General features: G+C 36.6%; 4 protein-coding genes across 4 annotated transcripts in view; 1 reads left to right on the top strand and 3 right to left on the bottom strand.

Moving 5' to 3' along the window:
• Nucleotides 1–7,819: 7,819 nt before the first annotated feature.
• Nucleotides 7,820–11,024, bottom strand: nkx3.3 (NK3 homeobox 3). The gene is made up of 2 exons (XM_082154921.1): nt 10,530–11,024; nt 7,820–9,246 (listed from the first exon to the last, which is right to left on the bottom strand). The coding sequence occupies exons 1-2, from the start codon at nt 10,792–10,794 to the stop codon at nt 8,789–8,791; spliced, it is 723 nt and encodes a 240-aa protein (XP_082011047.1). The 5' UTR covers nt 10,795–11,024; the 3' UTR covers nt 7,820–8,788.
• A 7,082-nt stretch (nt 11,025–18,106) lies between these two features.
• On the bottom strand, nt 18,107–20,914 carry nkx2.3 (NK2 homeobox 3). The gene is made up of 3 exons (XM_082154213.1): nt 20,764–20,914; nt 20,335–20,653; nt 18,107–19,110 (listed from the first exon to the last, which is right to left on the bottom strand). The coding sequence occupies exons 2-3, from the start codon at nt 20,645–20,647 to the stop codon at nt 18,485–18,487; spliced, it is 939 nt and encodes a 312-aa protein (XP_082010339.1). The 5' UTR covers nt 20,648–20,653; nt 20,764–20,914; the 3' UTR covers nt 18,107–18,484.
• A 15,300-nt stretch (nt 20,915–36,214) lies between these two features.
• got1 (glutamic-oxaloacetic transaminase 1, soluble) lies at nt 36,215–48,834 on the top strand. The gene is made up of 9 exons (XM_082154516.1): nt 36,215–36,448; nt 39,015–39,196; nt 40,011–40,134; nt 40,371–40,483; nt 42,285–42,389; nt 44,694–44,844; nt 44,937–45,102; nt 47,231–47,373; nt 47,594–48,834. The coding sequence occupies exons 1-9, from the start codon at nt 36,340–36,342 to the stop codon at nt 47,731–47,733; spliced, it is 1,233 nt and encodes a 410-aa protein (XP_082010642.1). The 5' UTR covers nt 36,215–36,339; the 3' UTR covers nt 47,734–48,834.
• Nucleotides 48,835–53,998: 5,164 nt separating this feature from the next.
• Nucleotides 53,999–72,089, bottom strand: part of cnnm1 (cyclin and CBS domain divalent metal cation transport mediator 1) — a 31,621-nt gene continuing 13,530 nt past the window's right edge. Inside the window, exons 3-10 of the mRNA XM_082154441.1 lie at nt 70,244–70,384; nt 69,803–69,972; nt 68,823–68,922; nt 66,763–66,908; nt 64,429–64,657; nt 61,643–61,747; nt 60,502–60,612; nt 53,999–56,943 (exon numbers count right to left, since the gene is read on the bottom strand). Of these exons, the coding sequence (XP_082010567.1) occupies nt 56,864–56,943; nt 60,502–60,612; nt 61,643–61,747; nt 64,429–64,657; nt 66,763–66,908; nt 68,823–68,922; nt 69,803–69,972; nt 70,244–70,384 (1,082 nt within the window). The 3' untranslated portion in view covers nt 53,999–56,863. The remainder of the gene's footprint in view (nt 56,944–60,501; nt 60,613–61,642; nt 61,748–64,428; nt 64,658–66,762; nt 66,909–68,822; nt 68,923–69,802; nt 69,973–70,243; nt 70,385–72,089) is intronic.

Below are 72,089 nucleotides of genomic sequence, written 5' to 3' on the forward strand. Positions count from 1 at the left end.
CAGCTAATCGTTTTTGGAACAGACAGTGGAGTCCTGTGGGTCGGATTATTGGTGGTGGTGTCGGAGGGATTCGCCTGAGGAGACAAGGTCAATGTGAAGTGCTGCTCTCTCCAAACAAAGGTATTAACTTTGGGCCATTTCTTTCCTCTTTCATGCCCTTTCTATTGCCTCGGTAAATGCATTAACGTCTCTTTTCACTTTGCAAATGTGAAAATTTAGCTTCATGTTACGCCCTTCCACCTCGATCCTTGATCATCTGATCAAGCACCATAGTCAGGCAGTTATGGACTCCATGCCTTTTTATTTTGAAGGTCATATGTGTTATTTTTGTTTAAAATACTTTCTCATGTCCTAGCTTATATAGAGACAACTTTGAGTAGGTTACCAACTTAAAGGTAGGGCAGATGATTTGTTCCAGAATCATTTTTTGTTATGCAGTTTTGAAAGTCTCTTTACATCCTGATAGCAATCACTAAGTTAAAGGTGCTCTAAGTGATGTCACGCGTTTTTTAGGCCAAAACATTTTTTGTCACATACAGCAAACATCTCCTCACTATCCGCTAGCTGCCTGTCCCCTGAACACACTGTAAAAAAACGCGGTCTCTCTAGACACCACAGGCTCCACAAACGGCAACAAAAACAAACTGGGCTCACCCGCACCACGAAACACAACAAACAGTGCTCCAGCCAATCACCGACAAGAAGTATTTGAGGGGTGTGATTTGGGGGTTAGTGCGCGTGCACATGAAGGGGGTGTGTGGAGGAGAGAGAAGCATGAAGAGGGAAGTTTGAATTATGGCCGACACACGACTAAAGAGACGACATTCCGATGAACAAATTGCAAAGAAGAGGGACAAGGATAAGGGACAAGGATAAGGAACTCGCGAAGTCCCGAATTTAGATCGGAAAAACCCTCGAAATGTGGCGAGAACTCCGCCGGCAGAAGGGCTTCCAATCCGACATTCAGTTGCTCTGTTTTTGCAGAACAGGTAAATCCATTTTTCTTTCTAAATTGACATTCATGTTCGCCAAACCAACACAAGGATGTAATTAGCTAGAACTATGCAGTCAGCGTTAGCTTTGGTGAATACAACATATATGTTTCTAGCAGCTAGCGATCAATCTCTATTGTTGATCAAGCAAATTCACAGTAGGGCGAAAATTTGTGTGAATGATTGTTTTCACCCACTGTTTGTTATGGATTTGAATGTTCATTTATAGGCTATTGACAACTTTGACTAAATTTGTTTACGCCGCCGCCGTTGTTTATGCTCACTGGGAAACGCGAAGCTAACGTTATCTTGCTATTATTGCTATTATTATTATTGTATGGGAGCTAACGTTATAGTTATAACCTCAGGTGGCGAAACGATTTTAAGACAATGTTTCTCTTTTTCTGCATTCTGTTCTGCAATATATAAAAGCATTTATCTAACTTGGTTACATTGAACTAACATTACACATTGAATGAAGTATCAGTAAAACTTAACTTTGTTTTTAGTGACTCCTTTGACTTTCCTTTATGCCGGAAGGGAGGGGAGGAGGGAGGAGACGGGATGAGGAGGAGGGAGGGTCTAGCTAGCCTCCGTTTTGTTTGACAACAATTCGAATGTCAACACTCCCGGCATCACTTAGAGCACCTTTAAGTGGTCTAAATGTATTTGTACATATACAGTACATCATCTGTGGAAGGTGTAGGACAATAAAATGTTCGTCCAATCATTGCATTCGGTCCAAATGCAATGATAAGATGTCCTGACTGTCAACGTATGTATTTCCATATCTCTGCACACCCTGCTCATGCAGACATCACACGATATCAGCGCGCTTCATGCTATGCAGAGTTAGACAGACATCAGTCACCGAGCACCGCAAACGAAACAGCAGCCACCTTTTACAGTTCCTCCTGAACCATTACAACAAGCTTATGCTGCGTTCACGCCATAAATACTGTAATTTGGAAGAGATTGAAACCTGTGACGTTATACTCTGAGCAGTTCGTGTCTCGAATTTATGCGTTTCAATGGTTCTCTCGTGACGCTTTTGATTGCTCCCTGCTGTACGCGTTCATGTGTTTTGGAGGAGGCGTGTCTTATCTTGTGCTTTCAAAGCTGCTCGCTATTGCTAGCCTCTCTGAAAATTGCCTACCCTAGTTATACTTTTATAGTTATCTAAAAAAGTTTTAACATTGTTGATCTGTGGTAGCCTGACAAGCCAGACCCACATCAGGATGTTGGGTCTGGGAACACACCATTGGCAGGGCTCAAACCGAGGGGTGGGATAAACGGTTGTCTTTCAAATTCCCTCTGCACACAATAGGATAGCGCTACAACCAACCAGAGCGTTTTCCCACCAGCGGAGCTAGTTGATAGATTCAACTTTTGCCGTATCCAGTCGGCAAAACTCCGAACACATCTTCCTTTTTAAAAAATGACTTCAGTGGCGTTCTTTGTTCTTTTCTCAAAGAAAAGCTTAACTCCAAGTCTTCCAGAGTCACGGCCAAAGCCGATTCGAAAGACCCATCTTCTTTGTTTTCAAGTAGCAGGGGATTCACGCGGAACCATCGCAACTCTGCCGCCATTATGTTAAGCCCACCCAGCGACTCTACATGATGTGATTTGGCCTGACTAGAGTTTGGTTTTTCCAGCTCGCAAGCCAACGGAGAGTTGCTAGACGACCCTGGGTGCGTCTAGATTTCTAGGCTAGATCTGTGGTCCTTTAAAAACAAACTTGGCTCAACCAATGGCATGAGTTGTGTTTAATCTTTAATTGCCGAAATAGGGGAGCATTTGTAAAACCTGTTTGAAAACAGTCATTACGTTTGTGGTTCCTTTTTGGTGACACTAATGGTGCAGAAATTAAATGGTGCCTTTTAAGATGAGCATTAAACCTTTGTCTTTTCACTGATATTGGAAAACATAAGCTGTTTCCGTATGCTCTTTTGCGGGGAAAAAATAATTACACCCCGGAATTAATTAACCTCCTGATCCTTTTTTATTGCTCATCAAGGAAATTGTGAGACATTCTGGAAGCACTTACAGGTCTTTTGTGTGAAATCCCTCAGTCAATGTCCTGGCTGAAGACACTTTGTTCTTCAGAAGTTAAACTGTGAGGGTTCAACTCATGCTTGATGTGTTTTGAATCCATTCTCTGTCACACCTATTTTAATTTTCTCACAAATGAATGTTGGAGTGATAAATGGCAAAGTAACAATTTGTGTGGGGGGTTTTCATGTCAGTGTGAGGCTTAATTGCTTAGGGGTTTTGTTAAAGCAGGTAAAATTGAACATGCCGTAGGCAAACTCTCTTTTGTTTTCTTTGTGAGGGTTTATGAGCCTGCTCACTCTAGTCTGCATGAATCGTCTGCTCTACTCAAAAACTGTTTACATACTTTTTCAAGATACAAATTTTGTATAAACACAGACATCCATATGGCGCTCAACTGTGCCCTAATTCCTCTTCAGAAGCTGATCTATTCACATGTTTGTGTAGAAGACAAGAGTATACAGCAGGCCTTGTGCATATAAAGGCCATCATCATTAAATGCTTTTAATGCCAAATAGAGAATATAACTTAAAGAATAAAGAATAGACACAAACTTGGGATGCATTTTAATTGTTTACAAATTCAATGCCTTCACATGTATACTTGAAATGAAACAAATCTGATAGGCATTAATGAGGTTAGAAAAAATGACATGGTTAATTATTCTTGCTTATATTTTTTTTTTGTAGTTTTATTGTTAAAATTAATATTTACTAGCATTTTTTGCATTTCATTATACTATTTTAGGTAATGTAAATGCATGTGCAGGACATTGGCTCGGAAATTTACTGATTACACAGGTGGTATAAATGTAGGTAGGATACAGTTTAGTTATTTTGTCAATAAATATCAGTCTTTAATCACTATAGACTGAGTGACACATAACGGAAATCCATGTTTTGCCCTCAAATGCCTTTCATTCAATGAACAATACACGGTATGTTACTATGATTTCATCCATGAATCTAGATATAGACTGTAGTGATATATAGACTATAGATACTATAGACTATAGACTGAGTGACACATAACGGAAATCCATGTTTTGCCCTCAAATGCCTTTCATACAATGAACAATACACGGTATGTTACTATGATTTCATCCATGAATCTAGATATAGACTGTCTAAAGCATTGGATGCAGGTGTCAGACGGTGTGATTGCAGATGGATGCTGTATTTTGGTGATAGTGAACCTCCTTTCTCTTGCCTTTATGAGGGTGTTGTCTCCTCAAATGCACATGATTAATGTACTCTGGGCTTTAGCCAGACTCTGTTGTGCAACACAGACATGGTCTATTGACTGTATCTGAATCATGCAGATATCACGAAAGGGCTGCTTAAACTCATGTGAACTGCTTTATATTGTGATGGTTGAAATAGATTCATATTTCTCTGCCTGCCCCAACCAATTTTTTTTTTTTTTTTTTTTTTTTTTTTTTTGCAAAAGACAGCTTACTAATCCTTGGGCAGGACAGTCTCAGGTCACATGGAACAACACACGTTAACATTTAGATTGACATACCTGAAACACTTCAGATATTCATTACAGTTCATGAAAATGCTAAATGAATTGGCTAAAGTTGAATTAATTTGTTTTGTTCTACAGTTGCGAAATGATTATCTGATCCAAGTGTCAATGAAAAGAATCAGCAGATGATTTACTATTTTGGTGTTTCCTTTAAAATATACTGTGATATATCATGCATTCTATTATATAACCTGAGTTTTGCTTTCCTATTTATTTCAGTATTTTAGACATTTAATTAATATACTTATAAATTAATATAATTAATAGACTTTGGAGAAAGAAAGAAAGAAATGAAATCAGCATTGACATCATTGTCATTGAATATTCTCATATAAAGCCTTATATACAGCATGCTATTTGGTACATACACAGCATTTAATTTGTAAACTTGTTTGACCTCACAGTAATACTATCCTTCTCAAACAAGGGACTGCAGACTTTTCAAAACAGTCTGTCTTACACTGTTGTTCTTCATGAAAATGACCTGCACGTCTTGCATGCGAGGTCACAGAAGGTAGATACAAGATGACTTGATATTTAAATTTTTTAAACTGTAAAGGCACATTCACACCAAGAGCGATAGCTGTAAAGATGACTAGGCTATAACGATAACTATATGACTGTCACACCAGCGGACGATAACGTTCAGTTTCTCTGTTCTGTTATCGTTAGGCTATATTTGTGGTGTGGAGTGGGCTATTCTTATATATTTATAACGATTTTCAGAAGTATCTTTATCGTTATCGTTTTTGGTGTGAACAGGCCAAACTGGTTATTTCTTAATAACAAATCGTCCTTGTGCACTATAAAAAATCCAACTTAGGTTTTGTATGGCAAATTCAGTTTTTAAAGTTTATTCAACTATTTAACATGAAAAAAGTTGAGAAAAGTTGAACTCAAACACGTAAGTTGAGAAAACTCAAAAATGTCCTGCAGCTGGTTGCCTTAAACTTTTAAGTTTTCTCAACTTTTTTTTTTTTTTTTACAGTGCGTGTAATTTAAGTGTTTGTATTCAAACTTTATTTTAACCTTCAATATTAGGCTATTTTAGGCTAATGTAGCCTATTAACTGACTTCTGTAGTTTACAGCATTAGTTCAAGATATATTTTTTTTCCTTGAGAAAATTTTCCATGTAGGCTACTGTACCTTGATTACGAAGCCATCCAAAAATAATAAATATCGCATCAAATTGAATCGGAATCACTAGCTTGGATCGAAATGCAATCGAATTATGAAATTTGTGTCAACATCCAGCCCTCCTTTTAAAAAAACATTCAATTAAATTTAGGCCACTGAAAGTCAGCCAATCTTAGATTAGAGTAGGCTACTAACTTTATAATTACATAATTATGTTTCTACTCCAATTCGTTTTTGGAAATAGGCTGTAGGCTAGACATTTAAATGGTTGCCGTCATAACTTTTATAAAAACAGATGTAGGCTATTCAAACATATTCTAGGCCTACATTAGGCCTAAATATTGAAGAACAGTAAAAAATATAAGGCTATGAGATATGGTGCATATATTAGCAAAATGTTTCTCTCTAGAGTTCATTATTGTAGCTGACTAGCGAGTATCTCAGTAGCCTTGGTCACAATGGCTTTTCTGAGGTAAATGCAACAATCAAGTGACATTGTGTATTTCCAACCCAAGTTGAAACACTGAATGGGCGATTGCATGAGACATGATACAGATTTTTGTAAGTTGTAGCCTACTGATTCTTTTCACATACCTTCTGGTGTTCATTCATGTTCAGTTGTAACTAGCAGTAAATCGGAAGAGATGATCAGTTCTCCAGCGCTTCATGCTTGACATGATCTGAGGCGACAGCGATCTGCTACGCCATTAAGGGTGCTTTCACACTTGGTTCGATTGCCTGTTCCGAACCCGAGTTCGATTGCTCCCCCCTCCCCCTGCCCCCGATGGACTGTGTTCACATTATGGGCGTTTTTCCACTGGGTTCGTTTGCTGCGGTCCGAACCCGAGAGCGCTAGTTCCCGGCGCCCCCCGCAGCGTTGGTCTGGTTTCACACTCAATTAGTTGTATCGAACCCAGGTGCGTTTGCAGTGATCTTACGTCATCGCAAACGCAATCAAACAATGATATCGACAGTGATACGCATGCGCGGGATACTATACTTCCTGAACAAGCGCGCACCCGAGTCCGTGTTGCTTGCACATTAACGCGAACCGCACCACGGTTCGGGAGCAACCGAGCTCAGACCACCTCCTCCTGCTAGTCTCGGGTTCGGTACTCTAGTGCGCACCCGGGTCCGATGACAGCGTTCACATTAACGATTTTTCATGCGAACCGTGCCCCGGTCCGCACTAAACTGCCAGTGTGAAAGCGCCCTTAATTATTTGTATCCGAACCGCGGTACGCTTACGTCATCAAGCTGCAGCTGGCGCGTACTCGTGTTGCTTGGTAACCGCTATGAAAAGACATCAAAATGGATAGAATTGCTCGCTTCACATTTGTTCTTCTTTTTTTGAACCTTTGGTTTTGTTTTCAAAGAAAAGATACAGAAACACATTTGCGTCTGTCTGCCGCAAAAATATTAAAACCGTTCCAAAGACAGCGGGATGTCCGCCCGCCCGCCGAAGACAATTTTTGTGGAGGCAAGCAGAAATCATCTCTCTGCTTGCAGTGCGTCAATCCCGCTTTTCGTCAAGGTAAGTGTATATAGACCCTTTTACAGTTGTTAAACACACACGCACGCAGGCGCGCACCAGATTATACATCATCAATAGCGGTTCACTTCCTCGATTTGGTACGATTGCGTTCATATCAGCAGCGAACCGTACCCGAGTTCACATGAACCGTACTCCAGACCACCAGCGGACTCGAGTACGGTTCGCGGGTGCGCACCCGAGTTCGGAAAACAGCGTTCACATCATCCAAACGAACCGAACTCTGACGTCATTCGAACCCGGGTGCGCACCAAAAGTGCTAGTGTGAAAAGCGCCAACACGATGTATTGTTTGAATTATGTAAATAAAACGGACAGAATTAGAAATCTGACCCTTTGTTTCATATCAAAAGAAACAAAGTAGGCTACACCGCTTATTATGGTTTATTGGATGGCATGGCAAGCACCATTCCGTTCATTCATCAGTTGAAAACAGGATAGACCAAAATATTGATTCTTGGGATTTAAGAGGCGGTTCATAAGAAACATATTTAGTCAGTATGGCCTCAATACAATATTTTGGTGAACGGTTTATATAAAATGTATTATGTTCATGTACTGAGGGTATTTTCATTGGCGTTTATCTGTATGACAGGTTGTCTCATGTCAAGCCATTATCCACAAAGAATCTTTTGATCATTGCTTCCTCTTTAAATGATTGCCTTTAGGTCATTAATCTCCATACTTTGTGTTGACAAACCCTCTTAAGCTTTACACTTTTGCGGTTAGATTGTCTCAGACACAAGATAGTTTTTTTCTTTTTTTCTAAAACCTACTGTAACTTTATTAAAGATGTATTTTTTTCTGTACAGGACAGTGACTTTTAGAGTGGATTTAATTTAGGCATTGGATTGAAACAGTCAACACGTAAGACAGTGCGCTATACAGTGTATTTTTCAAGTGATGTAAATAAACAAGAACTTTAATCAGTGACAAATGCTAACAGAAAAAAACTTCCCAAACTAGTACTCCTATTTCAAAGCATTTTAGTAGCCTCTTTAAACACTTGAAAATGCATGATGCCTTTGCATTAGATAACAAATATTACACCAAATTAATATTAAGTGGCATTCAGTCATGCAAAGCAATTAATTAATGGAAGATTGTTAGGTTTTAAATTAGGCTATACAATTTAAAAGTCATTTGGACACTTTCTGACTTTGTCAAGTGGAATATGTGCATCCACTAAATCTGTTTTCAGATGCCACTTTTCTGGTTTGATTTGTCATCTAAAGCAATGAAACTAATAGATTTTAAGTGTACACATTTGCACTGTATAACATGACAGTTATGACAACAAATGAGATAAAGTCCATTTAGTGAATTGTCTTTGCTTTGGCTTAATGTCATTATTGAAATGATTGAAAATCACATTCCTCTTTTGGTTTCATGGTCATTCTACAGTTTATTATGTTTTCTGCCTTTATAATCCTGCTGGAGGAATAGCATTGTTTGCTGTGTTCTCTTCTGCATAAATGCACTTTGGCTGTTCGTGTCTCCACAGTCACTTTCTAGCTTTGATAAATCAGTACATGCCACCACTTAAATTGTTTCCTGAGATCCACGGCTGGAAGCAGAACATGTAAGGATAGCACGGGAATGACTGGTATAAGGGAGGAACAGAAGGACTGGGAAGCTCCTCTGCGTTATATTGCCTCTGGTCGTTTCTCACCAGTACTTTCACTGCCACTCTCTTTGCTAGGGCTGTTGTGGGAGTCGTCGCGAGCTCGGCTGCCATTTGTCGCCGTTTGGTTTTGTATCTCCTGTTCTGGAACCAGATCTTCACCTGTGTCTCGGTCAGTTTGAGCGCTCCTGCCAGGTCGGCCCGCTCTGGTCCAGACAGGTATCGCTGCAGGTTAAAGCGTCGCTCCAGCTCGTACACCTGTGCATGAGAAAACGCTGCCCGGGACCTTTTCTTGCTCGATTTGGAGTGGTTTTCTTCAAAGTTGCAGCTCTGTGCTTTCTGTTGATCCATGTTGTGATCTGTATAGATGGACAGAAACAGGTTTAGGCTCTGTTCTTGCTGTAGACCATGTGATGAATAAAAAAATAGTCCTACAATTGACCAGTGACCATTTAAGAACTTGATATGACTACCATACATAATGTGGACTGGTGTGTATTTGAGGAGATATTTACTGTAAAACAATGAGAATAAATTTTAGAGGAGACCAGGGAGTGTGTTCAACTTCTGTTATGTGTCTTAAATGTTGATGTATCAAATATATAAACTGTGTAAATTAATGTAAAATACAAAACTTGCTGGGTTTTTTTAGCCCAACTACACTAAAACATGGGTATTATAAATGTTGTGATTTAATTTGTGTTGTTATATGATTTCTTATCCTCCCATTTAATTTTAAACACTTTAATTCAAAATGGTCACAATGTTTTTTGTAACTTTAAACAGAAAATAAAATTGGAAACAAATACATAAATACATAAAACATAGGCTAACAATTAAAAATCATAACTAAAAGAGTAGTTTGTGCTGGTATCAATATTTCTTGTTTTGTTTTAAATGTGAAAATCTTGTGTTTGCAAATGAAACAGGAGAATCTGCTAAAGTTGGTGATACCAGTTTTATCGTTTAATGTTGACAAAAAAAAGCATAAATCTATTTATATTTCTCTTTGTAAAAACATTTAAATAAAAAAAACGATTTAAAGCATAATTTCATGTCTGTCTTATAGTTAGATTTGTGATCATGGATGACAGAACTGGTATCATGTGAATTAGCAGTTTCTTTTATTTATTTATTTGTTTGTTTCTATTGAACCCATAAATATTAAACAAAAAATAAGTGTGTATAGGGCCTACTATATATTTGCCACAACTCACGCTGTTTTTAGGCTTCAATATAGGTTAGCTTTTGCTATACGTATTAGAATTGTATGCAATTGTATCTGCATTTTTTATATATTTGTGCCGTTTTGAATTAAAATGTTGAAAGTGGAATTGATTGATGCGTGTTTTTTTGTTTTGTTTTATATCACAATAAATTAATTCATGAAGCGTAAAATGTCAGGTACTGGCAACAGCACTCTTTGCATTGACGTTAATGTACATATTTCATGCATAGGCCAATGTTTTTTTTGCAAAAATTTAGCAGACAAATATTATAGCCTACATTATATTTTGTACGTATAGTAAAAACAAAAAAAACAAACGAGTTACAATTTTGAAACTGTTTTACAACGCTGCCCACTCCCCGTATAGGCTATAATGAAACGTATAGGCTACGTGAAGTTCTTTTAATTTCTCACCGTGTCGTCTTTCTAGTGAGTTGTCTTCTCCTCCTGTTGACTCTTCCTCGCATGAATGTTGGTCAGAGGATGAAGAGTCCAGCACGAGCACACAGGAAGAGATGCGCCTTTGCGCGCTCTCAGCTCCAGCGTTCCCGGCCGGCAGAGATGAGCTGGAACAATCCCGCGCTTCTGCGTATTCCTCATCAAGACTGCAATGTTTCTCGCAATCAAGTCCTCGGTTTAATATGTTGTGAATGGAAAAGGAGTTGCGGTTATTCGCCATTTAAAACATTTACATAAACTGCTCGTCAATTTCCGATGACCTGCAGTTTTTGCGCTTCTATCTGGGAAGCTCCTGCGCTTTCATGGCGATGGATTAGTCCACGGTATGATGGGATTCCTCTTTGCGTGTCATTTAATTGATGCAAAACTTCTTCTGACCCAATCAACAAGCAAAATGTCAGAAAATGTCATGTGCGCATCAGTCCCCTCTGTTCTCTTTCCAGACGCGGTGCCAATGGGCTTTCTGGAGCGCTTCGCTCCTCCCTCTGAAATAGACGTGTAGAAATAGAAAACCTATCGAAATCGGTTTACTGCCACATGCTCTTACTGGCTTTGTTAGTTTGTTTGGACATTTTTGTGTTTCGATGACAAAGAAGGATGTTCGAGTGTATAAAAAGGGTAAAAATGTTTTTTTAGATTGATTTTAAAACACTGTTGTAGGCAAAGTTATATATGACCCTGATTTGTGATCCAGGGTCACATATAGCTAGCCTTCAACACTGTGTTTTAAAATCAATCTAAAACACATGTCAGCCAGTCAGAAGTAGCACGGGTATATTTGTGGCAATAGCCAACAATACATTAATTGGGTTAAAATGATCGATAATTCTTTTATGCCAAAATTCATTAGGATATTAAGTAAAGATCATGTTCCATGAAGATATTTTGTACATTTCCGACCGTAAATATATAAAACATGTATTTTGTGAGTAATGCAGCACAATCGCGAACATAAATGGACAACTTTAAAGGAGATTTTCTCAATGTTTCGATTTTTTAGCACCCTCAGATTCCAGATGTTCAAATTGTTGTATCGCGGCCAAATATTGTCCTATCCTAACAAACCATACATCAATGGAAAACTTAGCCGATGTATTCAGCTTTCAGACTACAGCTCAATAAAAAAATAAAAAAATAAAAAAAAAGATGCATTCTTAGTATTTATATTACGTTTTTGAAAAACATTAAAAAAAAAACATTTATAACATTTTCTAAAAAACAAAAACAACAGCAAAAAACAACAACAACTCTCAAGTGGTTAAAAAGTAGCCACTAAAATATTCTGGAATTTCACAGAATTTTTATGCTTGAACAATTAACATAGAGAGTATTGAATTTAAGAATTTAATGTTAATTATAGAAGAGGTGCAATCAAGTCATTTTGAATGAATTTCATAATTTATGTATTTTATGTATTTTACATTTACATTGCTCAGATAAAGTTATTTGATGACTAGAATTATTCGAATTCTTTCCTTTTATTCAGGCTTTCGTTTCTCATCAGATGTAATGCAGTTTCAGGCATGTTCAGTTTTTATTTTTATTTATTTTTTATTATATAAGCTGTTATAGGCAATTATATGTGTGCTTCTTTTCATGTTCTTAATAATTCAAATGATGTTGTTCCAAAACACATTTGTTCTTTGAAACTCAAAATATAATTTTTTTTCCGTCTGTGAACTGAAACTGTTTCAGCTTTTCTTTCCCCTCCAAATGCTCTTTTGTAAAATTCAAACGTTATCTTATTCTTTTAGCCTATATAGTTTTAGTGCTTCTACACTAGCTATCAAGCATGTTAATGTAATGAGCTATTGACATATATCTTCAGTGAAACGTAATTTATTTTATAAAATTGCTTTATTGGCAGTGGAATTTTACCTATCTTGAATTCAAGAATATGTTTTTTTTTTTTTTTTTTTTTTTTATTGCTCTGAATGCTTATTTTTCGTAAATTCTAATTTGTAAAGCACAAAATGTGGGTTTCGATTAGTCTTTCTCGAAAACGCTCTTTATAGGCTACCTGTATTTTTATTTTATTTTTTTTATTCATATTTTTTTAACTAATGCAAGATTTGTGAAATCTCTCTCGGTTCCTGGCAGGGTTTATAATGAGTTACAGAGAATAGAAAATTAGGTCTAGTTTACAGCAAAATTCCTATGAATGTGCGTATTTCGATTCTGTATGAAATTAAGGTAAATCTCAGTTTGTTATAAATGATTTTCAAAGCTATTGTTCTCCCGTTAGTGTTCATGAAATAGGCCTACGATTGTAGCGCCTCCATGTGGCCAGCTGGTGTTCTTCTGCTGTCTGTGAGTTTGAATATCTGGTTGACCATAGAAACCAGCTGCAAGAGACGGATTTCCCTGCATTCCAAAAACGCCACAGCTTTTTTATTTAAAAAATCCTTTGTGACAACATATGTTATGCTTGCAATAAAAAGGTGACATAGCATGTTAAATTCAAGTACACAATTAGACAATACCAATTTAGGTCAACAAATGCTTAATTTTGTTAAGTCTGTGGTGTAAAAAGGTCGAAACATGGTCAGTTCAAAGTGTCTGAATCATTTTTGGTCCCAATATTTTATACTTTTTGTCTGGTAGTCCACTGTATGACGAATGTTTGAGTATAATATGTCACAGTTTACTTTATTTTCACTGTAAAAAATGTCTAACCTCTCCAAGTCAAAATTGTCTAGTGTCTGGTCACATCTAAATTTTTAAATTGGCCCAAGTGCAATTCTTGTTGCAATAGTCTGTTAACATTGGCTCAATGAGAAATAATACGTCAGACTAATTGAAAAATGTAGATGTTATCAGTCACTAGAAATGTTTCACTTGGGGATGTAATTTTTTTTTTTACAGTGTTGCTATAGCGTCCTGTACCCACTAGTAAAAAAAAACAAAAAAAAACCATCAAAAATGATATCTGGTGTTTGAATATTTTTTTGCTTTGACTGTAAATGCGTGTGCTGGGAGCAAACAAAAGCGTCACGAGAGATGGCGTTAAACTAGCCTACCTCATGTCTCAAAGCACATGACATTACAATAATAATGAACATAAACAACTTAAAGACCTGTACCACCTGACTGCTGCAGATTCATTTCGGCGTTGATAGTATTTCCATTGAAACATAAATTCGAGTCACGAAATGCTCAGAGTATAACATCACGGGTTTTCATCTCTTTCAAATTACAGTTGGCGCGAAGGCAGCATAAGCTTGTTTTGGTTCAGGAGAAATTGTAAAAGGTGGCTGGCTGTTTTGGTGCTTGTGCTGATGAAGTGTGATGTCACGAGTAAGGCAGAGCGCGCAGAGGTATGACAATATGTTAGGCTATATATACAACGTTGTCATAAAGTAATGTCTCGCTGACCAAATGACAACTAACTGACAACGTCGTCACAAGGTACTGTGTTAGCTGGGTAGGTTGACAGGCAGGCAGGACATCATATCATTGCATTCGGGCCGAATGAAATGATTGGACGAACATTTTACTGTCCTATGCCTTCCACAGGCACATATAAATACATTTAGACCACTTAATTTAGTGATTTCTATCAGATAGGCTATGCAAAGAGTCTTTCCACCAGCATAACAAAAATGTTTCTGGAACAAATCACCTACCCTAAAAGTTAATTCTTTAAGACAGAAATATGACAAAAACTTGTGGCGCTTGTATATATTTGGTTTAATGTCTAATAGCTCCAAACCAAACTAAGCCAGATCTTGTAAGTGGTTCGTGTTTAAAACAACTTTTAACAGGATGCTATTCTTTTGTTTGCACTTCCACCTCGGGCAACCAAATAAATATTACTCTGCTTTTGTTTATGTTGACTAAGCTATATCGCCATATTGGGAGGTCTGAAATGTTGTAAGTGTTTTTAACTCTGAAGAAACATTATTATTCACCAGGTCAGTTACACAGAAAAATCATCCGGGGGTTGCACATCAGATTCAGTGGCCAAGTTTATTTTTCTACTTATTCAGATGTTTCTGAAGAATACAATTAATTTATGGTCAAATAAGTGACAAAAGGTCAGCTTTCACATTCATCATATTACCAGGACCCTAAATAAACAATTACAATCATGACAGGTAGGACTACCTCGTCTTTATTTCTAAACTTTCTTGTATTTTGTGTAAATATTTAACATTGACCAACAAAAAGTGTGTTTGGATGGGAGATCGGAAGTGACGTGACCAGCAGGGGGCGCTTTTCACCCTGTAACACCCAGTGTAAAGGTGCTGACAGTTTAAATTACATATAGGATAACACTCAAAGCTGTGGTACTCAACCTTTGCGGATTTCTCGTAAGATATGGCATTTATCACACAAGAGATTTTTGACTAAATCAAGACCTATTATAATCCTTTATCTGCAAATGCATTTCCTCCCCATAAACGCATATATGAGTTGTTCATTATTTATGGTTAAAGTTGTGATGTTTGAGATCAGTGTGAGATCACAACATTAAAATGCTGTGATTTACGCTTATGCTGCTGTTCGCCACACACTCACCCTTTTCCACTTTTATTTCAATTTAACCATTGGTTTCAATGTTAATATGCTAATTGTCATCACTTTAATGTCTTTTAAATTTCACGCGGCTTATTTACTTTAGCCTATCTCTCCTTTATGTCCTCCATACAATCATTTGTTTGCCTGGTTTGCAGTTCAGAAGATGGATCCATTGGCCTTATAGCTTTGACCTCGTGTTCTCTTAAAATAATGTTTGTGCTCTAAATCAGCTTTTCCTTCCTTTTCTTATCTATCTACAGTCCATATAGATATTTTCCCCCATTAATAGCTGATTTAGGAAGTCTTATCATTTTAGGTAAGATTTCTGTTGTTGGAAAAGGGAACATTCTCAGAACTGTGCTATAACGTTCTAGCAAGGTTCTCTCAAAGTTACGAACAAACGTGTTTCCAGTAACGTTAATAGAACGTTTCTTCAAAGTTATCTCTTTAATAATGTTCTCAAAAACAAAACATAGCCTAGCTACACTGTCCATGCAACGTTTTTCCTCAAACGTTTTAGATGGACGTTAAATGTTACTTTTTTTTTAGAATGTTGAGAGAACATTCAAAAATAACAATCCCATAATGCTTGCAAAATGGAATATTCCCTTAACGTTTCATTCCAAAAAAAAAAAAAAAAGAATCTTGGCGTTTGCGCGTTGAGAGAACATTCAGAAACATTTGAGCAAAACGTTCTTAGAACATGTTTTTGTTAGCTGGGATAACAGTGAATTAAGTTCAGAATTATAAAACTGTTAGGTTATTAATATTATTAGACTATAATAATATTGGTAACACTTTATTTTACGGTGTCATTGTTAGTTACAATAGTAATAACTATTAATTATGCATATTACATGGAACTAACCCTGAACCAAAACAAACCCTATAGTTAATATTACTCAGTATTTGAATGTATAATTACAATATAACAAAGACGTCTTAAAATAAAGTGTAACCATAATATTTTACATTTTAAATGTGGTCAAGCTAACAGAGTTACCCATAGCTGATTTTAACAACAGATGAAATCTGACCATCTATCTAATATTTGGCCTATGACACACCGTTTCGGGGAACTAACCACACCCTCTCCTGATATTCGTCCAGAAATCCTTTCTATAGATTGATATCTGTAGTCCAGCACTCTGAATAGCGGCTCATCCTGAGGCATCGCCGCTGTGTCGCCATGAGTATTTACACTGAAGTGTCTGGCCACTTACCCTGACAGCAGGTATGTCCAATGGGAGCTGTTCATTCTTGCTATTAGTAGAGACAAACCCCCGGTGACTCTGTTTACTTTTCTATTAATCTTCATTATTAGAGTGGGAGCTCTGGTGAACCCGTGAATGGACTGAAGGATAAACGAGTTACGCCATGCGTAATGGCCGAACATATAGGCCTACTTGTTTCCATCAAAGCTTTGTGTTTATTAATACGAAATCAAAATGATGCATTAGGAACTGAAATTCAGTTACTCCAATGAATCACGCCACATCATTTGTTAGTTGTCCTTTAATAATGTTTTTTTTATTTTTTTTTTTTTATACTTCCGTATGATCTTATAATGATGTTTATTGATATTGTTTCTTGTGCATCGATGCCGAATTTAGTCCCAAACTTTCTGTTTCCACAACGCTAAAATTGCTAAGTGCACTAATGCTGACATGCCGCCGTGGAAACATCCAAATGAACAGTTTTTACAAAAAATTATATGATCAATAAATTTTGACAAAATATGGTTTTACATTGCTTTAACTCACCAAAAAAAAGTTAATCAATTTTAAGTTATACAAGATTCAACACATTGTTTAAGTCAATGTAATTTCAGTTGAAATGACTTAAAACCCCAAGTTGATTGTAGGCTAGGCTACTTAAAAATTTAAGGCAGCATTTAAAAAAAAAAAAAAAATTAATTAACATTAATAACTCGGATTGATTTAATTAAGATTGCACATTTGAAAGTTTTTTTTTTAAAGTAAAAAAACAAACAAAAAAACATTAAAGTAAAAATGTTGCAGTGATTCAAATCTATCGAGATAAACTTGTAGTGTGATTAAACACGATGTGTCATTATAGACTCACCAGCATCCTATTACAACATGCAATTCCTTTTGCAGACAGGCTTTACTTGAGAAGATTGGGACCCGCCATTGGAGGACGACGAAAGAAAGAGGAGGACGGAGAGAGTGGGAAATGATATATTCAAATATCCCAGCATTGTTTGTTATATTTGAAACCAGTTGCAGATCACATATTTATTGTGAAATTGTTATTACTCAAAATATGTCATACCTCAAATGCAGTTAGTCATGCTTATCAAAATAGACCTACATAAACTTGTATCTTCTTGTCTGACTTGAAGTCAGGTTATTGAAATATCGATTTAAATCAGTTTTATACCAGCACGATTTATTCTCTGCTATTATGTGCATTGGCTCTCTATAAATCAAGTTATTGTCGTTTATTTTGTGAACCCTTTGTCTTTGAAAAACTGTCGAACAAAAGTGAATTGATCGGTTTAATTGTGCGCGTATTAATTTATGAAACGTCCGAGTCTCTCGTTAATATACGAACATATTCAATTGCTATTTAAATAACGATTTGTTTCTGAGACTTTTGAAATGCGCATTATAATATTTTAATTTCATATTCAAATAAAACGTATTTCATACACGTCGTTTTGTTTAAAATAGGCTACATTTTACCATGAACGAAACATTTTAAATGAATAGCCTATTTAATATTGCAAGAACATTTTGACTGGTTAGTAGGTTATTGCTCATATTACCATTCGGAGAATATCAGTATTAAGAATTTTGTCTACACCTCTTATTGAAACTTTTTTTTAAATAACTTTTCTTAATTTTTATGTCTTTGTTTTCTAGCCTACCACTCGCCCTCTTCTTCAAAATTAAATGTTGTAACTTAAATGTCCTTTAAAACTAGACTCTTATATATCCGTGTTTCAAATAGGCCTAGTAAATATTTTTAGCAGGACTTTTTAAAAATAAAGTTTACTGTTTTTATTCTTTCAATGTAGGTTTGCACAAAATCATCACACACACCGGATTGTCAATATTCGTAACATTTCTTAGGTAATAACTTTTCATAAGTGCAATGAATGAAAAAACAAAATGTCTCTGAGTATGGATACAATGGTGCCAGTCTAAAAGTTAGACCCGCGAATGTTCAGGGAGTATGTTGTCCAAATAGGTGGTCTAAATTGCAATGAATATTCATGAACATTCGTTCAACCATGGAAAGAAATTCACTCATGTTTATACTGAAAAGGTAGACTATACACGACCCTAGGCCTATAAAACATGGCTAACTTGTGTATGTTGTAAAATTGTCATTTATTTACAGACGGCTGGGTTGCAATGGCACTACCATGCCCGAATCCCCTGCAGAGTCCCTTGGCACGCGGACACGGGGGTCCCTTGTGATGTTTGAGGTTGAGAATATGTTCCGAGGTTGTTCAGACTCATGCTCATCAGCGCGTTAGTGGATGTGTTAGCCGGGAGAGGTGGAAGGCTTGGGTATGTACAGCTGTAAGGGTTTGTGTAAGCGGCGTTATTATAAGACGAATAGCCGTTATATGTGTACGGGCCTGGGTTCACCGCGTACGTGGCGTTGTAATTCTGCGATCCCGTTAAACACGGTTTGCCATCCCGGACCAGGACAGGCACCGCCACTCTCCTGGGCGGCGGCGGGTGATGGTGTCCTGCCATTTCCAGTGTTTTGTCTTGACGCTGTCGCTTGCATTTGTATCTGCGGTTCTGGAACCAAATTTTGACCTGCGTCGATGTCAGTTTCAGGGTACTCGCCAAATGTTCTCTCTCAGGAGCCGATAAATAGCGCTGTTGTTTGAAGCGCCGCTCGAGCTCAAAGACCTGCGCCTGACTGAAGAGCACCCGCGGCTTCCGACGCGTCCTCTGCCGCTGAGCGCGCTCCGTGTCCGAGTGCGCCTCGCCCTCGCACTCCGGGGATCTGAGGATGGCACCGCAGCTTTCTAGAAAAACAGGAGACAACAAAGATCCAAAGCGAATCCGATTAACTCTTATTTAACGTGATTCATACAAGCATTTCCTCGCATAAAAATATAGGCCTATCTATTGCGCATTACACGAGCTGAGTCTGCCTTTATACAAAGTCTCTGTCACTCACAGACAAAATCACCCAGACTGTGCATTATTTCAAAAATAATGTACAATAAAAGTAAACTTAAAGTATATTATCAAGATATGTAACATACAGTCCATATACACTGTAAAAAAATATATATTTTCATGATTTGTTATCACATTTTTTTCTTTTGTCAAATCAACCTAGATAATATAATGTATGTGGTTGAAATAACATATGTTGAGTTTCTGTTGATTAAACCAATCTCCTTCATTGTATACTCTTTTTTTCTTTCAATGAACTAAACATTTTAAGGCAACCAGGTAACTTTTTTAAGTTAAACCAACAATTTTTTATTTTTTTTTACAGCGTAGTAAAACTTTATCACTACCTTAAAATCAACTAGAGAGAGTGCGTGAGTTAGTGCAAATTATGAATATGTGCAGCGGTCAATAGATTAGTCATATAGTGCAATAAATACTGTAAGTGGTCAGTCAATGTCATATATATATATATATAGGCCTATATTTATGCATACAATGTCTTTGACAGGGTAAACAAAAAGAAAAATATAATACGATCATTCTAAATTTCCCAAATTGCAATATTCACATTAAATATTAGGCTATATAAATCATACAGCTTCATCATAATTGTTTAACTTGAATATAATGACACTTTAACGAGGTTATTTGTTTTGACTTGCATTGAAGACGCATTAAAATAGGCCTACGTTTCAAATTAGCTTTTTATACAATCATAAAACAAAAAAAGTTTTTTTCTTAAATTTTTTTCCTTTTCAAAACTATAATTTAACTTATTTGTCCCATTTTTGTGAAAGGTTGATAGGCCTGTTTTATGCATTTTAATGCTAGTCAATACAAATAATCATTTATGATAAAGCTGCATGATTCATGCCATTTTTAATATTTGTCAAAAATAATAATAACAACATTGTAGGCTACTAAACAACAAACATAGCTACATTGACGCTTTGAATTATTCAGAATGTCTTCCTATAATATTCAGAGACACGTGCAATTCGAACTCCTCGTGCAGTTTCGAAAATTCTAATTCATTCTCGTCAGTTGTAAAACACAAAATCACCCACTCGTTTCTTGGTCCTCAAGTTCATCTTCAAGTTTAGTGTCGACGTGTCCCAGGCCCGGATGGACGAACATCGGCGGGGAAAGGCTGCTCTCCACTAAACTATCCTGCATGGAGAGAGAGTTCAGAAAAGACATCTTCTCCTCGTTCTCAGAGAAGCCGGGGCTGTCTCCACCTCCGAGAAAACAGGATGATGGTGCCTGAAATCTGTCCCGCAGTTCCGGATGCAGAGATTGAAGGTGTCGAGACTGTTGCTCCAGTTTCAGTATATCCTTCACAGAAAACGGCGTTGATGTAGCCGGGCTCGGAAGCATCATCAGGCGCTGTTGGATTACATCTACAATGTTATATTCCTGATTCAACCGGCAGCTTCGAGAAGCAAAGCCCCTGTTGAACAATTGTTTAGATAAGCAACAATTTCAAGTAAACATACCTAAACGTGTCGATTAATCTCCCATTGTGTCATGGCTGCTTGATTTGCATGAAGAGAGGTGAGGACCGCCACTCGTCGGCGTGAAACTGTTGTGTGTGTGTTTTCTTGGAGTCCGGCAGCACAAGGCAGTTCTTCTGCCCGGTGATGTCACGTTACCGGGGCGGGATGTAATGATCCTTCCTACAATCCACAGAGGAAACGCATAGCCTATACACTTTCATACCAGCAGAAAAACAGCCCCTAATGTCACACGATACTTTTTCGATATAGCTACTGCGTAATTATTTATGCATCCTTTTAAAAAAGAAAGGTTCTTCAACGGTTCTTAAATTCTGGGGGGAAAAAAACATATCATGAACATTTTGTTTACTGTAGCCTAAACAATTTTGAGTTTGTTATACGATTCTTTGGAGATTAAAAAAGTATTTATATCACATTATAGTTTATTTTTCCTTTCAGATCAGTATTGATTATGGTTTCTAAACTAGAAAATGTTATTTATGGAACACCCATTTAGGTTCTAATCGGAACCATTTCATAAGAGTGTGTCTGGCTAATTCCAGTGTGTCTTGAATCATTTTGAATGGAGTAGACTTGACATAGAAAACAGCTCAAGAATAAATCCCCCCCCCCACATGCAAGGTCCTTATGGAAATGTAAATCATGTTAAGTGATTCAGTCATGCTTTTATACTCAATGCAAATTCATCTGTTCTGCACAATTTAAAAAACAAAAACTTTGACCATGTTTAGACTGAAGATGTTTTCTTTACCAAACACTCTTAATAATAAAGATTTACATGTGCACCAAAAAGAGTTTTAGCTTGATGCCGTAGGATAACCTGAAAAGAACTAGAGGTGCTTTAAAGAACCCATAATACTCATCCTAATAACCTATATTATGACATCAAGACTTTTATGTTATATAATTTCCAATGAAGCATAGCCTACCTCAATACATAACCACCAAAAAAGGTTCATAGTAAGAAGAGACTGAACCCAAGTTGCTGATGATAATTAAAGAACTATTAACTTATTTGTATTACTTATTTGTTATTAACGCATATTCTGTGAGTTTTGTCTGGAGTGGACGCTTATCCTGCTCTTGCTATTATCCCATTTGAATCTGACCTGCACCACACTTGTGTGCCATTAGACAGTCAAGCTGGAGCAAAAACAGCTGCAGACCTTTGACAATTAAGAAGCAAGCGGATTTAAACATAACTTTGTTTGTCTGTGAGAGACAAATGGTGTATGTATGTGTGTGAGAGAGAGAGAGAGAGAGAGAGAGAGAGAGCGAGAGGCCTTAGCATATAGGCTAGTTATCTAAAAATAAATAAGGGGGCATTTCCTTTAGTGGTCAGACTCTTTTTTTGGGGGGGACGCAAGTTTTAAGTTCAAAGAAGTCGATTCTGTGTTAATCGAGAATTTTTATCTAATCTTGATTCCAGATGTGGATTCTAGATTTATCTTCTACATCATTATTATTATTACTGATTCTCGTTGAAATGTATTTTGTCCTAAAACATAATTCTCTCTTCACCTCTCCAAAGGTTGTAATAAATAATTAAACATTTACCTTTGGGTTTTGATTACTTTATTACTTTATTAAACATTGTCTCCGTAAAATTGTCGCATTCATCACTCTAAAAAAATGATGGGTTGTTTCAACCCATGTTTGGGTCAAATACCGGACAAACCCAACCGTTGGGTTTCAAAATGAAATTTAGAAATGTAAACCAGTGGTTGGGGCTTTCCATATTTGGCCCATGAAACAACCCAGCATTTTTAGTGTGAAGAATCACTAAAAGGAATATTACACATAACCATATGTCCCCTCCACCCCAATCCATCTTGTTGATGGCCGATTTAAACATGACAAAATTGTCGTCTTCTCAAAATCTTCATCCTCAGCAATTTTGGAGACCCGAGTGCTTCCTTTACGCCTTATAATAAGAAAGGGAAATTGTAGGCCTACGTTTTATATATATTTTTTCTATCCTGTATTACCAGCCATAGGCCTACGTATCGATTAATGATTGTGAGGAGAGTGCGCAGGAAACCTGTTTGAGGGCGCAATGATGCGCAACGGTGTCTCTCTGAGCTTCTGCTCCGGCGCCAGAGACAAAAGCCTGCCAGAGACTAAGAAGAGGAGAAAAGAAAAGAAAAGAGAGACGAGATTATCTCATCCGTTAGCTATCAACAGTGCTGTTTAGATCAGCTTTGTGTCCTCCCGTCCCAAGACTAATGGCTCAGGAGGAAAGTCGGAGTGGTGGGCTTCTAGCTTTTCTTTTAAGAACTGAATGGCAAGGTACATTATTTTCATAATATTTGCTGTAATTCAGTCTCTAATCATTGCCTTGATTTATTGCTATAAGTATTTTATGCTTGCTTGCTGATTTACACTATAGTTGTTGTTGAATAGCATGCACAGGACAGTTGGCTGTATGACACATGCTAAATTATTGGTGGACTAATGCAGGCAGAGGGCCTAACTTTTTGTTTGGATTTGTGATTTATTGCAAGGTTCATGAAAGTCTTTAGATTCCCATCCTCAGAAAGATCAGTTCAAGCTTTTTTATCTGCACCGCACTTATCCGTCACAGTTTTCAAAATGCTTTCCATGCATCATGATATCTTCATGTGTGCTGAGTGCTGACACAATGACAAACACCAAATCATTTTTTTTTTGTCATGTTTAGATGACAAAACGCGGATTTCAAAAAAAAAAATAAAAATAAAATAAAGATTAAAAATGATGTTTAGGCAGGTTTAGGCAGGTACATGCGCTTTGTATGGTGTCCGATCACAGGATTTGGATGTTGTCGCGTGTTTTTATCTGATCTTTGCCCCACACACGACTAAAGTGTGTGAGTGTTTTGTCTGGTTAATAGCACCATTAGGATGAGGAGAGTCTCAGTCAAGCAAGAAGCCAAGCTGACCGTGAAGAGCGCATGTCTGCACAGGACTCTCCTCTGGGGTCTCCAGTGTCCTGATGGATAGACATATTGATGATATCAACATCGGAAAGTAACAATAACGGAAACGCTTCCGTTTGGTTTATCCGACTTGTGTCTGTAGTCAGTGGTGATGTTATAATCATCAGTGAGATTATTATCATAAAACAGAATGAGGTCGAAAACAATTACACATAAACAAACACCACATCAAGGGATTTTACAACCCTCATTGCGCATTAATTAAATTAAACGTTTCTGTATTAGATTGGAAAAATCTTGGCATCTGTTTTTATATTATATTATATTATATTATATTATATTATATTATATTATATTATATTATATTATATTATGTTATGTTATGTTATATTATATTATATTATATTATATTATATTATATTATATTATATTATATTATAACTTCGCTTCGCACACTTAAATTGCGTATTCATCTAAATGAAGTGCAACATTTTTAATTAGTATTACTGCAATACATTACAACGAAAGTAATTTCGAGGGTCAGATCAGAACAACTGCGTTTTCACTTTTTACAATATCGCATGCCTTAATGGGTTGGGTGATACATTTTTTACGACTTTTTAAATGATAAAATATATGACGTTTACATACGTGCATACCTGATACTTTATTTATTTCACTATTTGGAGCACTATCTCATAATCTCCTTATCATGCCTATTCATTTGATCAATTTACTTGTTTGCAGGATATTATATAAAAATGTTTTTTTTTAATGTTCAGACATTGTAAATTAAATTCATTCGTTTATTCTATCTGTAAAAACAAACAAAAAACATTTCCTTAGCATATAAGTAAACGATTTATTGTCAAGATATTGCTGCCCCTTACAGTTTATTGTGCTGTACTTGTTGTCAGTTTTATGTTCACACTTGGAGTTTAATTTTGGTTATAATTTCCCTTTCCATGTTCGAGTACAAATATGATTTATATTGTAGGCTATTCCTTCAGCTATAGTGCGGCACAGCATACTTGTATAAAACATCTTTGTCCAGTAATTGAATGCTGTCATGCATTCATCTTAAATTCCCCAACCCTCCAAAATTTTTATGGTGCTTCAGTGTTTATAGCATCAAAGTTTAATTTTAGTATTTAATAAAAATAAAAATAAAAATAAAACATACTGCCTTAGTACCCAAACCACTGAGATACTGGTTGCGTGCCGATGCCAGTCCTAAAAAAAAAATTATAAGCCTGTGTTTATATGAAGGAAGAGCCTGTTTCCTGGACCTAACAAAACCCAGGCCTGAGCACCATGACAGTGAGGCGGTCAGAAGAGGGAGGGAGAGGGCAATAGATCATCTTCATCTGGACACTGACTGAGGTTAGATGTAGAGGTACCAGAAGTGGGTCAAGGGCCTGCGTCTTTTCGGACCATCAACTGCTCATTGACATCACAGCTTTCTGTGCAAACTCAAATCCAGCGAATGCTGTGAACAGCAGGAGAGTGTTTAGGCTCACATCCAAAGTCTGTGAGAATAAAATATGAATTCATGTTTATGAGTTCTGACTCGAGTGAGAATATGTTTTGATGAATATCTGCTTTGTAAATATGAATATAACTCAGTGTTTAAAACTCATAAATATTTTAGGTTTTGTCGAATTGATGGGTAATTCAGAACATGTAGCCCACGATCTCATTTGGACAAGTTGATGTTCATGCCATGTAGTAATTATCATATTCTGAACTGTGAAAAGCCGATCACGCGCTTGTAGAACTTGTAATTACAACGTGTAAACTCATAATTTTCTGAGAGCTACGACTTGTACCACCTGACCACTGCATATTTAAAGTGTGTTTGACTTAAAGCGGCGCTGTGCAGACCGATCGGTGTATGACATCAAAGTACCGCGAGATGATTCGAAAGCATTCAGGGCTTTATTTATGGTAATTATGTCATACATGTTTTGTATGATGTATGAATTCGTACGAAATCGCCACTTCTATACGTTTTCCCATTAGATCAAGTTGAATTTACTGTAGGCCTATATAAAAAAGGCAGCTGTGGTTGCCAGACCTTTACCGTACAAAGCAGGCTATGGCAGCAACATTTTAGATTTACGGATTACAGTATAACTTTAACAGTAAACAAACAACAAAAAAAACGGTATATTTCGTTAACTGATAGAATGTTAATAAACCAACTTAGACAAGTACTAACATCTGTTTTGTGATACAGTGGCAACTTACAAAACAAATACGGTAATGAGAACACCGAATGTAAAAAAATCAAAGCTCAGCTTTTCCACAAGCTTGTTCACGGTGTCATCATGTAACGCATGACACTAAAATAATAGATTGATCATTAATTTAACAACATAAGAACATAAAACGTGTAACGGCAGCCTATAGACCATATGTAGCCCCGCCCCTTTTCAGCGCTGCGCTCGTTGTCTTTTGACTTCCGGTCTGTATTTTCACAGCAATTTTGCGTTTATTAATGAACGGCTCGTTTTAAAATCTTCCCGGTCGACTGACATTTGTTAAGTCATCTGCTTTAAACATTACAGTCCTCTTGATAACTTTAGTTAACTTTACATTAAGTAAATTCACTTCAAAAGCTAATTACTCCTGGACAGCAATGCCATTCAGAGCGACCGCAAAAACGGAAGTTAAAAGACAATTTTCTAAAGATGGCGGCGCCCTCGTTTCTCTGGCGCATAAGGTCTATATAACTGACAATAAAAAATAAAAAAACTTTAAAAAAAACTAATGCCAAAGTACGGTTTTTCCACTGTAAATTATTTGATGACGTTCTTTTTCACTTGCAAAACGGTAAATTGAGCAGTATTTTATGATTTTATGTGGTGTATTTTATTTGAATTGTCCCATTTTATCAAAGTTTTCCACTATACCGTAAACCAATTATCAGGTTTTTCTTTAACCATATAAATATGATCATGTTTTTAGAGTGTACCCAGGACTCCTTCGCAGTGGCCAACAGGAAGAAATTTCCTCACACGGTTCTCAGCAGGCCCAGAAAACCTTCCATATAAACACAACACATATCTGAGGAGGTGCAGATCCTGTTGGGTCCCGGAAGGTGAGTCTTATCAGCTCCTGGTTTCAGTGCCGTGTGTTGCGCCAGGCCTTGAGACCTCGCCTGGAACCATTGTGCATCTGACCCAGCCTTATGACTGATAGCCTTCCCCGTTTCTGCCTCAGACTGGGGGGGGGGAGGAAAGGAGGGAGGCGAGGCACTGCAGCACCAGACATTCCCTGTCACACCACAGCTCTGAGTTAGGGAGGTCTGGTCTGGAAGCCCGCTGACGGAAGTCAGGCCAGGAGAAATCCACAGAGCCCCTCTTGGGACTAATAAATTAGACAGCTGTATTTTCCCTCATGGCCTTAACCCCGCAGGTGTGTGTTTGTATACATGTGCGCAAATTACCGAGCGTTTAGCCCGTAATGTGTGTGACCTACGCCGCTGGTAATGTGGTGAGAGAGGAAGGCCGTAACCTAAATATTCGATTACGACAGACAGCGGTGATTAAGACGCAGCGAAGCCACCGTCTTCGAGTGGGATGTGAACGACTAGATTTCCTCTCTTTTTTTTTGTCTAAACATTCCCTTGGCCGTGCCAGAGAGGCTAAAATAAAAGGAAAGGTTGCTTCGAGTTCATCTGACCGCTGGTATGCGCACCGTTTACAAAGATTGTCATTCAAACAATAATACAATTAATTTTATTCAGATTTATATGTTGTTCATTTGGGGATGCACACCACATGACCTTCCACTGGATAAACATGTTGCGAGCGGGGAGCCTGTGTTACTCAGAGCAGCCAGTGTGGCGTCTCCCATCAAACTGACAATTTGTTTCTATTCGAGCATGAGATCCCATTCATTCGCCGTCGCAGCTGTAAATAAAAACCAAGCTAGTTTCTGCTCCTACATTTTCCTTGGGTTTTTGGAACGGCTCGTTTCTGTTGGGAAATATACAGTTTGTGACCAGCCTCTAACATCGCAGTCCTGGGAATCCTTTGGTTTGTGTAAGCAGGCCTCCAACCGGGAACGTTCTCAGAACAAGGGTTTCTCCTTAAGTTAGGCCTATGATAAATACATTCTTCCAGTAACGTTAACAGAAAGTTTTTATCAAAGTTATCTTTAAGAACATTTAAGACTGGGTTTGGTTGTAACACTTTTTGTTTCAGCATCTGTAACTCACTAAGTTTTTGAGCAAGAGTGCTCAAACTTTTATACAATGTACCCAACGTTTGTTTACTACAAAAGACCTCGATTCAGACATCACAGCCCGTATGAGTTGATGTCAAATACATGTTGTGGCTTTGTTACAATGTAACATGTAACATGCTGGGGTAAGTTGTAACAAAAAGAAGCAAAAACATGGCCACATGTTATGCAATATGCTTCAAAATCCAAAAGAACAATACAAAACAATCTCTCTCTTCCTGTGACTGATCATTACTCAAATCCATATGACTCATAGCTTATCCCTGATTGGTGGAATTGGTGGTTACAACTCTCCCCATGTTACAACCACAACTCATTGTACATTTTAAGAAACATTTTTAGTTGGACGTTACTCTAATGTTTTTTAACCTTTTTAGATGGCATTCAAAAGTGAATGATGAATGATAAAATAGAGAAAACATTCCCTTAATGTTTCCTTTTTCCAAGAAAACATAAAAAAAAGAGTAAAAAAAAAAGTGTACATTCAGAAATTGTTTACATATCAATGTCTCAACATATTAAAGTCGAAAAGACTTGTTGAGATCACATTTAATACCTTGAATGTCTATATTTGTTTGGCTTCTGAAAGAAATGGCATTATGACAGTGTGAAGGACGAAAAGAGAAGGCGGCATGTGGGAGGACGCCTCTTCCCAGCGTTCAGATTTGGTTGATTTTTCATCAGATGGTTATTTCTTCAAGGTTTGTGTTTCATCTTCTTTTTGTTTAATGAAGATCACATTTGCAATTACTCAACATATTAAAGTCGAAAAGTATACATCAGATTTATTCCCTTGAACGTCTATATTTGCTTGGCTTCTTCAGAAAAAAACTGACAGTGTGAAGGACGAAAAGAGGAGATCTCAGAAGTATTCACAGCAGACATGTAGGAACTTGCAATCTTCCAAGTTGCTGTGATTGCGATGGATCTCTTTCACTGCCGTGACTTTACTATTTATTGCTCAATAATAATCAGGAGTATTAGGGTGCTACATTTATAATCTCCGAGACCATAATAGATGTGGTTTCTTAATCAAGTAGTCCAATTTGCTTTGCAAACATTTGTCAGAACTGCTAATTCAAACCAGCATAATTGTGTGATTTCACAACCTCTAAGAATCATGGCAAAAGGACACAGTTTGTTGTGTTTCAATCCCGGCGTTCTCTAAATCTGGTGACTGAAGTAAATAAAGGCGAATTGTGGACTTGCATGTATCATTTGGGTTTCTGCTGACATAATGACATGTTTGTGGTGAAGTATGAATTAAGACAATGTTTGTACGGTCCTTTCGTGTATGTTTATTTGTTCTTTTCAATAAGACGTAAACCAATTGGTGGCAGCAGACTTGTAGACATGAGGTTGCACTTCCTCCCATTGTTTAAAACGGTCAGATCGAAAAGTAGTCGAGGTCACAATTGGAAGAAAAGGAACATCTGTTCGGTGTGTGTGGACAAGCGTACACATATCTGTTTTGCTACAATGAAAGTCATACAAGTAAATGTGTTCGGCCTTCAATAAATAGGGTGTGACTTGGTCTGTTTGTACAGAACTGTAATGGATTAGCCTTTCAATGAGTAATGACACTCTAATCGCTCTTAACAGCACCTATGCATCATACTTTTATTCATATTGACATACTGGGCCGTAACCAGCATTGACACTGAGGAGGACACCGTTTCTCAGGGTTCAGATTAGTTCTGATTTGGTTGATTCTTCAGTTGATGGTTATATCTTCAATATTTATGTCCCGAGGGTTGATTAATTGTAGATTTTGACAACTTATTTTTGTTTAATGAAGATCACATTTACAATGGCTAGATAATGCTTTTCAAGTGCCTAGTATTTTTTTTACTCTTGTCCCAAACCAGAGTTTCAATGTTGACTATAAAAACATTATAAAAGTATTAATCCAATAACATTTAAAGCTATGATGAGCTAAAGTGGGCTAAAGCGAATCTAAGTAAAATAAACAAATAATTTGTAATATAATTTATTTAATAAATATTTACACAAATGTCACAGTTGTAGTGTCGTTTCCACCACATACAACAAACTTGCCCCAGTAACAGTTTGTATATACTTTTTTACATATTGTGTATACGTTAGTATATACTTGGTTACCAAATAGAGTGAGCAAGATATCTGAGCATATTAAAAAGAAGAAAAATCAAGGTAAATATCACTTATAAACAGAATATGATATTCTGCATAGTTTCAAATTGAGATTCAAAATATGCTTTAAAAAAGAAAATATGGTTTAATTGTGTGCATTTAGGAAATTACCCTTAGCAAGAGTCTGTCTATCTAAATAAATAAATTGTTACTTAAAATAAAATAGAAAAATATAAATTCAGCGTGCAAATAAAAACTAATAAAAAATGACACAATTTTATATATAGCCTATGTTTGTATATGCTAAAACATTGCCCGTAATTGAATAAACATCCCATTACGTTGATGTGCATGGTCGAATTGTTTCAGATCAAACATGTTAGTATAAACAAATGAATATGTGTGTGTGTGTGTGTGTGTGTGTGTGTGTGTGTGTATGTGTGTGTGTGTGTGTGTGTGCCTACTTTACTATATTTTGGGCCAAATTTGTACCAAGAAATGACCAGAACCTGACAAAATCTCCAAAACTTCCCTGTAGGAAACTTCCCTTTCCCTCATTTGTAAATCTGGTATAAAAATAAAGTAAAATATATAGCCTATGTTTGTATATGCTAAAACATTGCCCGTAATTGAATAAACATCCCATTACGTTGATGTGCATGGTCGAATTGTTTCAGATCAAACATGTTAGTAAATTAAATAAACAAACTAGAGTTATAATGAATGAATGTGTGTGTGTGTGTGTGTGTGTGTGTGTGTGTGTGCCTACTTTACTATATTTTGGGTCCAAATTTGTACCAGAACCTGACAAAATCTCCAAAACTTCCCTTTAGAGGTGTCCTCATTTGTAAATCTGGTATAAAAATAAAGTTCTTTTTTTTTTTATGTGAAAATGCAGAAAGTTTTGTGTGATGGGTAGGTTTAGGAGTAGGGTTAGGGGAAAGAATATACAGTTTGTACAGTATAAAAACCATTAAGTCTATGAAGAGTCCCTATTTAGATAGCTAAGTAATGTGTGTGTGTGTGTGTGTGTGTGTGTGTGTGTGTGTGTGTGTGTGTGTGTGTGTGTGTGTGTGTGTGTGTGTGTGTGTGTGTGTGTGTGTGTGTGTGTGTGTGTGTGGACCTGTTAAATCCTACGTAATGGGGACAAAATCCCCACAAAGATAGCAATATGTGTCTCTCTCTCCCGGTGGGGAAACTGAATGCACACTGACTCATGGGGACTCGTGTCACCATGGGGACCTAAATTGAGGTCCCTATGAGGAAACAAGCATAAATCTTACGGAATTAATTATTTGAAAATGGAAAAATGCTGAAAGTTTTGTGTGATGGGTAGGTTTAGGGGTAGGGTTAGTGTAAGGGGATAGAATATACAGTTTGTACAGTATAAAAACCATTACGTCTATGGAGAGTCCATCAAAGATAGTGAACCAGACGTGTGTGTGTGTGTGTGTGTGTGTGTGTGTGTGTGTGTGTGTGTGTGCGCGCGCACTAAAATAGCCATAAGGCCAAACATGGCCATGGTTAAAGAAACATCCTATTACATTTGTTCCCTTGATAATGCAGTTACATTGAGATACAAAGAGTTTCGGTGCTGTCAGATGAAATATGTCGTTGGACATTTTAGTCCATTTCTCCAACTACACCGTATCTCTTACCAACATGTCTCTCGTAACATGCCCACTCTGGATCTCCTGCAACATTTTTTCTACCCCTCTTTCTTTCTTCTATTCTCTCTCTCTTTTTAAAGAATGACTCATGATATTTAACCTGGCCTACTTACTGAGCTCCACCTATAGCTGCTCTCTTTTGCTCTTTTTTAATAGGAACGTCTCGGGTCCTCAAAACTCAGAATGCAGTGAAGGACAAACATGGTGGTCTTTCAGTCAAGTCCATCAAACAGAACTGACGAAACCGGCAACAGAAAACAAAATAACCGACACGGAGTCTCGAAAAGGCCGTCTCTCAGCGAGGTGCGCTGACCCTTAGCAGGGAGGCTAATGTAACACGTGAACAACACGAGAAGGTCCTGCGCTGGAATGTCGCTCTGTGTACATGTTTGGTATGAGTTGCCGACTTCCCGTCATGGTCCATGCATGGTTTTGAAGTCAGGAAGACTTCTCAAATTCTACCTTTGAACGCTGTGTCGTGTATGTGTGTTTTTGTGGGGTTTTTTGGAGTCCATCATGAAGCTGATCATGGATCATTCAGTATTTCAGATGTTTGTTGGTATTATTCCAAACTTCTAATGTTGAAATGTTTTCATATTTGTCGGGTCTCTAACGCATGTTCTTTGATATGGTATTAGCTGACTGAAGCTGCAAACGATTCCCCAGAAGGCACTTGTGTCAATGCTTCTGTGCTCTCAGCCACTTTCTCTCTCTCTCTCTCTTTCTCTGTCTGTCCCTAGGCCAACAAACCTTGTGCTGGAAGCTTCAAATCCCATAATTACAAAGCTGACAGTTAACACACAGGTAAGATACGCTTACTGACCGGCAAAGAATGCAAACATCTTTTGCATGGGGTTGAGAGAGACAGTGAGATGGATGGAGGGCATTCTGCAGGTGTAGAAGTTACTCCTCCATATCTCCTAGGGGTTGTGGGGGCTTATAGATCCATGACAGGTTGGTTTACCCAACAGAAAACAGAGATATTGGAATGTAATCTTATCCTATATCATTATCTGTATTATCTTATATCTATTTGCCATGAGCATTATGCATATTATGTAATGCAGAAGTCTCTCGAAAATCGGATACTTCCCTACATAGCAAAAAACAGCACGCAAAAAGAGTATGTTCTGCGTCCAAAATCACGTACTGTCTGGGTAGGTACTACATTTGAATTTGAACTTACTTCACGACCGTTAAAAAGTATGTTCTATCTATGAGTGTGTGTAGTATGAATATAATCCGGATGTTCTACTGTACATCTGCCATGTTGTTATTATCAGTAGAAGTAGGTCATCCACTTTTCGCCTACTGTTCTATGGCTGCGTCCAAAATCGCATACTCCCTTGAGTAGGTATAATTTTGAATAACTTCACAACAGCTACAAATTATGTTCTATATAGTATGAATGTGACTAGACTACATTCACCATGCTGTCATTATCATGTGACCTACCAGCGTCGCATCACTGCCATTCATTTAAATCCTCTCCCGTGGCCTCATGGGAAATATGCTAAAGTGTCCATCGAATACACACTTCAGAATCTCGGCGGAAGTAGTAGGTCATCCGGGTACTTTTTGCCTACTATTTTATGAGTAGCCTATGAATTCGGACACTTCTTTTGTCACAGAGGCTACTGTTTTCAGGGTTATTGTTTTTACTGTTTGACACATAGTTCGGACTATCTATTTGGACTTTGCGTAGGACGCAGCGATAGTATTCGAAAAACACGGATGTGGTAGTAAAGTGTCCATCGAATACACACCCCGTAATCCCCGGGAAAAACCCCGGAAAATAACCAACATCCAACACGTAGGCAAAAAATACAGTATTTTTTTACATTTTTAAATCCCCGTAAAAAACTGATATATTCCGGCAGCTGGGGTGCCGAAAAAACCCGTAAAATGACAGAAAATAACCAACACATAGCCTACAATTACAGTAATTTTCCTTTATTCAAAATAAAATAAAATTGCTGTAATTTTACATAAAATGTTCTGTATTTTCTTGAGCTTTTTAATGTTTAATTAAGGATCTTAAATATTGTGGAAATTTATGTAAAAAACCATGAACTTACCAAAATATATATATTGCTGAAATCGAATACTTCCCTACTAGCCATATACTGTAGTATTCTTGATGGAACCACATGCCAATAAAGAACCTTTATTTTTAAGAGTGATAGTGGAAAAATGAAAGTGTTATTTATGGCAAGAATTTCTTTTTTTCTTTCTGGTCACTGAAAGTTCTTTGGGGAACTAAAAATGGTTCTTCTACAGTGTTGTAAAATTGTGAACTTTTATTTTTAAAGAGTTTAGTATCAAGAAAAAAAATCCACTTTCCTCATTTACAATAATGATTAATAAAATTCCTGTGATTTTGCAGGGTATTTAAATAATTTGCTAATTTCTCACATAAAACAGTCTTGAAATACAGGTTTGGCTTGTGCAGATGATTTGAGGTTGATAAGTTATCTGATGGTGCTGCCACTCTCTCTAAGAGGGAGATTGCAGTTTCATATCTCTTTCGGGTTCATGTCTTTTGCTAATAGCAGGTCAGGAAAATACAAGCACAATCTCTTAAGCTGACAAAAATGTAGATTTTTAAGATAGTCTGCCTGGAGTGGCTTTCCAACATCTGAAAATTTAAATCAAAACAAAAAGATAAAAAAAAAAAGAGATTAATATTTTTAACTCTTTTAACCCTAATGTTAAGCTAAAAAAAAAAAAAAAGTATTATTATGATGGGCAATTAAGGAAAGAAATAATGAAAAAGTTGTAAGATAATGAACAATACACTATGTGTTGTCTGAACATACTTAAAGACCTTCATGATATAAATACCATGGCAGAGCAGCTCATGTTTCCCTTTTCCCTCTTTGGCCTTGAATTATGATTCCATTAGAGTGGAACGGGAACACAAAACTCATGTGTTTACTCGGGGAACAGTAGCAAAAGCTTAGACCACCACCTTGTGGTCTCTTAAAGACATGACATATTTGTTTTCTTCTTCTAAAACATCTAACTTTATTTGTATTTGCACAAGTACAAAACAATAAATAAAAAACATGTATAGAATAAATACATCACATAAAGAGGTAATAAAATAAAATAAAGCATTTGCATAAATTTGGAAAGCTTTAAAAGTTTAAGGTTTAGTTTTTTGCATTTCTGGAAAAATTTCAATGTAAATCTTTATTCAATATAAATAAATCTTGGGGTCAGTATTGCAAAACGCTGTTCTAATTTTGTGTATTTATATAACATACTAAATAAATGTGTGTGTGTGTGTGTGGGGGGGTGTGGGGGGGGGGGGGGGGTATATGTGTATAGGCCTATATTATTATTTTTCTTTAGCTTGAAGCTAATTCATTTCACTTTTGGTGTCAAAGGGCCAAAAATAGAACAAACAAGCAAAAGTAACTCAGAAGTAATGTAAAGTATAACTCTCCATAAAAAAGTAATGAATTAACACTAATTAACAAATTAATAGTTCATAAAGAGATTATAAAACTAATCTATATGAATTGAGGGGTCTAGTTAAAATTTTCTGAAGAGACTTGATCACTTTATGAACAGATTGAATTTAGACTTTTATTCACATAACATTAATGAGCGAACATAAACAGAAGCTCAACCAAACCCAACCAAGCCATAACAATGAACAAACCTCTTGCTGAAGCTCAAATGTGCTGAGTAACACAAGAGAATGAACCTCATTGGTTCTTGCAGAAGCTCAAATGTGCTGAGTAACACGAGAATGAATGGAATGCAAAGAATGCTTCAGTACACATAAAAAAAAAATAATAAAAAAAAAAAAATGCTCAAAATGTAAACTAATTTATTTTTATTTTCTATAATGTCTACATGTGTATCTGAATGCATGCTGAAGAGAATCTGTCTTTAGGACCCAGGGGAAACGGCTACTTTGCTCCAAATAGTGCTATAAGGCCATAGTGGCAAGAATAATGACAAAATTTTCATTTTTGGGTGAACTATCCCTTTAATATAAAATGATCATGTAATTTGATAGCAATGTCAAATTCAATAGTGTTTTTTGATTGGTCTCTAAGGTGGAAGACTACAGAGTACTAGGCTACAGATAGCATCATTGAACTAAGCAGGAAGTTAAGTATAAAATGTATATATAAAATCAGATAAAAGTCATAAATTACACAATTTAAAATATGTTGCAGATAACTGTAAATGGAACTCCGATAGGCTAACTGTGTGGGTGTGAATGAAAAGAACGATGCCTATTGAATCTAACGTGTTCCGCCCTCTCTGCTTTACTATTGGTCAGAAGGCACGTCACTCTTGGATGTTTGAGTTCTCATTGGTCCCCGCAGTGTTATCGAGCGCGTTCTTTGATGACGTAAAGGCTTGACCTTCTTGTACTAGAAGTTGATTGGGTAATCTTCGAGTCAAACATGAGCTTCTGATTTCTATTGGTTAGTTTAGACACGCCTGGCCTCCATTGCCCAAATCCCAAATCTGAAGGTTAAAGTCAGTCATTCTCCATCACACCGCACTTCAATCCAGCGGTACTTGCGTATTACTCTCCACACTCTCGCTCGTAATTTACAGAAATATTAACACAATATCATGTCGATATTTGGTGAAGTCCCGCAGGCTGCTCCTGTCGCAGTGTTTAAACTGTCAGCAGATTTCCGTGAAGATCAGCACCCCAACAAGGTGAATCTGGGAGTCGGAGGTGAGAGATGCGCTTTTTAAAAAACACACACTGACACTTACATATCAGAGTTTACATGAATGTCAATGTGTGTATATTTTTTGCATTCTCCACCCATGCACAAACAGTTATACTCTCTCTGTGACAGCAATAGGCCTAATAAATAATACGACCTGAACACATCTTTCTGCATCAGTTAATGTAGATCTGTCTCGTTCTGAATTAAGATGAAATAATGTTTTTTATTTTATTTTTTATAATTATATGATGTTGATAGACATAGCACGTGATCACAGATCAGCATTTTTTCTGGAGGCATCAGTAACATGAGATTTTCCATACGCGATGATGTGATATTAAAGGGATAGTTCACCCAAATTGAAAATTCTGTCATTTATTACTCACCCTCATGTCGTTCCAAACCTGTAAGACTTTTGTTTCAGTCCAAATGAATTGAGCGGTTTAGGCCAAAAGTTTCTCAAGAGACACAATCGCTTTATATGATGAACAGATTGAATTTAGGCTTTTATTCACATAAACATTAATCAACTCACACATCAGTTGTAGGACAGGAAGCTCAAGCATGTTCGCTTGATGTGCGAGAACCAATGAGGTTCATGCTTGTGTGTTATGCGTCACTTGTGAGCTTCCACAAGAACCAATGAGGTTCATTCTTGTTTGTTACGCAGAAGGTTTGAACTTGAGTAAGAGGTTTGTTCTCTGTCAAGAAGGTTCGGTTGACCTTCTGTTTATGTTCACTAAACAATGTTTATATGTGAATAAAAGCCTAAATTCAATCTGTTCATCATAAAGCGACCGAGTCTCTTCAGAAAATTGTATGAATGTTTTGAACCGTCAAAGTTAGCCTAGTTGCATATCTGTCAATGGGGGGAAAGAAATCTCTCAGATTTCAACAAAAATATCTTTATTTCTGGTTTCGAAGATGAACAGTCTTACTGGTTTAGAACAATATGAGGGTGAGTAGCCTTATTAATAACAGAATTAACATTTTTGGGTGAACTATTCCCTTTAAACTATTATGTTTAACTACAAGAATAGCATTTTATACAGTAGGCACGTTAAGCACACAGATCTGATATGGAATTATATTTGCTAATTATGTATATAATTAAAAAAAATTAATTAAAAGTTCATTAAAAATTTAATTAAAAGTTTTGACACATTAAACTAAAGTCATATCATGACATGGAGGCTACAGTGATCTAACATTAAACCCAAATCATTGCATGCAGGTCCAGAGGCATCTAGGGTTTCTAAATATATTAAGGGATAAAGTTACTCTTCCGGCATTGGTCGTTTTCATTGGTCACTGACTATGTGACTGATCTCCAATGAAAACAACCAATGCCATGTTAGCCGGGGATGAATAGATTGTGTTATGTCAACAGTATTATTGTGTAGAAGCAGTCGTCATGTGTCATCTGCTGTGTAGTTATTCCTGATCCCGGTTAGAGAGCTTGACCTCAGAGGATTCTGGGAGGATTATCTTTATCTTCTGCTTTTCCTGACGGCCTGCCGACACCACGACTCCTGAGGTTCTGGGACAGATTAAAGACGAGCAAAGGATGAAAAGTCACCTCTCTAAAAATCCCTGAGTCATGATTGTGTGGACTGTTTTTGAACAGCTTCCCCTGTCCTAGTCCTTCCTCAGACTGAAATGATTATCCCTCTTGAGCAACCCAGAACACTGATTTACAGTGTGTGACTACATCTTGTCATATTTCTGCAAACGGTGAAAAATAAATAAAAAAAGCAGTATTTCTCATCTTCTTTTTTTTTTAAGACTGCTACTAAACCTTGATATGGCACAAATTGCTCATTGATCTAATATGTGATGCATTCAGATATGCCACTTAAGTGAAATTAATGCTCTGCTTCACAAGTTCTAAAACTTCCCCAGTTTATGCACAGAACAGAATTTATTTGGATAAGTTTTGTTCTATACTTGTGTAGGATTTGTAAATCAAGAATTGCATCAGGACATGAGCAGTACACGTTTATGCTGAATAAGCTCATTTTGCTCTTGGGTAAAAGTTCACAGATAAATCCTGATCAGGCACCCCTGATAAAAAGGAACAATTACGCATGACAAATATTGATTAGAAAGCAATTCAGTGAAACTTAGGGTGCTGTAATGTACACTATCGTTCAGTAATTTTGCTTGGTAAGATTTTTACAACTTCTTTTTTTTTTTTTGCATTTAGGTTTTATTTAAGGTTGCATTAAAAAAAATAAAAGAAGCAAAAACAATAATATTGTGAAATAATATTACAATTTGAAATACCCATTCTATTTTAATATATTTTAAAATGTAAATACTGTTATATAAAATATCAATGTTGAAATATTTTTGTTTTCAAGATTCTTTAAGTTCACAAATATTTTGTAACATTACAAATGTCTTTACTGTCACTTTTGATCAATTTAATGCATCATTGCTGGATAGAAGTATTAATTTCTTTCAAAAAATGAAAACTTGCTGAGCTCCGTTTGAACGGTTGTGTATAAATCATAAGTTTGTGTTTGGAAGTGGTCTGGTTGTAATCGTCCTCTGCTTCTTCTTTAGCCTACAGGACAGATGAATGTCAGCCCTGGGTTCTCCCCGTGGTGAGAAAAGTGGAGAAGATGATCGTTGATGACCATAGTTTGAACCACGAGTACCTGCCCATTTTAGGCCTGCCAGAGTTTCGTTCCAGTGCATCTAAGATCGCTCTGGGTGAAGACAGTCCTGCCATCAAGGACAACCGGGTCAGATGAGATGCTAAAAATCCTGTTTTGACAACCTGTATTAATAACTGTGTGTCAGCAGCCATTTTTCAGCATCATTACTCCAGTCTTCAGTGTCACATGATCCTCTAGAAATCACTCTGATATGCTGATTTGCTGCTCAAGAAACATTTCTTATTATTATCAATGTTCAAAACAGCTGTGCTGTTATTTTTGTGGAAACCATGATACATTCTTTTCTTTTTTTTTTCTGTTCGAAAGAACAGAATGTAGTCGAAATACGTTATAAATGACCATTATGTAAATTTTGTGATTAATTTAATACAACCTTGCTGAATTAAAGTATAAAAAAAATCTTACTGACCCCAAACTTTGGAACAGAAGTAGCCAAAAGTGTTATCCGGCCTAAGAACTCAAATTTTCACAAAGACATCTTCACTCTTTATGAACACATGCAAAACAAGTGAGAGAACCAACAAAATATTAATAACAAGAAGTAAAATAAAATATGTACCTGTAAGTTACCCCTTTTTTGCCATATCATTTTGTCAGATAAATACTTTAACCAAGTTTAGGTTTTTGTTCTTCCCTCATATTCCTCGTATTTTGATGGTTTAATAATCAAACTTGTAGGGTCATCAAAAACAAATCCCCAAACCAATTCCCTCAGGACATCACTTTTTTTGGCCACTATTGTATGTGGATAAAAAAATAAAGAAATATTTATTCACCCACAATTCAAGTTTGACAAAAAGTTACAAAAGTGACACATTTCTCTTCTTGTTTGCACTAGCATCATTCTAATGTAGAGATTCCTGTTGTTTTTGTATTGCAGGTAGGAGCTGTGCAATGTTTGGGTGGGACTGGCGCTCTAAAGATCGGAGCGGAGTTTCTTCGCCGCTGGTACAATGGAACTGACAACACAAAAACTCCCATTTATGTGTCTGCGCCCACATGGGGTGAGCACGAGACCTAATCACACATGGAAAATACTGTGATGAATGTCATTCTGATAATACATTGGCTACAATATTGTACAAAATATATGTAAACGTTTCACCTCAAAAGAGCATAACTAATTTCATGCTGGCCTTGAGTTCAGTGATTAACTTTGTGTTTATATGTTGTTGTCTCAAGTGGCAAAAATGTTTAACCAGCTTCCATGTTCAGTTCAGATTGTGGTCTTCCGTTCTAGAAAACCACAATGCCGTTTTCTCTAACGCTGGATTTGAGGACATCCGTCCATACAAATATTGGGATGCAGGGAAGCGTGGACTTGATCTGACAGGTTTTCTGGGTGACCTGGAGGTGAGTAGTGATTTTGAAATTCCATTTTCTTACACAAAACAAGCACTTTATAGTTACTTATACTACAGGGCCGTTGAATGCTTGAATCTGATTGGTTGACGAACGTTCTAAGGTGTGCATTATTTTCAGGGAAACGCACGGCTAAAGTAGTTCCAGGCAGGTCTTGACCGCATTACAGTTCCATATCACTTCGCGTAGTCAACTGTAATAACGGAAAATAGGATACAAATCATAACAAGAAAAAGCATTTCGCCCCATGCGCTTGATCTGCAATTTTCAATGTCTAGCTTCACAATCAATAGAAACATGCAGTTTAATTTGAATAAATAAACTATAAAGTCCTATCTATAATCAATAGAAAATTAAACTGAATATAGGCTAAATAAATGGATAGTCCTGCAGCACGGATTTTTATTGCAGATAATTTAACAAATAAATAATTATTGATAGGCCTACTTGTTAAAAGGGCTTTGGGTTTCATTTATTTGGCTAGTCTACTGTCATCTGTCAATAATAGAAAGAAAAAAAGAATTCATTAAAACGAATTGAATTAATTAATAAATAATAATATTGACGCACATGCTTTTCTGTCTCATTATTGCAACATCTCTCTCTAATAACTGCATTAATAACTGCATAAAGCCGGGAACACACTTTAAGGCCGGTTATGAATGTAATTTGATACTTATATGACTGATCATGCCCAAACGCGTGTTCAGCGCGTTCAGTCTGTGTTCAAAGTCGGTGTTTAAAATCTGCTGCAGTTGATGAAAACAGTCAGAGAATGTGTCAGCTAGTCGTGTGTCCCCAGCATTAGTCTGCTATCAGCGGCTCAAACCTCCGTTACTAACTCTGAAATGACGTTTTGGAATTAGCAACGGAGGCATGGGATTAGATGCGTAAGAAATTAGTCCTTCATACAAGAGCGTTTTAATGACAAAAACTTTACAAACGTCTTGAAATACATAATCTGAACAATGTTTCGAGGTGTGGTAACTGTAGTATAAGCGGAATAATTGACTTCAGGCCGTTGAATTATTAGAAAAATAATGCACACCCGAGGTGTAACGGCCACTCCGCTTCGCGTCGTGACCGCATTACCACCTCGGGTGTGCATTATTTTTCTAATAATTCAACGGCCTGTCGTCAATTATTCCTTACTTATTTATCAGTTATTGATAAGATATCTAAAAACTTTGGAATATGTGCAGAAAGAAGTGCCTTTTGTCAATTTACCACTGTCATCAAACTTCAGCGTTTCAGATTTGTAGTTTTTTCTGCTGGGCTCATATCAGGCCAGTACTTCAGATTTTCTATATATATATTTTGAAAGAAATTTATATTTTTATTCAGCAAGGATACATTAAATTAATCAAAAGTGACTTTTACATGGTTACAAAGTTCAGTTTGAAATGAATGTGGTATTTGGAACTTTTTATTCATCAAAAAATCTTTTATTAAAATATTAAGCAGCACAAAATATTGTTTTCAACTTTGATAATAATAAGAAATGTTCTTGAGCAGCAAGATCATGTGACACTGCCATCCTGCAATCACAGGAATAAATGACATTTTACATATTACAATAGAAAACATACTGAAATAATGTTTTTACTGTATATTTGATCAAATAAATGCAGCCTTGATAAAGAATATATGTTCAAAAACATAAAAAAAAATCGTACTGAGTCCAAACTATAGTGTATTATGATTTCTTTACAAGTAAAACGGAGATCTGTTTGAAAATAAATATTTGCTATATAATTTTTGCGTGTAATTGAAAACATGTCTGTCCTGCCAGAGCGCTCCTGATCACTCCATCTTTGTGCTGCATGCCTGCGCTCACAACCCCACCGGTACAGACCCGACCCAGGACCAATGGAAGCAGATCGCTGATGTCATGAAGGTGAGACCATCACAATAACCCCACATCATCTGACTGGGACACCAGTGGCCAGTTGCATAACCTGCTGCTTATACTAGTCTTAAAAGTTAGTCATCTCATTTTTTCTTTAAGACTAGTCCTACATTTTTAAAGTCAGTTACATAAAAAGGTAGAACGATCTAATTTGAGATTGATTACCTCTTATCTAACTGTTAGTTGGTCAAACTAGTTCTTAAAGGGATATTTCACGCTAAAATGAAAATCATAATTTACTCACCCTGGTGTTGTTCTAATGCCTTATGCTCTTCTTTATTTTATGGACCACAAAAGGAGAAAAAATAGCGACCTGCATCTAGCTGGTATATTCCGAGTGTTCTGGGGGTTTACGATATGAAATGTAATGTATTATTTAACAAAAATCCTGACCTTGGCCGCTGGTCTTCTGTGAAAGGCTACGCATCATGCGGGTTTGTCTGACTCTGTTAGAGCCGCAGTTTGCCCAGTAAAAACACACAATTTGTGAGAAATCAAGATTAACAAAAACGTGACATGAAATACAATTCATGTACCTTCTTCCCTGAGGTGAATATTTCCGTTGTGTTGCAACAAGTAATAAAAAAATACAGTCAACTGTCATTTTGAACTGTCATCAGACAAACCGGTCCGGTGATATTGGACTCAGTGAAGAAAGTACACAGATACTTTTGGGGATTTGTATTAATCGCTTTTATTAATCTTAATTTCTCACAACTTTGTGTGCTTTTTCTGGGTGAGTCGGAGTAAACTGCAGCGCTAATAGAGTCTCATGAACGCTCACGTCATGCAGCCGTGCACAGAAGAACAACGGCCAAGGTCAGGATTTTCCTTAAATATTGCACTAAAGTTCCATTTTTACAACAGAAGCTCATGCTCTATTACTTGCCTTGGAACATATTGAAAATGCAAGAGAACTGAACTTCATATTGTTTAATGATTCAAAATCCTGTCTACAAACTCTGGAGTCTTTGAAGACAAACCATTCAATAATCATTGATAAATTAAAGCAAATCAGTTACGGAGACTCAAGGACAACATTGATTTCTGCTGGATTCCAGGACATAGTGGCATTATTGGAAATGAGCAAGCAGACTTGGTTGCAAAAAAATCAGTAAATGCCAAATCCCACCCTTGGACATAAATCCCTTAATCAACCAATATATATTAGTGAAATGGCAAGCAGAATGATTAATAATTAAACATTATTATTGTTGCAAAATTTTGCATGTCAAAATAACAAATTATTTGAAATAAATTCTGTGGTTGGGAAAAGATGTGTCTACCCTTTTAAATCAAGACATGACCAAGTTTTATATACAAGGTGTCAGATAGGTCATACTAGACTGACGCATGGGCATTTATTGAAAGGTGAAGAAGCACCAAAATGTCAATACTGTAGTACCAACGAACTTGTCTATAAAACATATACTTTTGGACTGCCCAATATTTTATGTTATGAGACAGCACTTTTTATCTGGACAAACTTTTAAGGACTTATTTATGGATCAAGAAAACTTATAGCAAAATCACATTTAAAGAATCTTTTATCGAATTGTACAAATTTTTAGTTTTAAAGTTGAATTGTATTAAAATGTTGGTTTTCATTATATTGTATGTATGATATTATGTTGTTACATTTTTAATGTTTCTGCAGTGTAATAGCCGGTGATGCTGAACTCAAATATTACTACAACAACTACTCATTAAATAATACATTAAATTTAATATCGTAAACCCCCAGAACACTTGGAATAAGCGACACATTGCATGGGATCATTCTGTGATACTTTGACATCTTTTTTAAAAAAGCTTAATGTTAGTTGCTATTCGCTGCTATTATATGAACGAGCACAATTCTTTTATTTATTTTTTATTCCCCTTTTGTGGTCCCTAAAAGAAAGAAGAGCATACTACTTTAAAACAACACCAGGGTGAGTAAATTATGACTTAATTTTAATTTAGGGTGAACTATCCCTTTAAGACACAGTCTTAACATAGAGGCTAAGTTTATGCAACAGGTTTAGAACATTGAAGCACTTGATACAGAAATGGAATTTAATTGCAATAAGCCATTTAGGCACAACCTGCAATTACAACCTACTATTGTCCAAATTTAAACTCTTGATAGTTTGATGAATACAGAGTTAACTATTGCATAATTACCTAAACCCAAAATATATAAAAATTGTAGAGTCAGACAGGACAAAGAATGTGAAGAGTTGCATCATTGGAGCTGTAATTCCCCTTTGTTTTCTAACTTTTTTTCTTCTCTCTCTCCTCTCTCTTCAGCGAAAGAATCTGTTTGCCTTCTTTGATTCAGCCTATCAGGGTTTTGCCTCAGGAAATTTAGAGAAAGATGCCTGGGCTATCCGCTACTTCGTGTCACAGGGTTTTGAGTTGTTCTGTGCCCAGTCGTTCTCAAAGAACTTCGGTCTATACAGTAAGTGATTCCAACAGGTTGTACATTCCTCGCTAAAGATTGCATTTTAATGCCGGAACCATTCGATTTTAAAGAATAACCTGACTCCACAGATGAGAGAGTGGGGAACCTGACTGTTGTAGCTAAAGACCAAGACAATTTGAATCGTGTTCTGTCTCAAATGGAGAAGATCGTTCGGATAACCTGGTCCAATCCTCCGTCCCAGGGAGCTCGTCTGGTTGCCATCACACTCAACACCCCTGAGCTTTTTGCTGAATGGTAAATGCAATTCAATTGAATCTAGTTTTGTTATTTTAAAGAATATGTGTACAGTGCTGGTCAGAATTATTTGCCCCCTTGGTAAATATGATCAAAGATGGCTGTAAAAAAATAAATCTGCATCGTTTATCTTTTTGATATTTTATTTAAACAAAATGCAAAAATCGAACCTTTCATTGAAGTAAAAGAATTGAAAGTGGGGGGAAATCACATTATGAAATAAATGTTTTCTCCAAAACACTTTGGGAACAATTATTTGCCCCCTTTTATTAAATACTTTTTGCAACCTCCTTTTTCCAAGATAACAGCTCTGAGTCTTCTCCTATAATGCCTGATGAGTTTGGAGAACACCTGACAAGAGATCAGAGACCATTCCTCCATACAGAATCTCTCCAGATCCTTCAGATTCCCAGATCCATGTTGGTGCTTCTTCTCTTCAGTTCAGCCCACCCTGTGGGCCTAATTTTCTGCCAGAGGTTCTGGACATCTTGTTCAGATACATGGCATCATGGATTCGATCAAATACCAACAGATAAAAAATCAAAACCTGACAACCTCTGCTAGAAATCTTATAATGGGCCATGTTTGGATCTTCCAACAGAAAACAAACATCAAAATCAAAACAAAAATGGGTCACTGAGCACAAAACCCAGCATCTGCAATGGCCATCCCAGTCCCCAGACCTGAACCCTAGAAAATGAGTGGGCTGAACTGAAGAGAAGAAGCGCCAACATGGATCTGGGAATCTGAAGGATCTGGAGAGATTCTGTATGGAGGAATGGTCTCTGATCTCTTGTCAGGTGTTCTCCAAACTCATCCGGCATTATAGGAGAAGACTCAGAGCTGTTATCTTGGAAAAAGGAGGTTGCAAAAAGTATTTAATAAAAAGGGGCAAATAATTGTTCCCAATGTGTTTTGGAGAAAAACATTTATTTCATAATGTGATTTTTTTTTTTTTTTTTTTTTTTTCACTTTCGATTATTTTACTTCAATGAAAAGTTAGATTTGGCAAAAATTTGTAATAAAATATCAAAAGGATTAACAATGCAGATACTTTTTTTTTTACAGCCATCTTTGATCATATTTACCAAGGGGGCAAATAATTCTGACCAGCACTTAATGTAAGACGTATACAATACCGTTCAAAAGTTTGTTCTAAGACTTTATTGCTTTTGAAAGAGATTTATAATTTTATTCTGCAAAGGATGCATTAAAGTGATCAAAAGTGACATTAAAGACATTTATAATTTTACAAACAATTTTTATTTCAAATAAATGCGGTTCATTTTAACTCTTTTTTTTTTTTTCTATTCATCAAAGAATCCTGATGAGGCATCCTCACAGTTTCCACAAAAATATCAAGCTGCACAATTGTTTTCAACATTGATAATAATAAGAAATGTTTCTTGAGCAGAAAATCAGCATATTAGAATGATTTCTGAAGACACTGTGTCATTTCTGTGACACTGAAGACTGGAGTAATGATGCTGAAAATTCAGCTTTGCCATCACAGGAATAAATTACATTTTGAAATAGAAAACAGTTCTTTTAAATTGTAATAATATTTTACAGTTTAACTGTTTTTACTGTATTTTTGATCAAATTAATGCAATCTTGGTGAGCATAAGAGACTTCTATTTAAAAAACATACCGACCCTAAACTTTTGAATGTACCCCATGATTTACTCACCCAGAAACCACCCTAGGTGTATATGACATTCTTCTTTCAGACGAATACAATCGGGAGTTATATTAAAAAATTGTGTGGCTCTTCCAAGCTTTATAATGGCAGTGAATGGCCGTTTATGTTTTGAAGTCCATCAAAGTGCATCCATTCATGATAAAAGTGATCCACACGGCCCTGGGGGGTTAATAAAGGCCTTCTGCGCTCGTGTAAGAAAAATATCCATATTTAAAACTTTATCAACTGAAATAACTAGCTTTCCGGCAGACGGCCGTATGCATCGATTTACAAGTCTAAAACGAGAATTTAAAGAGAAATGTGGGAAGAGCTTGAGTTTGACACCGCGAGAGGTGTCAAATCTTACGGAGTTATATTCATTTATTGATATGAATTTAAGGTCAGTGTATGATGATTATTCTTTTGGCATTTTCTATCTTCCAACAGGAAGGACAATGTAAAGACTATGGCAGACAGGGTCCTGTTGATGCGTGCTCAGCTGAAAGAAAAACTAAAAGCACTAGGAACTCCAGGAACCTGGGAGCACATCACTGAACAGATCGGCATGTTCAGCTTCACAGGACTCAATCGTAAGCACCTCCTTTACCTAAGATTTCTGTATTTGAATTTCATACAAAATTTCCATCCATTGGGATTACACAGTTATTTTTTTGAGAGTAAGTGTCACTACTTAGAAAAGCCATAATTTGTTTGCATTTGCCACTTGATATTTTATCATCTAATTCATTGTATGCTTTTCAAATTCACATAGAGTGTCACTAAGCCATTTCAAAATGTTCTGTTTTACAGCGAAGCAGGTGGAGTACATGATAAAAGAGAAGCATATTTATCTAATGGCGAGCGGTCGCATCAACATGTGTGGCCTCACCTCCAAGAACATCGACTATGTGGCCGAGTCCATTCATGAGGCCGTCACTACAGTCCAATAAGCACCTTTACCACACTTCCTGTTTGTGTGTGTGTGTCCACATGAACACAGACGCACACAGACACACACACATACTGCTTTTCCTGGTGTAATTTACTCATCAGCACTTCAACATCCTGTTTTAACTTGTAATTATAAGGTGTTGAATCGGTCCCAGAAGATATACATTTCCTTCTCCTAAATATTCTCTGTAGTGAATATTTCAAATAATCTTGTTTGTATGAATAATCACTTTGTGGTAGAGTTACAGTCAACCCAAACGTCTTTGGATTTTATTGACCTGAAGTTCCATCTTGAATTATTTTGTGATCTTTCACATTAAATTCACACAGCTTAGTGTCACTGAAGCAGTTATATAAAGTTGAAGGGGAAAGATCTTAAGAACTAGCCCTATCTTAACTTGTTGATTTTTATTATCACATTTCTGAACCTTTCACTGTATTGAGTGCTCAACTGAAGGACAATGTGCATGTTTAAAGTTTTATGTGTCTGTATACATTGAGAAACTTGCACACAGAGACGACTCTAGAACTTGAATGACTGGGGGCATTAGATTCACTGTTAATTCCAGTGTGATTTGTTTGTCACCTGATGCTCTTACCTCAATTGAAATGGTTCGAAGCAACATTTTACCTTTAAATCAACTTTTTGTGATTCACTTTTAAACGTATTGTAACTGAATGGAGGGACAAACCTGGTATTGTGTTCTGTGTGAATAAGTGCATTCTGGCATTTTGGGTCTCTGACAGCTGACAGGGAGTGAAGTAATACAGAAAAGTGATTTGGGGGTTTAATATTATTTTAAACTTTTCGTCTTTGATGATGTTTTTTCATGAACTTCTGGGTTGTGAAGACCCCAGGCATTCTTTTGCACTTTATTGTCTTATGTTTTTTAAATCTGCTGATTCTGATCCATCACTTTCACTGCTGTGTTCAGGCTCATTTGTGGAAGACAGCGCTGTTTATTGAATGAATGTGTCATTAGTCCAAGTACTCCCACCCAGCTTAGTCTTGTAAGATCAAACCTCTAGGAGTATAAAAGCTCTTTGAGCACAAATCGACTAATCGAAGTGCATTGAAATAAATGAACATGATGAATGAACATGATGTCTTACATGTTTTATTAGCACAAGTATATATGCAGTTGTAATCGAAATTATTCAACTCCCATTGCAAAATCAGGTTTATTGGCAGAATTTACAGAATTTCAGCAGTTTGCAATGAACAAACCAAACAAAAGGAATTGAAATAGTGTTTTCCCCAAACTTCTGTAGTCTCAAAATTATTCAACCCCTGAGTAGAATCCCTCACAACAGCACAAATCTGCAAAAAAGTTGTCTCAAGCAGACTTGATGCAATTCGCTGATTTCACGCAGCCGCCATTTTGAAATCGAAAGTGAGGCTCCGGTGGGAAGAACCCCGGAAGTAAAGATAAACAACAATGCCTTGGATTACCAACCTGAAGCTGCTGCCGCGATTTACACTATTGGATGTTAATATCCAATATAGGATATGTATATAGTTCATTCCTGCTTCTTTTTTTTACATTCTGAATTATATAAAAAAATTATTATTTATAAATGAATTTCACTGTATATAGTCTAAAGTATGAAAGAAATGTATGTACATTTTTAGAATTGACACAACATCATTAAACACAACAATACGCCATCGCATTCACGACTCTCCTGTGATTAAAGGCGACACTTCCGGTTTTCTTCCCACCGGAGCCTCGCTTCCGATTTCAAAATAACAGCTGCGTGAAATCAGCGTATCAAAGACTTAATTAGTTGCACCAGGTGTGCTTGAGCTAAAACACATGAAATATCTCAAGTGGCTAGGTTTGGTGAGTGTCACGTTTGACTGCACGTTAGACAATATGGTCAGAAAGAATAGTTCAAGAGAAGAGAAGAGATCATCGCACTTCACAAAAGGAACAGGATACAAAAAGATAGAGAAGGTACAAAATGTTGCTAGAGACACCGTTGAAAGCATAGTTCACAAGTTCACAGTTAAAGGAATAGTGGTTACACTACCTGGACGGGGCAGAAAAAGGAAGCTATCAATGGCTACAATCAGATTTTTGTGAAGGCAGATTCAGAAAAACCATCAAAAGACCTTCAGTAAGACTTGGTGGCAACAGGCACTGAGGTTTCAGCTTTCATTGTAAAGTTATGACAGAACTCGAAGACATGCACCACTACTGACCCAAAAGCACAAGAAAAGTGCTCAAAATCATATAAATAAGCCATAAAAGTTCTGTTCTGAGGAGCGATTAAACAAAACTGGAACTTTTTGGCCCATGGATCAACTATATAACCCTATGGTCTGGAGGAAGAAGAATGAAGCATATGCTGAAAAGAACATTCTGCCTACAGTTAAGCATGGTGGTGGCTCGATGATGCCCTGGGGCTGCTTTACATCCTCTGGCACTGGAAACCTGCAGCATGTGGATGGCAATATGGATTCATTGAAGTATCTGGAAATCCTAAAACGTCATGTCATAAGTGAGGAAGCTGAAACTTGGGTGTCATTGGGCCTTCAAACAGGACAATGCATTTATCAGGAGAACTTCTCACCCAAAAAAACTCTGCCTTATTCACAACAGTTTCGTGCGCACATAAACTTGTTCTTAACATCTTTCTGATGTTAGTGAATTTGGAGTATTCGAAATGAATGGTAGCGTGCCCGAGGTTATCAATTTGCATAAAACATTCCCAAACCATCTCCATATAAGGGCTTTCCGCACACACTTTCCTTACAGCCTTTGTCATGCTCGTCAAACTTGTTTGCAGACGTGCCTTAGTCCGATTCTCGAGCATTTCAAAGTGTGCCATTCTCACCAGTTCTCACAATAAAGACCTTTTTTACAGACCTCTCATTAGCCAGCTGTAGCCTACTGCTACGCTACTCTATCTGCATTATTCAGAGAAACCTCGCAGCTGAAGCAATAATGTAGCTTTCCTTACTCTTAAACTGTAGTATACGATGGAATATATTTAAGATGAAATTAAACTGTATTATTTAATACTTTTATTATATCATTTTATGGATTACATAGCTAAAATATTACTTCTTAACACGATTATAAGGCCATATAGACTAAGTCCTTTTTATGTGTGGTTTCAGTTGTTCCTATATTCTTTAGTAAATTTAGAATAAATTCTATTACAAAATTTTGGCGAATCGTGATTTGTTCTTAAAATCGTTCGAACGCACATTTCACGCTCAAATCTGTGTGTACGCATGCTTAGTGAATGATCCCAAGCATACCTCAAATTCCACCAAGGCTTGGTCGCAGAAGAAGTCCTGGAAGATTCTACAGAGGCCATCACAGTCACCTGACTTGAACCCCATAGACAATCTCTGGTGGGATTTGAAGGCGGTGGTTGCAGCACGCAAACCCAAAAATATTACAGAACTGGAGGCCATTGCTCACGAGGAATGGGCTAAAGATTCCTCAGAAACGCTGCCAGAAGCTGGTGTCAGTTATACATGTTGTTTGCAGCAGGTCATAACAGAAAAAGGGTGTTCTACTAAGTACTAAAGATGCTTGCCATGAAGGGGTTGAATAATTTTTAGACTGCAGAAGTCATTCAAAGTTGCATTTTCAGTTGAATTTGGGGAAACCACTTGAAACATTTGTTGTGTTGAGCTATTTCAATTGCTTTTGTTTGATTTGTTCATTGCAAACAGCTGAAAGTGTACATTTAGCCAATAAACCTGATTTGCAATGGGGGTTGAATAATTTCAATTACAACTGTATAAGTATTAAGTATAAGTAAGTATACAATCTTTTTCAGTATTTTAGTATACTTATTGGTCTTGTGTACTTTTTTGTAGTTATTATTATTTGCTAGTTAAGTCTATTTTTGCACCTTCAGTGCTTTATAAACCCTGTAATGCTCAAACTTGTAAAGTTTTTAATATAACAGGGTTGGCACAAAACATATTTTAAAAGTAAATGCATGGTGTAAAATGTGTGATTTATAAACTGCACACAGACTGGCACTAGAATGTATTATTAAATATTCAAATTATAAGCATGCCCATTTTAAACTTGCTGTGACAGGGTTGACTTAAGAAACTATGAGTTTTGGTTCTTTGCAAATCTGTAACCATATAAGTTTGGGGATCAAAAGTTTAGGAATCTGCCATTTTACAGGCACAAATTGCACTTCTGACAGTTGGGCCTTATATTCTGAATGATCAAGTGGCATTAGCTCCATGATAAGCATATTCAAAGAATGTGTTCTGCCTCAAAATAACAACCAGCAAAGGTTATCCTGAAATAGCCCTGCAGTCAAACCCATAGAATGTCAAACCTCATCATAGTTTCTTTACACTCACGTACAGTGTTTGGGGTAATACATTATAATTAACACGACTTATGTAATCAAATTCCCATTTTTCAAGTAATCAGTAAAGTAATGCATAACAATTTTAAAAAAAATACAAAAAAATTGAGCTACTTTTTCAAACAAGCAACGCAAGTTACTTTGTTTTCCTATTTACCGACTGGCACCTCTCCGGTCCCCATGTTGAGAGAATTGGAAGTATGGCGTTGTGTGCACTGTGTAAACATTATGGTTATTTTAGTTCTAGAAATGTGAGCATGCATTTCTCAACATTTACTCAACAGATTCAGTATTCCTCAAAATTAATAAAAATATTAATATTAATATTAATAACAAAAACCTGCAATATGTTAAACAACACAAGTATACTTTATGTATTTAATCTCTCTTTATTAACAAATGTCTTTGCTGCTGACCTTTGATGATCCTTTTCAACCATACAAATAAGCACAAATGACATTAGCTAAAAATCACCTTTGTGTTTCATTAGGGCCCGAGCACCAATGATGTAAGGACCCTCTTGGAATTGCTCTGTTTATTTTATTTTATTCATTTCACTTTTGGTGTGAAAAGGCCTTTACTTTTGCCAACAAAAAACAAGAAAGCCCGGCCCATGTGAGAAAAAGTAACACAAAAGTAATGTAACATTACTTTCCATAAAAAGTAACTAACACAATTAGTTACTTTTTTAGAGAGTAACACAATATTGGGGCTGTGCGTTGATTAATCACAACCAAAATAAAAGTTTGTGTTTACATAATATATGTGTGTGTACTGTGTATAATTATTTTGTATATATAAATACACACACATATTATAATTATATATTATATTTATATTTAACATATTATCGTATATTTATCGTATAATTATGGTGTTATTTATATATAAAATATTTATTATTTATATATAATATAAATATATGAAGAGTTCAGATGCAAAAGCCTCTAAGTGCCATCTGAAATTTTCTTCTAGAATGATCATTTTTATCAAGCTCGTATATTTAAGTTCAGTAATTTCACTTAAATGGCAATGAAATTTACCTATTAATTGTCATTTAAGTGAAATTACTGAACTTAAATATACGAGCTTGATAAAAATGATCATTCTAGAAGAAAATTTCAGATGGCACTTAGAGGCTTTTGCATCTGAACTCTTCATATATACATGCAAATATTTCTTAAATATACTGTATACATGCATGTGTGTGTACTTATATATACAAAATAATTATACACAGTACACACACATTATGTAAACACAAACTTTTATTTTGGATGCGATTAATCGTTGTACAGACCCATGTAGCAAGAGAAATTTGATGATTTTGATCTAAAAGTTTCTCATGAATGAAAAGTGGATCTGTGTATAAATACCATAAAATCCCTTTTGTAGTATTGGTTAAAATCAGCATGAAACGGAGGTTAGAATAGAATAGAATAGAATAGAATGAGACATTTATATAGCGCTTTCATATGTACTACTGTACACCCAAAGCGCTTTACAATCATATCAGGGGATCTCTCCTCAACCACCACCAGGTTGTGATAGTCTTTTCTTCCCGTTAGTGACATATACCCGAGTGAAACGACCTCTCGAACATGAAATATTGTAGGAGGGCCTTGATTTTGTCCATCAGGAATTGATAAGATGGTTGTGGTTTGCTATTGGTCAATCTAATATGAGTGACAGTTTGTCCCGCCCTCACGCCATTAAACACATCATCACAGGAGAGATGTCACTGTAAGAGGGAAGGGGTTCATTTTGATTAAAGATTACGAGGGCACGTGAATTTCACCAAAATTATGTGCACGGATAATTCATTTATATTAAATACTGCAATAAAAATGTCAATCTTGATTTCACGGTGACTTCATTGTACTGAAAAAAGATGTTTTCCAAGACATATTTGATTCAAATCTTAATTTATTGGGAAGCTAGTGGTACTTTTCATACTAAAAATACCACATCACGACTTAATAGAACATTTGATATTCTCTTTTTATATATATATATATATATATATATATATATATATATATATATATATGTCCTTTTTTAAATAAATTCATTCACAATTCATCAGGTGCTTTCAAATAGAAGTCTTTGTAAACTCTGTAGAAACATATATCTATCCTTCGGCCAACCCCACTGCACAGAGAGCGAGAGCTGGAGAGGATTTCCTCCACGTCTTTAGCAAATACCTACAGTTTAAGGCTTAAATATACACGTCGTTTAAAGTGTTGTCTCAGTGGATTTTGTGCATGTCTAGTCTTGTCAATCAGTGCTCGTGTTTGTTTGGATGGGTTGATTCAGACGTCAGCATGCGTCACTCAGTCCACCCTGCAATGCAGCACTGTGACGTGAAAAGGGCTGTTCCTCTTTCTTTCTCTCTCTCTGTCAGCATGTGCTCTCCGTACAGTGGCTTTAGCTCACAGTATTGCACAACACAAAGTGTCCATGTGGCCTGAAAGCGAGCAGGCACATTCAGTTCACTCCAGCTCAACAAGATGCAAAGCAACTTTATAAAAGGGGCTAGCCTGGTTATTGCTATTAAAAGTTACTAGGGATAAATATCATGGGAGAAGAAACAGACATCCAGTTTTTTCCAGCTTGAGTCTTTGTGCTTTCTTTGTTCGACTCCCTGGGGGTGCCATATAGGTCACTGTTAGCAAAGAGGTAAAAAGAGTCTCGCTTGTCGCCCGACAGTCTATATCACCAGTGTCTGCTGCATGCATGCAGGAGAAAGGTATTAACTTGACATACTCGGTATAGAACAGCCTTTCATGCAAAACACATCCAAGCCCCTATAATCCTATGGCATAATGTAATCATGTGACCTGTTGTTGGCAGGGATGAGCTGATTGGTTAGTTCGTCATGATCATGGCATGCTGGGAAAAGTCATGGCAGTGAAGCAGTAATGGGTGCTCAGGTATTTATATGATGTTTGGGTGATTGTACTCTACGTTTGAGGTCAGGATTTTATTTTTTTATATTTTTTTTATATAAGGATGCTATTTTTTTTATTTGATCAAAAATACAGTAAAAACAGTTAGATTGTGAAATATTATTACAATTTTAAATAACTATGTTCTATGTTAATATATTTTAGAATTTAATTTATTCCTGTGACGGTAAAGCTGAATTTTCAGCATCATTACTCCAGTCTTCAGTGTCACATGATCCTTCAGAAATCATTCTAATATGCTGATTTGATGCTCAAGAAACATTTCTTATTATTAATAATGTTGAAAACAGTTGTGCTGCTTAATAAATTTTTTTTCACGATTATTTTTTTTTTCACGAAAGTTTTTTTTTTGACAGCATTTATTATAGAAATAGAAATTATGTTACATTATAAATATCTTTACTGTCACTTTTGCTCAATTTATGCTTGCTGAATAAAAGTATTAATGTAAATGTAATTTCTTTCAAAAAACACAAAATCTTACTGACCCCAAACTTTTGAACGGTGGTATAAATATGAATGCCACATAAAAAGGCTCTTAAAATGTACACAAAATATGAAGTTTAGAGATGAAATTCGCATAGAAGTATGCTCATGGAATGAAACGTGGGTTCGATTTTCAACATGTTGCAGCAAATAACGTAGTACTCTATAGTTTTCAGTTTTGAAAGGGCTGAAAAGCAAAAAAAAAAATAGGCTTCTTGCATGATTTGGATATTGCTTATTATTTTATATATATATATATATATATATATAATTTTTATATCAATGCTTCAAGTTTGTTCAAGTTATGGCTTGCGCATATTCTAACTATCTATATTTCATACATTAAACACAATGCTAATCTAATAATAATTATACTGCTGTTTGAGAAAAGCATGCCAATATAATAAATGTTAATTTTAGACAAATAAATCTATTGTCAAATATATGTGATTGGACCATTAGCACTGGCATCTCGGACTATTTAAAAAAAAAACTATTCAAATATGGCCTAAAATAGCTCAAAAAGAAAAAGAAAAGCCATATCACTTTGTACCCTGTGCTCTCAGCGCGAACGGAAGTGCAAAAATAAAAGCAAAATGATAAGAAACCAACATTAAATATTCATTCTTTTGAAAACAGAAAATAGAAAAAAAAATTCTGACAGCACTTACCTAATATAGGTATTTTTCCCTCTGTCAACCATTTAGCTATTCAACAGAATATGAAATAAATGGGTCTGATCTGTCTCAAAGTGCTTTGATATTAATAAATTCATCTTAACTGATTTCCAGGCACAGCCTGACAAATACTCCTGACTTAATATGATATAAAATCACACAATAAACACTTTGATTCAAGAGAATTCTACTGACAAATGACCACGTTTAGAGACGTACTAAAAATGCTGCCGTCTCATTGGTCAGATGGTTGGCTTCATGTATCCAGGCTTGTGCTTGCTGGCTTTGCCCGGGTCAGAGGTCAGACTGTCATAACCACAGTGACTGGAGATGACATCATCATAAACCGGCATTAAAACTGTAGTATATCAATGGTTATGTAGCATTTCGTCAATTTAAAAAAGCATGTCTTGCTGCATGTTGGAAATTTCAGGTTTGTTGAAACAGGCATTGAGCGTCGTCCAGTTTCAGTGCTGAAGGCAAGGCTTTATGATGCTACATCCTGTTGTGGTGGTCTGTGGTTGTGCTTTCTCTCTCTCTCTCTCTCTCTCTCTCAAGATCCAGAGGAAGGCTGGAGAGGATTTCACATTTGTCGGAGAAGCAGGATAGTGCGAGAGAGAAGCAAACCCATCAAATGAATGCTAGGTCTTCACCTGTGAATGTTCAGGATTGTCCTCCAAAGGTTTATCTCCATCCCGAGACTTCTTTCTTTTTTTGTTGCCTGGAGAGTAGAAAGTGAAATGTAAAATGCCTAGTTTTGAACTGACATGAAAATCTTAAAAGCTGGCAGTCGATGGATAATTTTGCGTTTTTTTTGCGTACAGGCGACAACATTGTCGAAGTGATTCCCGTTCAACACAGATCCACAAAAAGATGAAAAATACTGTATTATGTATTCCAGGCCAGTAGTTGGCGATGCCACTTTGTATTTTTTAATGCGCCTATAGACTGAGCCCATAATACGCATGCGCATGACATCACGGTTTTCACGAAAATTTGCATTTTTGTAGTTTACACTGAGATGACAACGGTATCGTTTTCAAAAACTTGCACTTTGAAGCTCGTTATAAAAAGTTTGCGCTTTTTGCAACACTGTTGTTGTGTAAATTAACGGCCAAAACACATAAAAAGTGTTCCGTTTTTAGTTGAAAATGGTGTTGTGTAAACGGCCTTTAATAACCAGGAGAGTGAGGTTTGATTTATTGATAGTTTGATAAAGTCATGTTTGAAATTAAACAAAAATTAACATTAAATATTATGTATTTAATTAATAAAGATAAAAATATTTTATTATTATATATAGTTTTTGACCTGGATATCTTAAATTAAAAGTTGTCAGTTGTTAAACAATTTTGTAATTTTTGTCTTATATGACTGATTGAAGTCTGGAAAAATGTTGCCTGGTCTGATGAGTCTCGATTTCTGTTGAGACATTCAGATGGTAGAGTCAGAATTTGGCGTAAACAGAATGAGAACATGGATCCATCATGCCTTGTTACCACTGTGCAGGCTGGTGGTGGTGGTGTAATGGTGTGGGGGATGTTTTCTTGGCACACTTTAGGCCCCTTGGTGCCAATTGGGCATCGTTTAAATGCCATGGCCAACCTGAGCATTGTTTCTGACCATGTCCATCCCTTTATGACCACCATGTACCGATCCTCTGATGGCTACTTCCAGCAGGATAATGCACCATGTCACAAAGCTCGAATCATTTAAAATTGGTTTCTTGAACATGACAATGAGTTCACTGTACTAAAATGGCCCCCACAGTCACCAGATCTCAACCCAATAGAGCATCTTTGGGATGTGGTGGAACGGGAGCTTCTTGCCCTGGATGTGCATCCCACAAATTTCCATCAACTGCAAGATGCTATCCAATCAATATGGGCCAACATTTCTAAAGAATGCTTTCAGCACCTTGTTGAATCAATGCCACGTAGAATTAAGGCAGTTCTGAAGGCGAAAAGGGGTCAAACACAGTATTAGTATGGTGTTCCTAATAATCCTTTAGGTGAGTGTACATACAGTATATATGCCCCCTTCGTAAATATCAGCAAAAAGGGTTGTGAAAATAAATATGCATTATTTATCCTTTTTATCTTTCATTTAATTAAAGTCTAACCTTTCATTGAAGTACAACAATTTTGAAATAAATGTTTTTCTCCAATGCATGTTGGCCAAAATTATTAGCACCCCTATAGAAATTCCTAATAGTCAAATATCTCTGAAGTATATTCCCATTAATATTGACATTTTTTAGCACACCAGGGTGACTAGGAACATGAAATTATCCTGCCATGACTTCCTGTTTCACAGGAGTATAAATATGAGGAAACACAAAGGCCGAATTCCCTTCATCATCAATGAAGAAAAAATCCTTCTCGCTCATCCAAAAACAAACTCCAGCATATTCAGTTGTCAGACACGACTGGAACATCAAAAGGGACCAGATTTGATGGACAGTTTAAACTAAAAAAAGAGCTTTTTGCCAGTAAACCAACCAGATGGGCTTGGTGCAAAGAGGGATAAAAAGTACCCCATGCCCACAGTTAAATATACTGTTGGATCTTTAATTTTGTGGGCCTATTGTTTTGTTTTTTTTGTTGTTTTTTTACATGGTATCATGGATTCTAGCAAATACCAACAGATAAAAAATCAAAACCTTACGGCCTCTGCTAGAAATCTTATAATGGGCCATGTTTGGATCTTCCAACAGGACAACGGTCCAAAACAAACATCAAAATCAACACAAAAATGTGTCACTAAGCACAAAATGAAGCTTCAGCCATGAAGCTTCAGGTCCAGTTCCCTGACCCGAGCCCTATGGAAAACTGAAGAGGAGAGTGTATCAACATGGAGATGGGAATCTGAAGGATTTGGAGAGATTTTGTACGGAGGAATGATCTCTGATGTTCTTCAAGCTCATCAGGCATTAATAGAAGACTCAGAGCTTTTAAATTGGCAAATGAATGCTGCAAAATGTATTCAGTAAAAGGGGGACAATAAATGTGACCAATGTGTATGCAAAAAAAACATTTAAATCATAATGAGATTTACCGCCATTTTCAGTTGTTTTACTTCAATGAAAGGTTACATTTTTGTAAATTGTGATGGATGATTAAGGGAATTTGGCCTCATTATACTACTATGAAACAAGAAGTCACGGCTTTCATCTTCTTAGTCACCCTGGAGTGCTAAAAATTGTATGGGAATATACTTCAGAGATATTTTACTCAAAAGAATTTCTAGGGGTGCTAATAGTGGCAATGTGTATTAGAGAAAAACATTTATTTCAAAATGTGATTTCCCCCACTTTCAATTGTTTTACTTCAATGAAAGGTTAGATAAATTAATATTTATTTTCACAGCTTTCTTTGCTCATATTTACCAAAGGGGCCAATAATTCTGACCAATATATTTTTTTCTTCAATATATTAAAAAAGTAGAGCATGGCACCAGCAAAATCAAGGTTATAAGTTTGATTCCTAGCGACATTTAAATAAAATGTAAGTTGATTTGGATGAAAGTGTCTGCCAAATGCATAAATGTAAGTAGGAAACATCACTGAAATTGATGATGAAAGTGGTAAAACTTTACAATAAGGTTCATTAGTTAACATTAGATAACTATATTAGTTAACATGAACTAAGAATGAACTGCATGTATACAGTATTTATTAATCTTTGTTAATGTTAATTTCAACATTTACTAATACTTTAATAAAATATTGTGAATGAACTAACAATGAACAGCTGTATTTCTATTAACTAAAGTTAACAAAGATGAACAAATATAGTAACAAATGGATTTCTCATGGTTAGTTCATGTTAGTTAACACATTAACTATGTTAACTAATGAACCTTATTGTAAAGTGTTACCATGGAGTTTTGCTGAAGCACCAGCCTCCCACACAATAGTTTTTTTAACAGCAGGGATGAATCTTGTTAAAAAAAAAAAATTTTTTATTCCAGGAGCAACAAAGGCTTCTGGCCCAGAAACATGCCCTACTTGCGCAAATAACATTGTTCTGAGTGACTTGTCTTTTTTATTAATCAGATATGTGGGCTGCAGTTTGTCTGGCTAGTTGCTAGGAAACAGATGGAGTTTGAAAATGCAGAGTAAAAGCAGGTGTGTGTGAGTGTGTGTGTGTGTGTTCAGCTGTAAACTCAGGTGTCGTGTCATTACGGGGTGGATTCCCAAATATAGAAACATTTTTCAGCAGAGTATAGGGACGGCTGTGTGTTTGATTCAGTCAAGTGATTGGCAGCTGATACACACTCAGTTTCCGGAGCAGTTTTTTCCCCAGGTTCTCATCCGAGCCGCCCAGAGAGTAAGAGCTGATGAGCTGGGATGTAGACAGGTCCGTCTCCACGGGTACGGCCGAAGCATCTGAAATAGATCGGACACACTATGACAGCAGGCCATGATCACATGACAAACTGAGCTGGCGAGTGATTGATTCAGCGACTGTTCTCTGATTAATTGATTCCTGATTCAGTAATTCCTGTTAACCTCCAGTCATAACAAGCAGAGCAGAAATGGACAGTTCTATAGCCTGATGTCAACATTCCTCTGCAGGTCATATAAACAGAGACTAGAGCGTATGCATTTCCTCTCCCTGCAGTCTGTCAAACGTCCCTCTCGCTGTCAAACAGCCACTCCAATGTTTGAAAGTTTGGGTGCATTTACTCAGAGAGCAGACCACCACCCTTCTTAAAAGGACATTTCACCCAAAAATGTATATTGTGTCATTATTTACAAACCCAGACTCAAGTAATTTTCTAACCTGTTATACGGTTGAACAGGTTTTCCCAAATCACGGAAGTGACCTTGACGTCCGGGTTAGCGGTAGCATAAGCCATCAGGCAAGTGTTATTTAAATAAACTCCTGATGTACTTACAAACTTTCCAATGCCTCGTTTTATGAGTACAGAACCTATTTGTACTACTGTATAAGTTTGGTACCATTCCGGGCATTATTAGTGGGGTAATTTATGAGATACAACCTTGGATCCATTAGCGCCTGCCGCCTGCACTAAGCCATTCGGATGATATCTCTAAATAAGCTTTAACTTTAATAATGTTCGACCAAGGGAAAAAAGCTTCTTCAACCAAGGGAAAAAAGCTTGAGGTCATGGTGCAAAGGACCCTAGGTTGAAATTACTCCCAACCATCCTTTTAAATAAATAAATAATGACATTTTGGGTGAACTATTCATTTGGAATTTGAAAATTATTTATGCAATAATGACAATGATTTATGTTCACCTGACCAGGAGTTTGTTCCAAATGCAACTTTTGATTTCATTTTCTAGTAGCTTTTATATACATTTTTGGACTTAATGAGGTAATCACTGTATACTGGTGCATAATAATATTGTCATGGTTTTGCTTCAGAACTCATCCTTCTATTCACCCACCAGTTCCTTCTTTTCTCTCCACACGATTCTCTCTAATATATGGGATGTCATCCATACGGAGGAACACAGAGTCACTGGGGCTCTTCTGTCCATCTGACTTACTCCCTACAGGGGGAGACAGAGAGACACAGTCAGATGATCACACAGGAAATAAGCAAGACATCAGTTTATAGTACTATGTACTATAAGTGTATGAGTAAAAAAAAAGTATGAACAATCAAAGCTTTGAAGTAAATTTTAGCAACTGTCTTTTCACATGAAAATGAAATGGTTTGGCAGACAATTTTCTGGAATAGCATGGGTTACTATTTCTGCAAAATATGCAATGTTATGCAGCTAGCTAATATGCAATTCTGAGTTGAGTCACATTTCCTATTGAAACAGAAAATGTCTAATTGTTTGCTGATTATGATGTATGATTACTGTTGTATAATTCGATTGGTGGCATGTGGTATTTATAATTCTGACTGAGGAGATATTTTCATTATAGAAAGCATCTATTGGACAAAAATATATATCCATCAATATTTTTGAAGAAAGAGAAAGACCATTTTTAATGCATATAGGCCCATATCTGTATATTTTATTTAGTTTGTTTTGACAGTTTTTATGAATACACGCCCTCGGACAACCTCAAGCCTTCAAACTTGGACGAAAAGCCAAACAGTTCTGATTTCATTAGGATTTTAAGTAAAACTCTGCATTGAATTCCGGCTGTGATGGTGGAACAACATTGTGAAGTTTGCTATCAGTACTACATGCACAGTACATTAAATATTTACAGTAGCCTTTGATATAAATGCAAACATTGATGTGATCTTGTTTAACAGTGTAATTTGATTACCCTGCATTTGATCCTGTGAACACTTTAAGACAGATTTAATTTATTAGTGGAAACTGAATTCTGTTTTGACATTATAAGTGATTTCTAGCTTAAGAATCAGAGTTAAAATTTGTCACACAAAGTCTGATTAGTTTTACTGCTAAGAGGATTAGAGTTCGGCCTCGGCCATCTGTCTTGTTTTGCGCTTGGAAGCTGTAAGAAACGTCTTAATTATAATCATCAACATGCATTATCTGCGTCCTCAGTTTCCACAAAGATTAGGATTTTTTTATTTTTTATTATTTAGAATGTATGTAAGTGAAAGTGAAAGTGACACGTGTACGGCCAAGTATGGTAACCCATACTTGGAATTTGACCTCTGCATTTAACCCATCCAAGTTAATGCACACACATTAGGAGCAGAGTAGTGAGTAGTTAACACACACACACTGCAAACGTGGATACACACACCCAGAGCAGCGGGTAGCCTTTGTGTGGCGCCCGGGGAGCGATTAGGGGTTAGGTGCCTTGCTCAAGGGCACCTCAGTCATTTCCCACCGGCTCTGGAATCAAACCAGCAACCTTTGGGTCACCAGTTCAACTCCCTAACCACTAGGCCATGACTGCCCTTAAAGTGGCCATATTATGCTTTTTTAAATATTAATATGTGTAATATAGCTGTTTGTGAGCATCTACTTTGCCTCGCCCTCAAACACTGTACTTGTAGCTGAGAGGTTGGTTCGTGTTGTCGACATGTAGGGAAGACACTGTTTTCAGTGCTGCGAATCCACTTCGCATGCTCTTCAAAGGGATGAGGACCGTCTGACCAATCAGAGCAGAGTAAGCTCGCGGAAAGGAGGGGTTTAGAGAGACTGAATCTTCAAACAAATCGTTTCAGACTCTTTGAGAAATTAGGTGATGTGCAATGTATATTATGAGAAAATGTAAGTGTTTTTTGACCTTGGATGCATATTGTAGGAGACATCCAAAACAAAATGAAGAACCTTTAAAATAGCACAATATGGGCAATTTAAGATGACTTGACATTGATGGTTATGATTAAATTTGACTATATTAAAACTGTATAAAACAACTTTCTTAGTGTTCCTCAAACAGTGGCTTACACTGTGGTTGTGCAATCGCAGCCAACTTCATAAAATATCAGATTCAGAACCTTTATAGATGAGCTTATATGTGACCCTGGACCACAAAACCAGTCACATGGGTCAGTTTGTTGAAATTGAGATGTATACATCATCTGAAAGCTGGATAAATAAGCTTTCCATTGATGTATGTTTGTTATGATAGGACAATATTTGGTTGAGATATGACTATTTGAAAATCTGGAATCTGAGGGTGCAAAAAAATCAAAACATTGAGAAAATCTCCTTTAAAGTTGTCCATTTATGTTCGCGATTGTGCTGCATTCACTCACAAAAATAAATGTTTTCTATATTTACGGTAGGAAACTTACAAAGTATCTTCATGGAACATGATCTTTACTTAATATCCTAATGATTTTTGGCATAAAAGAAAAATCGATAATTTTGACCCATACAATGTATTGTTGGCTATTGCCACAAATTTACCTGTGCGACTTATGACTGGTTTTGTGATCCAGGGTCACATCACAAAACCAGTCATAAGTCGCACAGGTATATTTCAGATTTTCAAATAGTCGTATCTCGGTCAAATATTGTCCTATCCTAACAAACATACATCAATGGAAAGTTTTCAGATGATGTATAAATCTCAATTTTAAAAAATTGACCCATGTGACTGGTTTTGCGGTCCAGGGTCACATATAATCTGTCATATAAAGCTTTCGCTGACTGTTATCTAGCTCCAGAGTAAAAAAATATATTCCAGTGTCAAATTGTTTTAATATTTATTTGCTGCCTGACAAACAACCAAACAGACCTGAGAAATTCAGACGCTGTAAACTTAAAGCGAATGCACTCACGGACTATGCGGTTTCTCTCGTTGAGGGTGGTGGTGCTGTCTGGCTGTCTGAGCTGGTGGAATCGGGTCAGACTGGGCCGCGGTTCAGTCAGAGGAAGGGCGATGCTGTTGGAACGTGTCTCGGGGATCGTCATTCTCCCCCCAGGAGCTTGACTGTCTGCATCGGGTGTTTGCGGAGAGATGTCCATGCGTGTAGCTGTCAGGGCGTTCTGATAATGGTTACGAGTGATCTGGAAAGAATGACAGAAAATATTGAGATCATTTTTTCAATACATATCTCATAATACTATGTTTCTATTGTAGTATTAGAATATTTATATAAGCATTATTTATTATCGTTGAAAAGTATTTGTTTGTTTTTTTGGAGCAAAGAGAACACTGGAAATAAAAGTTTGGTGCAAGTCCTTGGTTCATTCTTAAAGAAAACTGGGTCTGGGTCATATTGCGCCTCAAAAGAAATTATATTTTTAATAAAGAAAATGTATTTTCTTTTTCATTCACCCTAAATTCGCATTATTGTAATTTCATATAATACACCAATACAGTAAAAAACGTAATATTGTGAAATATTACAATTTTAAAAAACTGTTTTCTATCGTAATATATTTTAAAATGTAATTTATTGCTGTGATGGCAAAGCTGAATTTTCAGCATCATTAGCCTACTCCAGTCTTCAGTGTCACATGATCCTTCAGAAATCTTTCTAATAATATTAATATTAATATTAATAATGGTTCTTATTATTATCAATGTTGAAAACAGTTTTAGCTGCTTAATATTTTTGTGGAAAATGTTTTATTTTTCAGTATTATTCGATGAACAGAAAGTTCAAAAGAGCAGCATTTATTTGAAATAGAAATATTTTGCAACACTATAAATGTATTTAGTCACTTTGTATCAATTGAATGCGTCCTTACTGAATATATACATTATGATCATATTGGATGTACTGAATTTAATGCTAGTAAATATTTGATGATGTATTTATCATTTCATTTATGAAAATATTTTTTTGAAACTTCTGGTTTAATTTAAAGGGATACTCCACTTTTTTGGGATACTCCCCCAGAGTTAAACAGTTGAGTCTTACCGTTTTTGAATCCATTCAGCCGATCTCCGGGTCTGGCGGTACCACTTTTAGCATAGCTTAGCATAGATCATTGAATCGGACAGGGCCATTAGCATCTCTCTCTCCAAAAAATGACCAAAGAGTTTTGATATTTTTTCTATTTAAAACTTGACTCTTCTGTAGTTACATCGTGTACTAAGACCGACGGAAAATGAAAAGTTGCGATTTTCTAGGCTGATATGGCTAGGAACTATACTCTCATTCCTGCGTGATAATCAAGAAACTTTACTGCCGTACCATGAGTCCAGCAGGCGTAATGATATGACGCAGCGCCTGAAAATAGTCCCCAGCTCGGTAACTTCCAACGTGACCGGGACTAAGTTTGTGTAACCTATTAGACCTATTTTTAGGCGCTGCGTCATATCATTACGCCTGCTGGACTCATGGTACGGCAGCAAAGTGTCTTGATTATTACGCAGGAATGAGAGTATAGTTCCTAGCCATATCAGCCTAGAAAATTGCAACTTTACATTTTCTGTCTGTCTTAGTCCACAATGTAACTACAGAAGAGTCAAGTTTTAAATAGGAAAAATATCGAAACTCTTTGGTCATTTTTTTGAGAGAGATGCTAATCGTCCTGTCCGATTCAATGATTTATGCTAAGCTATGCTAAAAGTGGTACCGCCAGACCCGGAGATCGGCTGAATGGATTCGAAAACGGTAAAACTCAACTGTTTAACTCTGGGGGAGTTGTAAAATGAGCCTATTTCCAAAAAAAGTGGAGTATCCCTTTAAAAATTGAATTTATTAGCAAATTTATACAACAATGGACACATAACGGTAATTAATATGATTAGCCTTTGGCTTGAATATCAAACCGCTAATAATGTCTTGCTAATGTTACACAAACCATGTTCCTGTTCGCCATCTCAGAGTCTCAGCTGACTTCTAAAAATCAGCATCATTAGAAACGTTCTGAACATCATAGAAAGTCAGTGGAGAAAATCCCCATCCCGCAAGTTGACGGGATTGGATACATGTTTGTGACGGTATGAAACAGGGGCTGTTCAAAACCACATTTTTGAGACTGTCTTTGGTTCACTGCAGTTTTAAGGAGAAAATACACATCAATGCTGTTGATTGATGAATTTGAACATGGTTTGTCTTAAAGCATGTTAAAAACACCACATAGACATATAAACAACAATAAAACCTTGATTTTCACCACAGGGGTTCTTTAAATTCTCTCAGGATAATCAAATGTACCTTAATGATCTGTAGGTCTGTGAGCTGACGAACTGAATAGTCTGGTATATACGGTCCTGCACTGATGCTCAGTTGACCCAGGCTGCCTCCATGGATCGTAGTATCCGAATGATTGAGGCCGCTGCTCCGCGATGGTGACCTGTGGACTGGATCACAGAGATTCAGTTGATTATTGCTTAAATTATTGCCACAGATATTTAGACACTCCTTTCCTCAGCATATCAAGAGTCTATTACACAGTCTAGAACTTAGACTGTACAGTATAGTGTATATTGTATATTTTTGTATACTTAGCTTTAGTGGAATCATTCAAAAGTAATAGTTTGACTTATTGATACTATTATAGACGATGCATTTTTCAAAGGTAATATTAGTTTTTAGAGGTTTTTCAATGAAGAAAAACACCAAACTGTTGTTTTATAATGAATTAAACACCTTTGAGTGAAATATATATTCATATTAATAGGCTATTTTTAATTTGTTTATGCATAAAACAATTAAAACACTCTGCTTAAGACAAAATACACTCCTAATAAAGATACACTCTCTTGAAAGAAGTCTTATATTACCTATTCTAGTTTGAACACACAAAAAAGTTGCTACCTTCAATTTTTTTAAGTACAATCAACTCGGATGTTTAAGTCACTTCAACTTAAATTACATTAAACTGATTAAAAAAATGTGTTGAATCTTGTATAGCTGAGTTAAATGTATAGCTTGTATAGCTTGTCATAAATGATTGATCATATAATTTTTTACAGTGGCTTGTTTCAAGGATTTTTAGACAATTTAACTTCAAATTTGGAGCGTGAACTTGGACTTGAAAATTTGGACTTGCAGTGTTGAAAAAATGGAAACACTTTTTAGTGTTGACAGATTAAAAAAAAAAAAAAAAAAAAAAAAAAACTTGTCCTGCACCACACACAGGATCTCTTTGGCTTCATTTTAGATGCCCATTTGTAATATCTCATTAGCAAAGAATGAGGTCCTGGACGGAGTGTGTTGGAATGTGTGTTTTCATCTGCGGTGTGGCTTTGTGTGTCTACATCACTGAGAGACACTGATAAACCTCACCAGAGAGACAGACTTTGACACAGACACTTGGTTTAACTTAGATTTAACGCACATTTGTTCTGAATTAATCTCTTCAACAAGGGCTAAAGGCTCCATCCTTGGAGTTATTTTTGCATTTTCGTGACGCTAAGCTTATGAGATTTTCATCCTTATATAATAACGTGCCAATTTTTGCCTGAGTGGGCAGACGAGAGTTTCTCTCCCGCTGTAATTACCCGACTCTACTCTCCAAAGATTTACATAGCCGCTCTGTTTAGATTTTCTGCTTTAATTATCTCTGGAGAGCGTTGCTAGAGGGGTCACGTATGCTCCGCGTGCTCAACGCCTAGCACAGTTTTTTAATTGCTCATTAATATTTTTAACGCAGGAAAATCTTCTTCAAGATATTCTGGAAACTCAAGTTGATTTATCAAATGAGACTCTGTTCAGCTCCAGTGATGTATTCTGATAGTATTACAATGCTCCTATTATGCTTTTTCAGATATTGCCTTTCATGTAGTGTGTAAGATAGTGTTTTGTGAATGTAAAAGGACTGCAAACTCAAGATCAAACTGCACGATAAATGTCTCCCACACGAAACTGCCTGAAATCCAGCATTACTTCCTGCTCAAACCTAACAAATTTGCATAATGCCAGCCTAAGTTCTTCATTGGCTGTCCACGAACAATGACGCCATCATTACTGTTTGTATCACTGTGTATAAAAGTGCTGAGGAAGCATCCGGAGCTGAAATTCAGAAATGGCAATGGCCGTTTAGTTTCCAACACGCGCTGTAAGCTGTAGACCAATCACAACAGACTGGGCCAGCTGACCAATCAGTGCAGAGTAGGCTTTCGGAAAGGAGGGGTTTATAGAGACCAATCCTTTATCGAGCCGTTTCAGACACTGTGAGAAAATAGGTGATGCTGCATTGTATATTGGGAGAAAATTCAAGTGTTTTTTTACCTTGGATGCATGTAAACCTGTTATAGAAGACCTTTACAAACCTGAGGGTAGGATGGCCATGATAGCAGGTAAGCTGTAGTATGTGAACGGCCCATTTTCAAACTTTAGTCCCTCTTTACCGATCTCTACCTCGACTCGACCCTGCAGCCAGAGAGAGATGAATCACACATTTATTCTGCTGAGACCATCTGAAATCAAGTTTGCATTAAAGGGATACTCCACCGTTTTTTCATATTAAACTATGTTATTCCCTTAACTAAGACGAGTTGATACATACCTCTCTCATCTCAGTGCGTGCACTTAATCGCTCTGACGCGCGGTGACACTCTGATAGTACAGTACTTAGCTTAGCCCAGTATATTCAATGGTATCTGACAGCAATGAATTTAGAAGTGACCAAACACATCAACGTTTTCCCTATTTCGGGAGCACTTTCGGGAGTAATTCGACTCTGCACAGTAAAAAGTCACGCCTGATCCTCTTCCTCTCACTTCTGTCAATAGTGGGAAGAGGATCAGGCGTGACTTTTTACTGCGCCGAGTCGAACTACTCCCAAAAGTGCTATTCCGCCATACATTATAGTTATCCTTTTTAACCCGCTTAGAAAAGCGCCACGTTTTATTTTGTGTCACCATACTTGATCGTATAACTACTCGTGTAACTGTTTTTAAATAGGGAAAAAGTTGATGTGTTTGGTCACTTCTAAATTCATTGCTGTCAGATACCATTGAATATACTGGGCTAAGCTAAGTACTGTACTATCAGAGTGTCACCGCGCGTCAGAGCGATTAAGTGCACGCACTGAGATGAGAGAGGTATGTATCAACTCGTCTTAGTTAAGGGAATAACAGTTTAATATGAAAAAACGGTGGAGTATCCCTTCCCTTTAATGAAAACTGAGCAAAGTAGCACTTTTACTCCACTTACAGTGGGGTCCAATAGTGAAAATGCTTTTATTTTGCATATGTATTTCAACATAAAAGTCATTTCGGAATGTATTTCAAAGCTTGTAGCGCTGCACCTGCAATATTAGGATGAAATAATCCACAGGCTTGTTGCGCAGGAAGAGGAAGTGCTTTGGCGATCGCTTGTTTTTCTCATCAAACTTGAGTTCCTGCAAAACGCTCGGGTGCTTGATCAGTCGCAGAAGGATCTTTTCTGAGAGATGCGTTGGCTTAAAAGGCTCTAATTCTACCGACAGGAAGGGAACAGAGAGAATCATTGACAGTGAAACACAGCGTTGTGATCTTTCACCATTTATTGATTATTTTCAAAGCTGTGCCAAATGAGTATACTATTGTCAAATAATTGTGTGCACATACTTTTGGCCATGCATTGAATGTGCTTTAGACTTAAAACAACATTTAAAATTTCATAAAACTTGAAACTATTAAACTTAAATTGATAATTAGCAAAGTTGACATACATTTGACTCTCTCCCACATCTGTGAATTGAGATTACCTGTGGCTAGAAAGCGATGTGTCGCGAGCAGAAGCTGTGGTGAAACTTTGACCTTCATTTCACTCTCTGAGAGTTTAAATATGGAGAAATCTTGCTGTTTCCTCTCATGGTGAGACACTCTCCTCTTCGAACGGTTATCAGCTGCCAACACACAACAGCAATGGATTATGTAGGCTTTACCGCAAACCAAGAAGCAGTAAACAAGAGCATTGCGAATATGTTTAAGATGTATAGAAAATAAAACTGTTAAATTGTTGTCCAGGTAATTTATACAATATTTAACTCCATATAATTGAATTAAATATAATGGAAGAACATTTTCAGGCTATTTTTGTATCGAGCCTTGATTTTTGGTTTTCAGCACAAAATGGGTGCAGTGAAATTATTTGCCATACTTTTTTATTTTTATATATTGATTTATTACATTTACAGTAAATGTTGTGCCAAAAAGACTCAGATGCACTTGACTGGAATTAACATGCTCAACAATTTTGTTAGGATTAAGGAATAAGATATCAAATCTGGCATGTGGTAGGCTATTTCAGTTTATTTTGGACTGACGTTTTATTGCAAAATTGTATTGCAAAGTGTCATACTTTTATTGCCATTTCAAATAACCAATATTAAATTATTTTAATTCACTATTTGTTTTTTTAAATAACTTAAAGGTACAATATGCAATAATTTTTTGCCGCTAGAGGGCGCTCAATCCAAACAACAACAACGGCGTAGCTTGATGACAATGAAGGAGCGTGGAATGATGGGAACTGTCGTTTTAAACTCCACCGTGGATGTAAATCAGTCAGACGGGAATCGAAAAATCATGTTCATGGATGAGGCTAAGTTCTATTTTTATAAATGTTGCGTTTAATGACATGCTTTTTGTGGCGAGGGGGGCGTGGTTCAGCGCGGTCTGTGATGGGAGAGAGAAGAGACGAGCAAGTAGGTCAAGTGCAAATGACGAACACCTGTGTCTTATTGCAGTATTATTGGCGTGGAGAGACTGCTTATAAGCCGCGCTGGAACGAGAGAGAGACTGGAGAGAAAATTGGACGCAAAGGAAGAAAACCGGTGGATCCGAGCTCTCATTTTTTAACTGTTTTGTGCCGTCGCGGTTGCCACAGTGAATGCGCGTTGTGCGCGGCTTTTGTTTGTTTTGCTTTATTTTAATAAAGTACGAGTCCCAGTCACGCTGATCCCTGTCTTCTTCCTTCCTGACTCTTAAACCTCATCACACTTTTATTTCATTAAAATGAATTAACCGCAAGAATAGTAAGGTTTAATACTAAATTGGTTATCATAGATGTTACTGTATTTGTTGAATTCATTGTTGTGATAACGCTGCGCAGTTTTACGTGTTCTAAACAACTGTTGTAAAAGTACATTCGAACATGCCCACATCATTTGCCAAAATACTGATTAATCTTTATGTATAACACATGCTATATTTATTTACATGGCCATAAACACCAGACGTGATAAACAATGTCAATAAACTAAACACAAATCTAAAGCAATAATACTTCCCTTACATAAACATAACTATTACCGAATGCTACATTTGGAAAATATAAAATTAAGCATGCTTTGTCGACAGAACCAGCTGCAATCGGTAAAGAATAATTGTGTACCATAACGACTGCAAGAAACAAGCTAACGTTTGTAGCTTGATAGACACTACAATTACAACTTCCGCATTTGTCCAGGACTCCACGCATTACGAGCGGAAACCGAGGGTAAAGCGGATATGACGCCATTGACTGGCGACTCCCAGCTCACCCCTGTTCTAACGCCCCGTTTCCTTGGTTAAAATCGCAATTTTCTCACGATTTAAAAATAGTTGGAA

This window comes from Leuciscus leuciscus (assembly GCF_965113295.1).
Source record: "Leuciscus leuciscus genome assembly, chromosome: 22".
Taxonomy (NCBI): Eukaryota; Metazoa; Chordata; class Actinopteri; order Cypriniformes; family Leuciscidae; genus Leuciscus; species Leuciscus leuciscus.

Excerpts from the sequence above, each read along its gene's own strand:
- nkx3.3 (XM_082154921.1), bottom strand. The coding sequence starts at position 10,794 with ATGGCGAATAACCGCAACTCCTTTTCCATTCACAACATATTAAACCGA. Across the intron at positions 9,247-10,529 it reads CTCACTAGAAAGACGACACG|ATCACAACATGGATCAACAG; the intron begins GTGAGAAATTAA and ends CCATCTATACAG.
- nkx2.3 (XM_082154213.1), bottom strand. The coding sequence starts at position 20,647 with ATGATGCTTCCGAGCCCGGCTACATCAACGCCGTTTTCTGTGAAGGAT. Across the intron at positions 19,111-20,334 it reads ACTTGAGGACCAAGAAACGA|AAAGCTGCGGTGCCATCCTC; the intron begins GTGGGTGATTTT and ends CTGTTTTTCTAG.
- got1 (XM_082154516.1), top strand. The coding sequence starts at position 36,340 with ATGTCGATATTTGGTGAAGTCCCGCAGGCTGCTCCTGTCGCAGTGTTT. Across the intron at positions 36,449-39,014 it reads GGTGAATCTGGGAGTCGGAG|CCTACAGGACAGATGAATGT; the intron begins GTGAGAGATGCG and ends CTTCTTCTTTAG. Across the intron at positions 40,484-42,284 it reads GTTTTCTGGGTGACCTGGAG|AGCGCTCCTGATCACTCCAT; the intron begins GTGAGTAGTGAT and ends CTGTCCTGCCAG.